Source organism: Camellia sinensis, chromosome 3 (assembly GCF_055761805.1).
Source record: "Camellia sinensis isolate YWXY chromosome 3, ASM5576180v1, whole genome shotgun sequence".
Taxonomy (NCBI): Eukaryota; Viridiplantae; Streptophyta; class Magnoliopsida; order Ericales; family Theaceae; genus Camellia; species Camellia sinensis.
In genome coordinates this window covers 8,343,686-8,415,774 of record NC_138963.1, presented here as the reverse complement: position 1 = coordinate 8,415,774, position 72,089 = coordinate 8,343,686, and the positions used below count along the sequence as shown (strand labels likewise).

The following is a 72,089-nucleotide window of genomic DNA, read 5'->3' as shown; positions in this document are numbered from 1 at the left end:
CCCTATCTACCCATTCTGGGTATGGTTTCTTGTATACAGGAGTCTGGACCCCCCGAGCCATCGGTTCACACATCTCTCTAACAATGTCAGCAATTTGGTCCCTAGGGACCATATTTTGTGCTTGTTGAACCACTATTGGAGGGACAAACACAGGATTTGGTGGACAACCTTGTGCCTGTGGTCCTCTTGGTCCATAAGGTGGTACATTTGGGACTGGTTGTCCCTGTGGTACAGGTTGCTGTTGGGGGTGTGGGTAACCTCTTTAAGTCTGTCTTGCGAAAGGACCTGCGAAAGGTGCTGGAATAGGTGTTGTGTCCCTTCCATTTGTAGGAAAACCTTCCAACCCCCTAAGTATAAATTCGAATAAGGGATTAGTGAACCCCCTCGTGCCAGGTATGGCTTCGAACATGGGATTTGGAATCATTCTTATACCATGTTCTTGTACTGGGCTAGATCCACCAATTTGCATAGCTTCACTATTAAGTACTGAGGCATTTTGACCTGCCATAGGCCTCGAAATAGGTTCGTACCAAGACTGAGGTGATGGTCTTTCATAGTTCTGATTACTAGTTTGACCATTAGAATGCCCATTAACTTGCATAGGCTCTTTATCTCTAGCCAATCTTTGTTGAGGGACAGTTAAAACTTCCTCCATGTGTCTTGCGTTTGTTGGTTGGTGGTTATTCATTCGATCCAAAAAGGATGTTACCCACCTTTCCATCGTGTTCATTAACTGCTGTCCCATGGCATCTACTAGGCCACCTCATGGATTTATTGGCTGAATAGATGGAACAGTGGATGGTTTAATTCCTTGGTCTCGTCCAATATTATGAACATGTGGTACTTGTTCTGAAGTGCTGGTCTGTTCGACCATATGTTCTGATAAAATGGGAGTTTCCACAGGATGTGTTATCACATTATCCTCTGGATTAGGTACATCTACCTCTCATTCCACGCCTTCTTCCAAGTGTTCAATTTCTCCTTGTCTCCTACGTCTAGCCATTTCAATTAATCCCACTAGGCGTGCCAAAAATATATGTTGACTTTTTGACTTTCGAAGGTTATTTTTGTAATTGCAATCGTGCCAGCAAAGATCAATCAGTTCTTACAGAAAATTAATTACCAACCAATTATCAGACGATTGTGTTTTAGTTCTTTCAGCCTCAATGAAGAGGACTTTTACTGGTGGCTTGATTTAGGAGAATTAAACAAGATAACAATTAAATGAAGAACAATTGAATCATTTCATTAAAATAAAAAACTTACAATGATCCAAACTCAGCCTCGTAGAGGTTTACAGCAACAATCTACTACTTTAAACTACTCTTATGAGCGAAGTGCAGTGCAGGAATTTAAAGTACATGAATGTAGAGAACAGGAAATGTAAGACTGGAAATGTAAAACTGAAAAGGAAAATAAGTAGAATAAGACTGATTTTTTGGATCTGAGTTTGGGGGTTTTTTGTGCGACAATGCTACGTAGCTCAAATTTTGTGGCTCAAAAGTGGCTCAAATGGCCAAAACGACGTCGTTTTGAGTACAGAACAATATAAAAATGGCCAAAACGACGTCGTTTTGGCCATTTGAGCCACTTTTGAGCCACAAAATTTGAGCTACGAGACATTTTCCTTTTTTGTGAGCCTTCTCTGCTATTTATACTTCTCAAGGATGATCATCGAACTGCATTTCTAACCGTTGAACTGCTCCTCCATGATCGCTGATCATGCAGCCTTATAATTAGCTCCACTATGCTATCACTTGCAGTTAGGCTTCCCTCTTAAATTTAAATTTAAATGTGAGTAACCGTTGAAGCCATATCACTTTGCATCTCTTTGTTGATCCACTACTACTCAGATCTCGTAATAACCAATACTAACTGCCACGTGCACGATCAGGATCGAAGACTTGAATAGTCTTCTTGTATTACTCTTATTCTGCCACGCGTCGAATTGTAATTAGCTTGTACAAAATATGTAGCCAAAAGATGTGCAAAAAAATAAAGAGATGATGTGATTAAAAAAAAATAAAAAAAAAAATTATTTTGTGCATGTCAAACTTAACCTAAATTGACACATAAAATAATAAGCGGTCATGTCTGTTTTTTATTAGATTGAAGAAATTGTGTGCTCGACATACACGTGGTAGGCAATTAATTGCAAAATTTCATGATAAAAAAATAAAATAAAAATAAATTAAGGAAAGATACATTGTGTATTAATTTTAATTTAAAATATACAAATAAGAAAGAAAAAAGTTACAGTGAGAATTGCAAAAAAAAATGGTCTCAATACAAAATAATTACAATGATATGGAAATATAAACAATTTCCGTATTAAATTATGCAACAAGTCTTATATTTTCATTTCATCTATTTGTAATTATTTTAAATTTATACCATTTTTTTACAATTATCTTTAACTTATATATCTCCGAATTTATTATCATTAAGATATTATTCTGTTTAGATTTCTTCTTTTATAATTTTTTTTTTTTGTTTGTCAAGAAACTAATTATAAGTAAGTAATTATAGTATTTTTATAATAAAAAAACTTAAATACTATATAGCTTGGTCGTCTTGACGCAGATTATACGGATCAAAAGGTCATTTTAAATATGTTTTTCACACGCAAATAGATTAATGAATTTTGAGTGAGGGGTAAATGGGCTCTATATTACCAAATTAGAATGGAATTGTTTGGTGTAATTTAACTAATCTGTTTTTAATTATTATTTTTTTAATTCTGAAAGTTTGTGTTATATTTGATGTAGTTTATCTGAATTATTTATAATTTTTTATTTTGAGAGTCAGTGTCAGATTACTTAGTGTAACTTATAGCATAATATACAGAAATAACTTAACTAAATTAAAAAGAGTTGATTTTTAAAAGTTTTGCTTTTAGATTATCAACTTTTATTTACAATTAATTAAATAAAAATAATTTAAATAAAATATTATTTAAAAATTAAAAAATAATAATTTATATTTATATTTTTAATTATCAATCTATAATTTATAATAAATTGCACCATTGGCAATGTTTTTGGGGCCTTGTAGGTGCTTGCCTGGTCTCAACCACATATTATTATTATGCTTACTTTTGGCAACTTAGGAGCAATTTAGGAGGTTCTAATTAAGTGTATTTTTGATTTTTTATAAAAAAAAGAATGTGGAAAAAATTAGAAAAAGTGTGTAGAAAAATAAAGAAGATATATTGATAGATGTTAATTGATGTGACTCAAATAAGTATATGTATGCAAAAAAGTATACTTTTTTAATGTATGTCAAACACCTACTTGGTAAAAAGCTAGGTTGGCTTTTTTAGCAACGAGTCATCTGGCAAGTCCAAAAAAGCCACATATAAAATTATAATTATATTCTTTATGTTTTTTTATATTTACATGGGTGAAAATATAAATTTTCTACATTGAGTGTGGGTAGTTTAGTTATTTTATTGTGATGTGATATCAAAAATAAATATTAATAAAAAAGTAAAAAGCTACTTTTTAATAATTTTTTAAATCACTTTTTTAAAAAAGCTAAAAACTGTTGAAAGTTAAAAATCAACTTTTAACCATCTTGCTAAAACACCGCTATGTTTGAGAGTCAATTTTGTTTTGTTTTTCTATTTATTTTTGTAAGATGAGCTAATTTGAGCCCACTAAATTAATTAGGCCCAATAGTCCACGGTTGGTGGGCCCGAATTTATCCCAAATCCAAGATTGGTGGGCCCGGATCTATCGCCATCAAACGGGCTGAATCACTCTAAGCCTCGAAAGGGTTCGGATCCACGAACTTAGAGATTTACTCGGGCTCGGACTCGAAAGGGTATTGAGCTATCCTAATGATCCGAGGCACTCGGACTCGAAAGGATTCGGATCCACGAATCTAAAGATCCGAAGCACTTGGCTTCGAATGGATTCAAACACAATCTAGAAGTCGCTCCGTTAATGAGTCCCAGAACATTTGCGGGCTCGGAGCTTTTCGGGATCTATGCACCAGAACCATGGGCGTAATGGAGTTTGAACAAAGGACCCGATCTCGAGGACGGTGAGTGGAGATAAATTCACTCTTCGGTTAAACTAGCCTATACCTGGGTCGAGGTGGCACGATCTGGGGGGTCCTGAGACTCGGCAATATTTGCGGCAGGGCGTTCTCTTGAACTACCCCTGACCCTTATGCGGCAAGACGTCCTCTGAGACTACTCCTGACCCTTTAGGATGATTGGGGATCATTGGTTAGGTGTGGCTAAGAAGAAGGGTTCGCCGAGAGGTTGATCTCCTCTTCGGGGGTTTTCCTCATCCTCGGAGAGGTCTAATCCTCGAAGAGGTCACCTCCTCGGACAAGGTGATTAGAGAGAATATTCCCCATGTGCCTTGCACATGGGCTCCATCCTACATCATGAGGTGTCTATAAATAGCACCCATCCATAGCTTTACAAGGGATGGATTTTGGAGAGTTAACTCTTAGGAAAGAACTAATTTCCTATCTCCATTATCAACCTTGAGAGTGAAAGTGGGATATCCATGGGAGAGCCTTGCCATTATTCTCTCTCTAGCCACTTTGCCTTTTTCTTCATCCAATCTCTTATCTCCATCATCTCCTTTACTCTTGTGTTCTTAAGTTGAAACTATTGAAGAATCTAAGCCTCTCATCATCTTCTAGAGAATTCGAAATTGTTCTTCAAGGATCTTCGAAGATCTTCAAATTTTCCAACGACGTTCTTGAACCCTCTCATACATTTGGCAACTCTGCTGGGGAGGCGGATTGGTTAATGGTCTCAACGAGATCTGGAACCCACACAACTCTGACAAAAATGGCAAATAATGAAACTCATCAACAAGGCTCTTCCAATGGTGGTGATGAAATGACTCAAGTTCAAGACTCACCTCTCATCCTTGAAGCCATTCAAGGACTCTAATACACTCAACAAGAGATTCTCACAAACCTTCAAAATCTCGCACACACCATCTTGGTTATGGGTTCGCATTTCGCACCACTAGCAACAAATGGAGGTCAAATTGGCGCCGGTAAGCATCAACAACTTCATGGTGATGTTGGGAATGGCCAAAACCATCAAGATTCACCCCGAATTCTCCCTGAAGTTGTACAAAATGGTGTGCAAAATCAAGTGCTAGGAGGAACAAGTCATGGCTAACCTGCGGCCCATAGAGCACAAAATCACGCACTTGGAGGATCGAGCCAAGGTCCAGCAGTGGTTGGAGGAATTTCCAGCGCGACGAATGGTGTTCCAGCAGTTGTGGAAGTTCAAGGAAAGCCTACAGAATTTTCTCTACAAAATGGTGCTCCATCCATGCCTAATTTTGTTTCACCGATTGTAAATTCTACTCATGTACCGAGTGGGTCTCCTTTGGCTCCGATGCTGAGTTTGCAAGCCCAACCCGATATAGTCGTGGCGTACAATGGACTTTACGAGACCCAATGCAACGTCCCATCGCCGAATGGCATGTCCATAGGTGCCGATAGCCAATATCGTCATGTGTCTTCACTGATGATGAATTCTCAACACCCAAATGGCCAAGTTGCTCCAAGCTCAGTCTTCGGGTCTACGAGTTAGGTTCCGAGAATACCACCATCAAGTTCTCTCCCTCAACAATTTCTCACTCTCGCAGATGTGCAAGCCATGTTCGATCTCGAACGGGGCAAGAGGACTTTACCCTCTTTGCCTGATCTGGATGTCCAGCCACCATACCCTATCGAGATGTTGAGTTATCCATACCTCGAGGGGTACACGGTGCCGAAGTTCATCAAATTCAGTGGCAAGCAATGAAATGCTCAAGAACATGTTGTTCAGTTCATCGAGACTTTAGGGATTCATGGTTCAAATCACGTCCTCCGACTGAGAGAATTCTCCAAGTCCCTCACCGACCGAGCATATAGTTGGTACGTTGACTTGGCCTCAAACTATGTTCGAAGTTGGGAGGAGATAGCCAATAAATTCCACGCCAAATTCTTTCAAGTGGCCGAGAAAGTGACCACACTTACCCTGTGTAAGGAAAAGCAGCAGGAAGGTGAAGACATTCTCGAATATGTGAAGAGGTTCTAAGACAAAGTCGTGGACTGTCATGAGGCCGTGGAGGAAAGCTACTTGGTCCAAATTTGTGTTGAAGGGACATTGAACGGGTACAAGATGCTTCTTGTTAATCACAAGCTACCCACTTTCTCGGCACTAATTGAAGCATCTCGAAACATCAACATACCTCAATCTCAGGAGATCGGGTTCGAGACTAGTTATAAAGCCGGCTTCAAGTCATCCCGAGGACCTTCTGTCACTGCAGCTTCCGCGTCTTCTACACGAAAGTCGCATGGGGAGGAATTCAGAAGTCAGAAGAGGAAAAACTATAAAGATGACACTTCTTTTCCGTGTAATGTCGAGGAGGTGAAGGCCTTAGTTAAAGAATGGGTGGCAGACGGTGAACTGAAGTTGCCTCATGTCGAAGAGCTTTTGCCGAAGAAGGACAGCGAGGGTCCTAATTATTGTGTTTTCCACCGATCACTAAGACATCCTACAGAAAAGTGCCGGATGCTTAAGAAGATCTTTAGAAAGAAAGTCGAAGCACATGAGATAGAGTTCAAAGAACAGGAGCCCCAGGATATCTTAGAAGACATGGCTATGATGGTGTATGATGGCCACAAACCGAGAAGCTGGTGAAAGCTTTCCAAATGATCTTGCAACTCTAGGGGCAAATTTCAACATTCCGTAAAAGAAGTCTATCTATGACATTTACATTTTATATTTACTGCATTATCCAAGAAGTTTTATCTTTCTTATGTTATGAAGAAATTTATTTTCTCTATATTGTGTATCTCCATTAGAAGTTATTTTCTCTGTATTGTATATCTTCATTGTGTTATATTGCTTGAAACAGTTTTCAATTTTTGTTGCTCTTCAAAGATGAAAGAGGAATAGTAAACTCAGTTACCAACTTGAAGGGACCTTTCTTGATGCAGTAGAAGTGTACCCCCACTCTGACATTCGAAGAGCTGCATTTGCTTCCATCAATGCAAGCTTTGAAGGTCTTTCTTGCTGAAGTAGAGTGTGTGCTCCCACTCGAACTTCCGAAGAATAGACCTTGCTTCCATCAATGTGAGCTTTGAAGATCTTTCTTGCTAAAGTAGAGTGTGTGCTCCCACTAAGACTTTCGAAGAATAGATTTTGCTTCTGTCAGTGCGAGCTTTGAGGGATAGCATTTGCTTCCACTAATTGCCGAAGAAAAGAGTGTGCTTCCACCCGGACTTCCGAGGGACAACCCTTGCTTCCATTTGGACTTCCAAGGAACAAACCTCGTTTCCATCAGTGCGAGCTTCGAAATCTTTCTTGTTGAAGTAGAGTGTGTGCTCCCACTCAGACTTTCGAAGAATAGGCCTCGCTTCCATTAGTGCGAGCCTCAATGATCTATCTTGCTGAAGTAGAGTTTGTTCTTCTCCTCAGACCTTCAAAAAGTGTCAAGGATCTTTCTTGCTGAAGTAGAGTGTGTTCTCATACTCAGACTTTCGGAGAATAGCCCTTGAGACTCAGTGGCTTATCAGAAGGGATCTTCTTGCCAAAGTAGGGTGTGTGCTACTATTCAAACTCCTGAGGGACAACCTTGATTCCGTTTGGACTTCCGAGGGACAGCTCTTGCTCTCATTAGTGCGGGTCTGAAGAACAGCCCTTGCATTCACCAATACGAGCTCCGAGGATTTTTCTTTTCAAAGTAGAGTGGAATCCTACTTGAACTCCCGAGGGATAGCCTTTGCTTCCATTAGCTGCCGAAGTAGAAGTGCATATCCACTCGAACTTCCGAGGGACAGCCTTGTTTTTGTTCGGACTTCTAAGGGAGAGCCTTATTTTCGCTCGAACTCTTGAGGGACATCCTCGGACTTCTGAGGGACAGCCTTGCTTCAGCTCGGACTTCCGAGAGACAATCTTTACTTTTGTTAGAGCAATCTTGGTAGACTTGGTTGCCTTCCAGAGGGATCTTTCTTGCCGAAGTAGGGTGTGTGCTATTTTCGGACTCCCGGGGGACAGTCTTGCTTCCGTTCGAACTTCCGAGGAATATCCCTTGCTCTCATTAGTATGGGTTTTGAGGGCACCGAGGTCGTGGAGTTTGTACAAAAATTTATTTGCCTGAAATAATAAAGCCAACAAACGAGACAAACAATATTAATTTCAGATCATGATTTAGGCATTATCAGAATAGAGAAACATCAACAAATAATAATAATCTATTTAAGCTACAACAATTCTATTCATCCAAGCAAGTTCATGAAAAATACAACAACAACAACAATCAATGTTTCGTCTCTCCCTCTCAAGCCGATGTAAGCTACAAAGTTCAAATCATGATTACATTCTCACTCAATACCAATCCTTCATTTTCAACATCAAGCCTCCATGTATGTCAAGATTATCGACACAGGTCCAAGATTCGACAAGGAGCACAGTTATTGAAGGATAAAAAAATTACAGGATTCAAGATCCAAGTCAAATTTCCACCGAAGTTCATAAATTCAAAGTTCATCAGAGTATGAGGTTCATCAGAAAAACAGAAATGCAAGAAGAAAAAGGAAGAGGGTTTTGAGCAAAGATTCAACTAGATCTTGAAGTCCAAAGACCAATGAATCTGAAACAGTGAAGGGAATAGAATTAGTTGAATGAAAATCAAAACCCATATATATATATATATATAAAGAGCTCACTTAGGGATCTGGGACAATTCAAGAAGATGGGGTATTAAACACTTACTCACAGATCTAGAGCAGCAAAAGAGAGAAAGTCAGCGGCACAACATGTAGCCTGTACAAGCAATGAAGAGACTAAATACCAAAAGTAGCCTATGTAGGTGGCGGAACAACTGGGTAGACCGACACCACGCTGAATCGGCGATGTGGTTGGCATTGGCAGGTCACGACTGGAACCAACGGTGGTAAATTTCAGTGGGTGAGAAAGGATATCAACAGACCGACGCCGTGTTGAATGGGCGGCGTGGTCATCACTGGTCAGTTGCGGTTGGACATGAGACGGACGAGCTGCGTGAGTTGAAGTGGTGACGCACAGAACAACGCCATGATAGGTTCTCGGGTAAGCTGTCGGCGGCACTCAGAGGCTTGAGACGAGTGGTGACACACGAGCAGTGGTGGCATTCGGCGACTGTGGCAACAAAATCGAGATCCGGCGTGCCCTAATCTCTGAGATGTTGCGTCGTTAGGCAAAAGTGAAGCACCAAGGTGAGGTGGAGCTCGTATCGGCGTGAGTAGATGGTAGCCGAAGCTGTCGCAATGCCAGTGGTAGCCGAAGCTTTGGCCGCCGACGGTGTGCAAGGAGGTGTGGGCCTTCGGCTGTTTTGTTGAAGAAGGAGAGCACGGCAATTGTCCTCCGGTATTGCAGAAGCAGAACTTTGTTGAAGAAGATGCCATTCTGGGTCTGGTCTTGGTTTAGAGAGAGAATGCGCTGCAGATAGAATTTCGGCAATATATATTTATAAAGGGGCCTAACTTTTTGGGATTTGTTTACTTGTTTTTTTTATAAAAAAAAGGAGTTGGAATCAAAGTGGTGAAGAAAAGTTGCATGGGCCCCAGCAAGACCAAAAAAAAAATTGGTAAAAAAAAGTTTGTTTTGGAGCAAAAAGTTTGGTTATGGTGGTCTCTCACGTATCCCACAAAATACATATATTTATATATATAGAAAGGGCATGCATTTTAGAGCAAGGATCCTCTAGAGTGATTTTTTTCTAAAGTTTCCTAGAGTGCTACATTGTGTGGTTGAGATTTACTAGCAAGTCACATCAATTTTTCTGATGTGACTTGCCAGTAAATCTCAACCACACAATGTAGCACTCTAGGAAACTTTAGAGAAATTTCACTCTAGAGGATCCTTGGTGTGCATTTTATGGGTTTCCAATTTCAAAAAAGGAGGTACGGTGGTTTTCACTTTTCTAGAGAGAGAAATGGAGAATGGGTATGCTTTAAGATCTGGTTGTTTTTAATGGAAAGCTTATTTTTGGGTTTTGAAATTTCCGAAAAAAGAATGCCCAAAAAGCATATGTTTATATATTGTAAAAAAAAAAAAAAAAAAAATCGAAGTTGCAAAAATATGTTTGCCAAGCATGGCGTAAACAAAAAAAAAAGATTCTTTATTATCTTTATTAATTGTCAATATTATCCATAAGTTGTGGTGAGTCATCAATATTATTCAAAAGGACCAAATATTCCTGAACACGTAATGTGAAGCATGGCTGACGAGGTGAAACTATGCATGTTCGAGAAAATTAAAATTTCTCATACACACAAGGGGCAAATGTAAGAGGAGCTAATTTGAGCCCACTAAATTAATTAGGCCCAATAGTCCAAGGTTGGTGGGCCCGAATTTATCGCAAGTCCAAGATTGGTGGGCCCGGATTTATCACCATCAAACAGGCTGAATCGCTCTAAGCCTCGAAAGGGTTCGGATCCACAAACTTAGAGACTTACTCGGACCCGGACTCGAAAGGGTATTGAGCTATCCTACAGATCCGAGGCACTCGGACTCGAAAGGATTCGGATCCACGAATCTAGAGATCTGAAGCACTTGGCTTCGAATGGATTCAAACGCAATCTAGAAGTCGCTCCGTTAATGAGTCCTAGAACACTTGCGGGCTCGGAGCTTTCCGGGATCTACGCACCACAACCATGGGTATAATGGAGTTCGAACAAAGGACCCGATCTCGAGGACGGTGAGTGGAGATAAATTCGCTTTTCGGTTAAACTAGCCTATACCCGGGTCGAGGTGGCACGATTTAGGGGGTCCCTGAGACTCGGCAATATTTGCGGCAGGGCGTTCTCTTGAACTACCCCTGACCCTTATGCTGCAGGACGTCCTTTGAGACTACCCCTGACCCTTTGGGATGATTGGGGATCATTGGTTAGGTGTGGCTAAGAAGAACGGTTCGCCGAGAAGTTGATCTCCTCTTCGAGGTTTTCCTCATCCTCGGAGAGGTCTCATCCTCGGAAAGGTCACCTCATCGGACAAGGTGTTTAGAGAGAATATTTCTCATGTGCCTTGCACATGGGCTCCATCCTACATCATGAGGTGTCTATAAATAGCACCCACCCATAACTTTATAAGGGATGTATTTTGGAGAGTTAACTCTTGGGAAAGAACTAATTTCCTATCTCCATTATCAACTTTGAGAGTGAAAGTGAGGGATCCATGGGAGAGCCTTGCCATTATTCTCTCTCTAGCCACTTTGCCTTTTTCTTCACCCAATCTTTGATCTCCATCATCTCCTTTACTCTTGTGTTCTTAAGTTGAGACTATTGAAGAATTTAAGTCTCTCATCATCTTCTAGAGAATTCGAAATTGTTCTTCAAGAATTTTCGAAGATTTTCGAATTTTTCAACGATGTTCTTGAACTCTCTCATACAATTTTTAATTGTCAATTTGGAGGCAGATCTCTTAATGACTCCCAAAATTATTTTGAGATTTTGTTTTTCTTTCTTTTTTTCGTTTTTGATCTTTCTTACTGGAGAAGGAGAAAGTATTCAATGCTTATTTCATTTATAAATTGACATCTAATCAGTTGTGTTTTAGAATTTTGATACAGAAATAATTGGTTTTACTTTTGAATAATTTCCATTAGAGAGGGAATCTTCTTTTGTCCTTTTTGTCCTTTAGAGGACTCTTTAAAACATTGAATAATTAAAAAGTACTTGGGAGCACTAATTAGGTGGCAGTGAGTCCCATCATTAATGATGTGATATTTTGGTCTTGAAATTATATTTTTTTTTTTTTTTTACTTTTTTAATACATTAGTGCGATAATATTTTTAGTAGGATGAATCATTGTTGTTGAATAATTTCTCCAAGCCGAGGGAATCTTTTTGTCCTGATTTACTTTCGGAAAAGTTTGGGAATCCAACTTATCCAATTAGAATTTTTTTTAGTGGGTAACTGTGCGATAGCAATTAATTTATGTAACATAAAATTTATGCGAGATTCATATAAGGTGCAATGGAAATTAACTTTTAGGTAACTTTTAAATTAAAGAAAATGTTTGGGGCTCTCGCAAGGATTCTTATGATTCCCACTTATGTATTGATCATTAATTTGTTTAAATTTTTTTTTTCTATCTCTCAGAGTAATATAAATCGTCCAAATTATTTTAAAAATTGTGAAAACTGTGTTCTGTAAAAATTTCTATCATTACTGCTAAATTAATAACGGTGAATTTATAATATTATTATTTCCTTTATATTTTCAAGACCCTCTCTCCCCTTATGAATTATAGTCATAAGCAATAATATATTAGAGACCCATAATATAAATTTCACAATTCACCTGCAAGAACATAATAAAGGCGTTTAACCTATATAATTGAATCCATAATAAATAAAAAATTAACATAAAATTTGTTATGTCATTATACATAAAATTGTAAAATATAAATTATAAATCTTAATCTTTTTCACTAGAAAAGCTCAAAAGAAAATAAAAATAAAAATAAAAAATTCAAAAGGCCTTACAGTTTTTTTTTTTTTTTTGGGTGGGTAAGTCATGGCCTTACAGTTTAACTGATAATTAAACCAACATTCATTTAAAAATGCATGAAGTCAAATGAGCATTATATAGAATAAAACTTCTTACCAACCACCACATTGATTCTCAACTTTCACCAAGTAATTATCTATTATGATAAGCTTGGATCATGTGAACAAAAAGTTCAATTTTGAAACTTTAACAAGCATTTTTTATTTGGGTCTCGTCAAATGAACATTTCAAGCACATGCTGGCCTATCTCAATTTTAGTTTGAGGTCAAATTTGTTTCTTGGCCACCACGTACGCTGTTTTTGGTTGAGAAATTTAGAGAGAGATTTAAAAAGGAAAAGAGAAAAGGTGTGCGAAACTAAATAAAATGTAAGTATATTTTATTTACATTTCATTTACCTTTTTTATTTTTTTTCCAAATCCTTCCTCAAATCCCCAACAAACGCAGCATTAATATTCCATAAACGACAAGGAAGAGAGAGGAAAAGATTGTGAATTGACAAAAAAGCCCTCTTATTCAAGAGCATGATTGAATTTTAGTCGGCATTTTGTCTTAGAAAAATGTTTGGGACCTCCTTTGGGGATGACCCCCACACTCCCAAAGTGATCCTAACCCCCCATGTATGTGTAGGGTTCACATCATAAGTGGTTCAGATTTGTGAGGATCTTGTGAAGGTGAGGGTCTCAATCATTACCCTTTGTCCTAATAAAATGTAGGTAAAAGGTATCAAATTTGACATATTGTGATTGTTAGAGTTATAGGACTTATCATATTAGCTCAATTGATCAAAACTTGATCTAACAAGTTAAAAGTTGATGACTTAAACATAAAAGCTACGTTATGATGCTTTACCAGTCATTTTCTCTTAAATAATACATAAATTTTACAGATTCATTATCATCTCCAGTAATGGATACCACCAAAATTCTTGTCCAGAAAATGAAATTGAGAAAAAAAATTAAAATTGGTATGTGCCAATAAACTGTTGTACAATGTTATCTTTGGACATAATACATAATATGGCTAGATAAAAGAAAGAACTTTAATAGGTAAGGTGTGGAAGGTGAAATTATCTCTATATGAAAAGTGAGATGATATGCCCAATCCTTTATGCTCTGCGAAGAGAAACCACATGTCAGTGATCACTCCTAATCAGAATTGGCCAAGAGGACTTTCCGACAATCAAGTCAACACTATGATCGGCTATTGTGTATAGCATAAAAAAAATATTGCTTGTATGAAATTTGACTGAGTTTTGGTCAAGTTAGACAGAACCCACTTACTTGTCTCTTATGCCTTGTTTGCTTACTCTTTTTATAGCTATTATGGCTCTTACCTCATCCGTTGGATCTTGCTTTAATCGAAGGGTTCTGACCAAACCTGGTTTTGGTCAGGCAACTTGCCAAGTATGCTTCGCCTTTGATTGTTGGATCATTAATATATAGATGGTTTAGATGATATAAGATGTTAGTGGCCAACTTGCTGAGCATCTCGTTCGTAGAATTAAACTTGATCAGACGATTCTGCTTCTCATTAGGCCCCGCCTACATCCTAGTCTTATATGTTCTATGCTTCCCATCGTTGGATGAAGGTTTATCTGACTTCTCTCTTTTACTTAGCAAATTTGGCCTTCTAGAAGGCTATTTTTTATGATTGCTTTGTCCCCTCACACGCCTAGGTCTAATGACAAGTTGTTGCTAGCTATCATTTGTGGACTTCAAGGGATGCATTTAGGCTTATCACTTTTTGGCTTGGGCTGTCGTGACTAGGCTTGGGCCTAGGCTCATATTTTTCCCTCCACATAAGGTATTGACATTGTCACCATGTTAACAAAAATTTGGTTTGGATGAAATCAACAGGGTTAATTCGACAGAAAAACTAATTTTCACAAACAATAAATAAATCAAGTAATGTAGTTAGTGTCTTATACCTTGACAGATTTAAAAACTTCTTTGGAAATTATAATATGAAATAACAAAGGATTAAACACACTGAAATTTTGATTAGCAACATTTAAACATATTACTTAATTACCAGAATCAAATTACAAACATTAAACATTACAATCGACAGGTCTAGAACAGGTTACAAGAACTAACACTAATTGCTAAGAACGACTCCTATGTACAAATACTGAACTACTCCTATGATAAGTTCCTGTTACTCTTAGATTTCACAAGTATTGTGAATTGGATTGAAGGTGTCTCCATATTGGTCCTCTTCTGGCCTATTTATAGGCTTAGGCAAACCCAAAGCCACGTTGATGTCAGTTTACTACTTTGTGCCCCACATTTTGCTACTTTTCCTTCATGCACCCATAACTCATCATGCCTTGAATTACTCCATGACACATCTTGTACCTCCATCAAGCCACGTTTTCACCATACTTTGTGCCATGAACAATTACTTGATAACATTTTGCACTACACAAAAATAACAATAATAATAATACTAATAATAAAAATAGATAATGATAAAGATAACAAAACATGACCATAATCACACTGCTGGAAATGAGGGTTTTAGCGGCTATAGGTCCCCAAAACACCATCTAAACCTTTTGTGACGCTTAGCACCAAACGCCGAAGATGTGGCCGTCGGTATAACTTTGTGATGCTTTAGAATCGTCGCTATATTACTATAGGCGGCGTTTTTTAAAAATGCCTCTAAAAGTTCTACTATGACATCACCATACTATTTAGCGACGTTTTTAAAACGCCGTCGTATCTCTTTTTAAAAAATCTAACCGTTGATATGATATTTAGCGACGTTTTTATAAACGCCGTGATAGCCTCTTTTTTTTAAAAAAAAAATTGTGCTAATTTTATGTGATTGAACTAAAAAAACTGAAAAATAACACTAATATGAAATAATAACTCTCATTCAAATATCAAATACAACATTAGTTCACTTTCCCATTCAATTTAATATCCAATCACCATTAACCACAAAATAACATACTCACAAATCATGTTTTAACAAAGATATTAACAGAGAAAGAAGTGTTGAGCTATAATGATTGATCCAACTATACAAGAGATGGCAAATTACTACCAAGAAAATTATCCCCAACTCAAGAAGTAAGAGACTATTGAAGAGAGAGTTCACTGTTAGTCTTCATTGGTCTACATACCCACATCAGAACATAAATTACAATCAGATTCACCAAAATAAACATAAATTGAAGAATTTGTAAACTTAATTTTCTTAATTACTTGATTGCATTTATTTATTTTTAATTGTTTAATTTTTTTGGTAGAGGTGGTTAGAGTTTTGCTCCGGACACAAATCTATGATTTAAGTTACACTTTACTCCTTCAATAATATTTAAACAAAAACTAAGGCTAAAATTTTTGTTTTCGTCCAGAATTGAAAAGAAGCTTTAAAAACAATTTAGGTTTTAACAGAAGGCTCTGTTTAAGGGATTTATTACATTTCTTTATTTATTATTTTTCCAAAAAAGACTAAAGCCCATCAATATAAACTTTAAGCCAATTGTTGGCGAATGTAATTGAGCTCTATATTCCCTTTCTTAATTGGAATCCCAATTTTGTGCATTAACAAACAAAAGTTCATATGCCAGAATCCTCTCCTTAAAGAGGACCTACAAAAATTTTGTTGTGTTATAGAAATTAGGCTATCAAATCCCAAGGATTTTAACAACAGCAAATTATTTTCACAAGCCCATCAACATAAACTATAAGCCTACTGTTGGCAAGTCACCAACCAAAAAATGAAGGGGAAAACACTGACCAGCCTACATACCCTTCTCTCAAAATGCAATATTTATCACAATATCCAGTAACACAACTAAAATGGCGATGACTCAAAGGAGAAGAAAAGGCAAAAGTGAACCTACAAGAGAGTCCAAGCATGCTGCAGTAACAGGGCAACCTTCCATGTTCAATAGAGAGAGCTTGTGCAAACCTGCAATGCACACAGAATAAGAGAGACTATTATTACAAAGAATTGCAACACTTGTTTGCTTTTCTTGTTGATAAATGAAAAGTGCTTTAATACACTATTGCAGAGAAAAACTATTCAGAAAGTCCAAAATGGAAATCACATCTGCTCTGCAACATATTCGAACATAAAAAACTCATTCACTCAGATTGACCAAGGCAAAAGCTCTGTATCTCATGAGCCCCATCTAAAGGCTTCTTTGGAAACAGGGTAACCTATCACAAAATAACATTGTTGAAAACAAATTGAAATGGAATTTAATATTTAATAATTTATTTGTTTCAATGGGTAAGAATCGTCAATTACACGAATTTTAAAATCCCGATCAGCACTAATAATGAATCGTCCATCTGGCGAGAATTCCTGCAAGAACATAAAATTGTTTAGAAAAAGCCCAGCTTACAAGTAAAGGTCATTCATGCATCCACACAAATGTAGCCCTAATTTCAAAGACATTTATGTATAACTCATAAGAATTTAACAATGTGTACAGGAGTAGAGAAAGAATACACACATACACACATATATATATATATATATATAAACCTCAAAAACATTGGCAGGAAAAATTGTAGAAAAAAGATAATGATAAAATCTATTATGTCCAATTTATTCCTGTTATTCATGGGAAAATGGAGGGAATAACCAATGATTCACCAAAAATAAAAACTAAAAAATAAAACTTAGCAAAAATGTGTAGGACAATAAACTGAAACATCTGATCCACAACTCTTGAGGACAAATCTACATAACCAAGTCTTGCACGTATAATGAGAAACTAATTAAGTTTTGTTTTTGCCAATAAAAAAAAAAAGAGTTTTGTTTTTTAAGCATTATAATTATGATATGGTTTTAGCATTATAACTGACATGGAAAAAGATGAGTCGTTATACTAGAGGTCATCACAAAAGGCCATAAATACAATAGAGCAAGGACAAAGAGAAAAGATATCAAAGATAACAAATGACATACCAGGCTAGTAATGACGCTACAGTAGTGAGCAAGAATTGGCACTGCCTTGTTACCGGCTAAAGCTTGATTTTCATGAAATCCATCCAAATCCACAAACCAAACAACCTCAAATTTGTCAGCAAAACAAACAAATAGACCATTGCTTATGGAAACTGCACTCACTCTCTTCTCTGATGACCTGTTACACTCGATTTGAAAAGGAAGAATATTAAGAAATGTCCGGCACAAATGAGGGCACTTAATTCTGAAACTTATACAATGCAGCAGGTAGGTAACAAATGCAGGCAGGTGGGTTTTAGCATGTAACAATATCACTTAGATACATTCAATCCCACCGGTAAAGATAGTTTTTGCCAAACATTCATATATGTGCAAAAACTCTTAGGAAGCTGTACCCTCCTCAGTAATGTTCTCATGAGAGAGAGGGAATGCCAAACATTATTGTTAGAAAGTGCATCATTACATTTATGTGCATTTGATAATATTCTGAAATAATAAATGTGGACTATGATATATAAAACAATGACTACTGGATGACACTGTTATGTACAGCTTTCAATTACTGGCTTTGAGTTTCATTCAGAAAGTAGTATTCAGCATTTTACTGGTTGTTGAAGTTAAGCAAAACAAAGGGGTCATTATTCTGTTCATTGATGAGTTGCACAGTCTAATTCATGAGTTGCAAACTCTGGGATCAGAATATAATAGGGAATTTCTGCTTAATCTCCCATTTATCAATCAAAGTTCTTACCAAAAAAAAAAAAAAAATCAAAAGCAACAAAATACAGAAATGAAAATTAAATTCACATAAAAGAGAGAGATTTAGTAGAAGTTATGAAGATAAACCTCATCTTGACAATTATCAATAATCTTTTGGATCCTCAAGACCTCCCCAAAAATCTGACTCTCTTCTTCAATATCATCAGTCAATGCCTCAACTTCTCCATAGATGTAATTGCTCACTTGGTTGATATTACATAATAATACTGAACTGGAAAGCAACAAAAATGCATAGAAAGGCCTTCAATGGCTACTCTACAAAACACATTTCTGGTTCAACAGAGATGGATACTTGAATGTAAGCAAATGGTTGTTCTTAATATCTGAATTCTTATAGAAATTCAACAGACAGAATTGATCTTTCATCATTCAACTCTACCCTACCAATTCAGTTTGAAAGTTTATTGCATTTAACCTAAAAGGAGAATTTCTCAATACGAATGAAAACATTACAACACTACTATTATTACTATCCCTATTGGTCCAATCAGATACCAAAGAGAAACACAATATACTATCAACTAGATCATCTATTATGAATGAATAGAATAAAAAAATCACCAAAGAGATAGAGGCATTACTTAGCATTTAGCAACCAATATGAAAAATATATCTGAGTCAGAGGTTAGTAGTATTAACCAAATTGCTGAATTATGTGAAAGTTAATAAGCAAGCAACAGGATTGACCTCTCGTTCTAATAGTTGCAACCTCTGAAATCATTGTACTTTTAATTGTGATTTTGGAGTGATATTGTCTATCAAGTTAACACAATAATTTGCATTGCCAAAACCATGAAATCATTAAGGTATTAATGATGAAAGGAAAGTAAATGCAGGCCAAATTAGCCCAAAAACATGCTTCACAAGATGAATACAAGGTTTAGGAGAGCAGCCACCATCATACCTACCTTCATTGTGGAAACATCATCTTTGATATACTTTTGAAGCTCCAAGCACTACTCATTAATCCGAGTGGCGTTTCCAAGCTTCAAAACCTCTAGAACAAAATTTCAATATCAGAACTCCTGAAACAAAATTTCAATATCAGAACCTCTGGAATTTACCTCATCTCCCATTTCCCGTAGATATCTGATAAAATTCTAGAATCGATTTTTATACCCAGACACATAACTGCAAATTCAACAGAAAGCAGAAGAGAGGTTAATGAAACCAAGTCAGGCTACAAAAGACCTATCAGAGTTATAGTTGATGTTAGAACCCCACACATCAAACAACAACTAAGTTAGAAGGCTGACCAAGTCACGTACATGACTACAATTTACTGTTAAATGACCTTAAGCTACAAATGTAATTGAAGAAACAAACAAATTATAACTAAACCCCATACTAGAGCACATTGCCAGACTTTCATTATAAGAAACAAATCCAATTTAAGCAATCCTAATCTATAGAACCCACAAATATTTTTGCACAAAATGTTACAAACTTTACAGCTTTATTCCAAATCTAATCCACACCATAGATTCAACTTTGGATTAACAAAATAGTATATACACAAAGATGCTTGTATAAACTAATCCAGAAGTAGAATTAGATACTCACGCAAAGGGAGAGGGCTCAACAAAGAGAGCAATTCAGCGAGGAATAGAAATAACTTCTAAGCAAATATTATCAACTTCTTCCTGGAAAATGTTTTTAAAAGCCCAATCACTTCAATATCAGAATCTCCTTGTTAAGAATAATATTGTAATATTGAACATCTATACTGTTAGATTTCCAATCAATCATATCTTCATAGAAAAAAAAAATGCTAAGCACGTAGAGGTGATAAACAAGGAGTTTGAGTAAATAAAAACTTTACATATCAGACGGTTAGAAAAAATGTAACTCAGGTTTCAGGTAAGCTAAACATTTATATATATATATATACACACACACACACACACACACACAACACAAATAAGCAATAGATCTCAATAACCAAATCGGGAGAGACGGGAAGGAAGAGCTTGAGAGAGAGAGAGAAATCAATACCTCGCGGTGAAGCTTTGAAATCGAGAGAGAGTACTTCAAAATCGAAATCGCTCTAAGACCGATCTGAGAAATCAAGCACAGCCTCTCCTGAGATCACTTCCTCTGCGATTGAAACCAACCTCTCTTCTCTCTTCGCAATCTCCCAGAGCTTCAGATCGATATAGCAGAGAACAGAAGATGAATCGAGAGAGAGAGAGAGAAACAGTGGAGCTTCAAAGCTTCAAATCGAAATCGCTCTGACGAAATCTCTCTGAATCGAAATCGCTCTCAAGGGTTTAGAAGCAATTGAGGATGAGCAAGAGAGAGGCGTGAGGATTGTGACGGCGTGAGGATTCAGAACAGGGGTTTACAAAGCTTTAACAAGTATCCTCAGATTTATAATAGGCGCATGAGGCACAACGTATTTGGAGGCGTTTAAAACGCCTCCTATTTCAAAATGGTACCACTTTATTAAAGGACTATGCGACGTTTTATAAAACGTCGTTAAATATTAATAAACATGGCATTTAAAAAAGCGTCGTTAAAAAAAAGCCGCTTAAACCCATTTTTCTTGTAGTGTCACTTAAAAAATATAATTTATGGTCTGAATCTACAGACCAAAATCAATTGGCCACAATTAAAGATTTGACAACAATTGATAGGCCACAAACAACTAAAAATAAACTTGGCCATAATCAACAGGCCATAATCGATAGAAAATTAATTTTTGGTGCCAACACACTAGAACATTCATGGCAACGAATAGGTACAAAGCCGAGGACCTTGCAAAAAGATAAAATGGCAATGCAAGATTAAATATATGAAACGTAAATTCTATGCTTCCATTCGACTATACGTGTGAATAAGAAATTGGTAATTTGAATATCAAGTATTATGTGAGTGTTTAGGAAGTTGCTATTTTAGTAGGCTATTTTAGTTTTTCGCTATTTTAGAAGACTAAATTTTTTATCTTTGGGAAGATAAATGGATTTTTTGTAATTAGATGTGATGTTTGTGAGAGAATAAGTGAAATGATTATGGGTTTGATGTGACATTTTGTCTTATTGGCTATTTTAGGCTATTTGTCTTTTAATGCTATTTTAGCTACAAAAAAAACTAAAAAGCCTTCTTCCCAAACAACTGGCACTAACTGAATCATGGTTTGAAATCTATAATGTTACAAGTAATCTCAACTCAAAAACATCTCATTCCAATTATTTGTTATCATGTACTCAATAGTCCTTTCTTGCTAATTTACTATCTAGGGCAATTTTTCTATTTAACCAGATTTTATCTTTTAATTTCCCTCAAAGGATTTTATCCACCCATAAAAGGAGGACATTTGTCCCAATTTCTAACCACAAGTAACTCAAAATCAGTGAAGACAACAAAACAATTAAGTACATAAATCAACTCATTGATTGGTATTGAAGTTTCATTAGGATTTGGTCATTTGAGTTAGGTTTCCTAGAGAGAGCTGCAAGTAAAAAATGCAAAGATATCAAGCTTTAAGCATGGAAATAATGCTTATTAGTTAAAAGTAGAAACATGGTTGATTTTATGGTGGACTTCATATAGGCTCTCAAGGCCAAAAATTGATACGCAGAGGATAAAAAAAATAATATGACACAACGGAAACTGTTAATCAACTTCATCCCAATGCCATCTTCAGTCTAAATACAATAAAAAGTTTGAGTCCATGAAAAGGCCAACCTCATTGAAGCAACTTAATTTAAAATGAAAAAATAAAAATCAACTTCCTTTCACACTAACAATTTTTACTGCTAATCACTCTTTGTGACCTAGAAGAGTTCACGTAACACTGATCTTCAATGGAATGATGGATAAGTATCACTACGAATAATCACCTAGATCTATAGTGCTGAGGTCTGTGGACCTGTTAATTGCTCACAAGATTTCTTTTGCATGTGTGCATGTGTCTGTGTGTGTATGTATAATTACCCACATTACCGGGTTCCCTGCCTACTGGATCGGTTTACGCAATCCCTGGTCCAGTCTTAAACCCATAGTCCTCAATGGAGTAAAGCAATACATAAAAAATGCAAAATCTGGCCGAGTTTATTGGTTGAACATGTTGGATTAACATAAACTGGTAGGAATCTTCATTGGTTATTGCACCGTAAAAATATTTAATTTGAATGGTTGCTGAGTTTGAAGACCAAAAATCTTAATCTAAAGCTCCAAGTCGACTCTTGATTCATTTCTACTGACACACAAAAAGCTCTAAGACAAATGCGAGTTTTTAAGAAAGAGATAGAATTAATAATTACTTGGATGGTTAGAGAGGATGCTCTGATTTAATGATTAGTACACCATATGGTAATCTATTCATTCTCAAGACCCAATAGTATAAATACCTAAGTCCCTTCAATCAAACAAGGAAAGGATTACCACATCCGGGGTAAAAGTTTAAGGATATCAAAAAAAAGTAAAGACCTTGCTAGTATCATTCTTCAAATCTAAATATAGAAATAACTTCAGCAACCAAAGTCCAGTAATCCAATGGAATGAACAACTCCATAAGTTCTATTTCTTTTAATTCCTAAACAAGAACTTTCTCACAAATATGATATGCTAAACATAATTCTATTAGCATACCCCTGCAATGATGTTTTATCATTCCATGTGTAGATAGGAATCAAGAACAACGATGATATTGAAAGGTGAGAGGGGCGCATAAAGATTTCATGTACCAAATTTAAGGGATTTCTAGAATGCAGTGCAATGAGAAGAAATCGGCAAAAGTATGCTAAGAGCAAAAGAATACCAAACTCAAACTCACTTTCAAATTGTATCACACAGAAATACCAAGTTGGTCTAATCAGGAGTCATCTTTTGACTCATCTGAGTGAGAATCACTAGCATTGTAACCTACAAAGGACAAACAATCAACAAATGAATCACAATTAATAACAACATTATAAGTTATAACCATGCAAGCAGTTGTAGGCAGAACGCGCGCGCGCGAGAGAGAGAGAGAGAGAGAGAGCACCTGGGAGTTTATTGCTAACTTTCCAAACTGAAGATCTTACTTTTGAAGCAATTGTCATCCAAATTCTTCCCTAAAAACCCAACATATGAAATCAGTATATCTCCAGGTAATCCAGTAACAATACCCAACATTGATAGTAACAATAACTTAATCAATCGACTAGAGCATGAGTAACCAAAGGGATTCTAACTTCTATGGCTAGCTCTTTGGCCACCAAATCTCTCCTAAGGGGAGGTTTTGGTTTCGATTGGAATTGGGAGGCAAGTTAAGTGCGCCAAAGTACTTGTCTAATAACCAACTTTCGCCAATGAAAAAAAAAAAAAAAAAGTTTATCCAATGACTTGGCTATATGTATTATCTTCAAGTAATAAGAAGACCCAACATTGAGAAAACATAACCAAAACAAAAGAAAGAAAATGACAGAGAAATTAAAAACACACACACACAAACAAACAAACAAACAAAAGATTAAAAAATTAGAAGGTTTCTTGACCATGTTTGATTCTACAACGAAGAAACTTAGGCTATGTTTGGATTAAGTGATTTGGAGGAAAAAGAAAAGAAATAGAGAGATATGTATTTCTCTTATTTGTTTGGATAACCTAAATGGAGAAAAATTGAGAGAAATTGAGAGAAACTTATTTATCTAAGTCTCATTTTCAATCTTTCAAAAGTGGAGAGATTGGGAGAGAAAATAAATCATTATTTTTATAATATCAATTTTGTCCCTATAAAAATAAAAAAAATAAAATAATTAAAAATATAAAAAAATTATTTTAGTAATATAACATAAAATAATTTCTTTTCTTTTCTCTTGATGAAATCTAACTAAACAAAAATAAGACAAATCACAATCATTTCATTTCATTTCTTTTCTCTCCTAGGTCCCAAACAAAGTGTTAAATAAGGAAAAGTCTACAATGTGCACCTTATAAAAAGGCATATGATATGCACTTATTGTATGGCCCATATCGTGCCACATCATAAACAATGACCTGCTAAACCGGTCATGTAACAGGTTACAGAAAGAATCATAACATTCATTGTAATATCATAACAATATTATAATGAATCATAACAATGTCATAATATTCACCAAAGTGTCATAACAAAGACACTATAAATCATAACAATATGATAACAACTCATAACAAATATAGTTATTTGTAATTAATTATCATAACATTTGAATCGTAACATTTTTTGTTATGATTCACCATGGCAAATCATAACTTTTGGTGGTACAAATCATAACTTTTAGTGACGATTCATAACATAACACATTGAGTATAACTTTTTTTTCCACAATCATAACGACATTAACAAACTATCATAACTTTTATCAATGAATCATAACATGGCATGTTGATTATAATTTTGTCCCAAAAATCGTAACAACATCAACAAAACATCATAACTTTTAAATTTTCAAACACAATTGATTGTGTAATCAATTGGTATAGCATATTGGAGTGAATGGAAAATCATAATTGATTGCAAAATCGATTGGATTGAAAGACCACAATTGATTATACAATCGATTAGTGGCTAGAGTTTTGAACTTTCACAATTGATTGTACAATCCATTAGAATATAAGGGAGATTGAAATATGACAATTGATTGGACAATTGATTGGACAATTGATTGTACAATTGATTGTAGGCATCCTTGATATAATAAACCTAATTGATTCAATAATCAATTAGTTTTCATAAACCACACTAAACCAATTAATTCCCAACTTATTCATAGTTCCCAATGAATTAGTAAAAGCCTAATCATTAATATCAATTTAGTCAATATTCGAATAGTAATTGATCGGTTTATCGGTTGCTATTTATATGTAATTTTGTTGTTGTGTTTTCATTACCTCAAACATTATCAGTAACAAAAACGCATGACACTCCAACTACGTTTCTCGTTTTTAATTCTCTCTCTCTCACTCTCACTCTTTCTTTCGTTGTCATTATTAGTGAATTAAACAGCAATGTTATTGTTACCAACTTCAATTAATCATGCCCTTTGATCCACTGAAACACAACCATCATCATCGACTTAGCCCATTATAATAGCATTGTTGCCAGTACTAGTGTCATGTTGTCATTATGTCCAAATGATGACGTCAGGTATAAATGACTTTGACACACACTACAAGAATTTTCACTTTTGGCGACTAAATTTTTAGTCGCCAAAAGTCAATTTTTGTATACAAAAAATAAATAACTTTAACTGTCAAAGTACACACAAACCAACTATTGTCCAAATTAAAATAATAATTTCATACAAAATATAGAATCATACAAAAAGTAAAGCCTTCCATATACAAAAAATATATTTAGTACCATGCGAAATGACTATTTGGCATGGTACAAATTACAACGTAATCTGTACCACGACAAAAGGTGATGTATGTACCAAGACAAAAGTACATCTATGTACCACGACAAAAAATCATATATATGTACGATGACAAAAGATGATCCATGTACCATGCCTGTAATTATCTGTTGGCTGCCAAAAGTTTTTTGTATCAGTAATAGTGAACTGCACAAACGCCGGGGATAACAAAGTATTACATTAGTTCTATACAAAAGTGAAATTTCTTCTCCATACACCAAAATATTACTCTGAAAGTCCACGCAACAAAGTCATCTACAAAAAACAAAAAAAACAAAAAAATGTTAGAATTGGACCCAAAAATGCTCAACTTCATGAATGAATTTGGGAACAAGTTACAAATAACATATCAAAGAAGCAACCTTCCATGATGAATCAATTATCAGTCTTTCTAAAGTCTTTTGTTATAAGGAACATTGTTAAATGCAGAACAATCATTACTAAATCTGTCATTACTAACATAAAGCTAATGTAACAATCTTTTATTTGTATGCAACATGTATCCAAATTCTATGGCTAAACCAACATCAAAGCCTGATGTGAATAGAAACTATTCTTTTTACCAACTTCCTCATTAATTGTTTGCAAAAAACACTTGAATCATTAGATTGGATATAAAACTATCCCTACTTATGAATGTCTGTCAGTGCCATTTCATTGAAGATATTAGAACATGTGAGAAAAATAATAACCAAAATAAAGTTCAATCACAAAAGGAAATATGTAGAAATGTATGTTCAATCACAAAAGCAACCTTCCATGATGAATCAATTATCAATTTTGGGCATATTCGGCTCTAACTCCCAACCAACGGATCCGAATTACATTCCGTTAGTTGTCACAAGTCCTATTTGTCATGGGGAAGCTGCCCATGAGAGTCACACGGTGGTTCGGGGGCTGTTTTGAATTTTTGCCCCCAAAATGCCATTTTTCGAGTAAGTTTTGGGCGTATTCGGCTCTAACTCCCAACCTACGGGTCCGGATTATATTCTGTCAGTTGTCACAAGTCCTATTTGTCATGGGAAAGCTGCCCGTGAGAGTCACATGGTAGTTCGGGGGCTGTTTTGATTTTTCGCCTCCGAAACGCCCTTTTTCGAGTAAGTTTTGGTCGTATTCGGCTCTAACTCCCAACCTACGGATCCAAATTACATTCCGTCAATTATCACAAGTCCTATTTATCATGGGAAAGCTGCCCGTGAGAGCCACATGGCGGTTCGGGGGCTATTTTCAATTTTCGGCCCTGAAACGCCCTTTTTAGACTAAGTTTTGGGCGTATTCGGCTGTAAATCCCTTTTTAGACTAAGTTTTGGGCGTGTTCGAGATTAAACAGAAGTTTTGCTACAAAAATGACTTTTGATAGAAACAGTCGGTCATTATAATTTCTCTTCTTTTGATAGTTAAACCCTTTGTCGTTTTTTGCTCGTGGATGTAGGCTTTTAGCCAAGCCACTCGTATGTTTGTATTCTTGTGTGATTCCTCTGTTTTACTTTGTTTTCGTTTGTTCGGTCATAACAAAGTTCAAAAACTTGTGATAGCGGTTTTGAAAAAACACTGTTGGAAATGGAGGATTCAGAGGCGTTTAAAAAACGCCGCGATAGGTCCTAAAAACGCCGCCAAATCTTTTCGTGACGTTTTTCACCAAACGCCGAAGATGCGGCCGTCGCTATAACTCTATGGCGCTTTAGAAACGTCGCTATAACTCTATGGCGCTTTAGAAACGTCGGTTATATGACTATAGGCGGCGTTCGCTAAAAGTTCTATTAACGATAGCATGACATCACCATGTTATTTAGTGACGTTTTTAAAACGCCGTCGTATCTCTTTTTCCAAAAAATCCAACCGTTGGGATACTATTTAGCGACGTTTTTAGAAACGCCATGATAGCCCTCTTTTTCTTTTTCTTTTTTTAATTGTGCTAATTTTATGTTATTAAACTAAAAAAATACCTGTAATAAAACTAAAAAATAACACTAATATGAAATAATAACTCTCATTCAAGCTGAATAGCGGCGAGCAGGTAGCTGGGCTTGTTGCCGGGGCTGCTACCGCAGAAAACACATACTCTCTTGAATCTTGATTTAGATAAATTAAAAATTATGGCCTTATAAATTGTTGTTAAAAAATTAAATTATATATTAAATAAAATTATAAAATTATAAAATTGAGAAAATATAAAATATAAAATATAAAATTAAAAAAAATTGAGTCACAACCTTTGTTGAACCATTCATGTGCAATGGAGGTTGAATATACTGAGCAACAATTCAAAGTAATGAATAACAGATCAGTTTATACTAAAAAGAGACCTTTAACATTTTCGGCAACCTGCAATTTTTGCAAAACGTCACCTGCTTACATGTAGAGTGAATACTTCAAAGCACATCATCGCCATTTACTTTCAGAAGTGAGGGTCTTTACACTGCAATATAGCATTCAAGTTATGCATGTCAGAAATTAAAAAAAAAAGAAAAAATATAATAATAAAAACACCTCTACCATAGGGCATATAATATAAGGATAATGAGAAGCTATATGTGTACATTCGTCACATGTGCCTCCAATTGGCATTATGCAGCATGTCTGCAGCATGTCTGTGAGATTTGAATCGGTGAATCTGTGAAATCGGTGAATCGGTGAATCTCGCTACCTCGCCGGTGCAGATGGTGGTGGTGGTGGAGCTTTGAACTCGGTGAATCTGTGAGATTTGAAGGTGAGATTCAAAATAAGGGTTTTTAGAGAGGGTTGAGAGAGGCGATGTGAGGATTCAATGTTGGTTTATGTCTGAAGGCCTAAGGGCTTACAAAAGCTTTATTCTGAAATTTAAAATAGGCGCATGTGGCCTAGCGCATTTGGGGGCGTTTTTAAACGCCTTTAATTACAAAACTGTGTCGTTTTAATAAAAACAATATGCGACGTTTTTAAAACGTTGTTAAATATTAACAAAAATGACGATTTAAAAAACGTCGCTAAAAAAACGCCGCAAAAACCCTTATTTCTTGTAGTGAAACACTATAGGAAATTCGAGTTTTAGCGACGTTTTTAAAACGCCGCTAAAAGCTTGAAAACCGCCGTAAAAAGTTATAGCGACGTTTAAAATTTTCGTCGTTGATACAGCCGCCGCAATAGGTTTGCAGCGTTTAATAAATGTCGCTAAAACTATTAGACGACATTTTTTAAAACGCCACAAAATGTTGACGTCCGCTTCTATTATCGTCACAAACTAACGTGTGACGTGAGCATGACGTCATTTAGTGGCGTTTTTCAAAAACGCCACTTTTTTTCTTTTTTTTTTGTTTAAATTATTTATTTATTTATTTATTATTATTATGTCCAAAGCATACCATTTTAGAAAATATGCATTATAATGAATCTGAAAAAACAAATCTTCCACTAGACTAAGCCAAATACATTATAATGAAATCCAAAAAAACAAAATTCAAATTCACACTCCAGATACTTCAAATACCACATGAAATTAGACAACAATCTACACAAATCATCCAATTTCAAAGCCATATTACTCATCTATGATATGTACACACTTATAACTTGGTAATTATATATGCATACCAATAGTTAATAGAACTGTATCTTAACAACCAATACATCAAACAGTACATAGAGAAGCAGAAGACAGATCATTAAATGTCAGAAAGTCTTGGTAATTGTATTGAAATATCAACTCTAAAATCACAAGTTTTCATTTCAATTTTGACTAAATCTGATCACGTCTTCTTGGGTCAGTAGAATTCACAGCCGTTGTGAGCTGTGGGAGATTCTTGCAATTTTCTTCTTGAATTGGACTTTATTGGTTCCACAAGATTCTGAGCACCTTGGAGGATGAGATCAATGGCTTCCAACAAGCTGCAAAACAACAATGAAACATAGATAATGCTTAATTTTGATTTGTATAATATATACATTCAAATGCTTATTTCTTGTACCATTTCTTTAATTAGAGATTTTATTGAAAGTATAAATAACAAAATCAATATTTCCATCACATGTGTAGCAAAATCAAAACAGAGAAGAGCTCAAAATGCAAAAAGAATTGAAAACAAGCTAGCTTACTCCTAACAGTCAACAAGGCAATACATACCTACCTCATCTATGAGAATATGGGATGTCAGATCATTGCTGTCCCACATATTACACCAAAGTAATAGACACAATGAAAAGAAGAAAAAGAGGAAATGTTTCTTCTATCTAGATGGGTAGGGGTGGGGGTGGGGGTGGGGGTGGTGTTGTGTGTGTCCACTGTATAATTTAGTCTAGAATAATGTAAAATTGTATCATTTTTTTTTATTTGAAATAATTTAATTTTCTTATGTTATTAGTTTTGATTTAATATCTTATTTCATCAATTTTTTGATTCTCCCATATGATGCCAGAACAAGCCTCGTAATCTTTTACGACCTATATAGAACCTTTTAAACTCTTTTCTCTCCGTAATATGGATCCTTAGTTAATACCATCTTTCCTTGGTCACTAACTACTATTCTGGCAAGTTCTTAGTTCATTTCTTTCTCTAATAATAATCATCATAAGTAAACCAAAAGACCAAAGCACACACAAATGAGTTTTTAGACATGCTTTGGACCAAAAGACCAAAGCAGACAAACAGATCCATATATAGATTAACAATCCCTGAAAACAAACTATCCCCGAAACCAACTCATTCTCTTTATGTGATATTGTTTTGTGATATTGTTTTTTTTTGTTTGTTTTCGGGAAGGCAAGTGGCTACTGGTTCAAAGGTTAAAACTCAGCTTATTAACCTGATAGATTGTGGGTTCAAACCCGAGGACACCCACTTCGTGCAAAGAGTGCAAAAGGTCAAGTCTATGCCCAATCTACTTCCTCACAGACCCCAATCCAATGGAGACTAAAGTACTATTTTTTACCACCACCACAACTAGTCCTAACACTATTATTTGAATGGTATTTGTTCTAAAACTAAAAAGCATAAATTTTTTGTTTGTTTTCGGGAAGGCAAGTTGCTTTCTTCAATTGGTATGGTTGAATGTTGTGTTTGCATAAATCCTATATATTATAGATCTAGACAAGTATCATAAATATCTGTATGGGTGCATTTATATTTGGAGAGAGAGAGAGAGAGAGAGAGAGAGAGAGAATTCCAGAAGTACTTAATCTATGCAAATCAAATTCCTCACCAATCACCAAGATTTAATACTTTTGAGTCGAATGAAAAGCACAAAATAGCCTTTTTCCTCCACGAAAACTTCACAACTACTTAATTCCATGCAGACATTTCAGTATATTCATATACAAGTGTTTAATGTTGATAAAAGAAACCAAAATCCAATGTAAGAAACAATAGCACAAGTACAAGAAATGACTCAAATATGTCCCCATAAACAAGGTGATTGGAAAAACAAAATAAGTCATAATTCAAGTCGACTATGCATGAGATGTTATAGGAATTTCCGCACCTGGTCTTGGAAAACCTGGAGGATACTCATTGATACCCAAGAATCCATCTCCAAATTCATATGCTAGATCACAAGGCTGCTCTGTTGACATCACTTCATTATGTTGTCTCACCGCAAAATACAGTGGATAACGGGAACTTGCAAATTCAGCAATAACTGATCTACCTGACATGTTTCAAGTGTTTGTTACAAAAACCAATGATTACCCATAAATTAAGTCATAAGCAAATAAAGTGTAAAATGCAGAAGAAAAATCATTTAGCATAAGAACAATCAAAAGGAGTAAAAAAAAACATGACAATGAGTACATGCGCACGACAGCATTTTTTTTTTCTCGATTAAAATATGTATGTACTGGGGCAAAAGTTGAAAAATCATAAAACAACAACTTGGAACAAATTGTTTAACCAGTACCATCAGCTAGCATTTATGCTCTACATGATCTATTCAGCTACTACAACATTACAAAAATGGAACTCCACTAAGGGAAAATGAAAGCTAGAAGAAAGTATGCCCATTTTATGTATGAGTAAATGAAAGTCCGATTGAAAGTGCTAGAAGACCTATTTAGCTGCCATGGACATCACTATTTGATCCACATCATGGATCAATCCAATAATATCAACACTAAAAAAGCAGCTAAATTCTAGCAGTTTAGTATAGACTGTTGTAAAGATTTTTTGAGTCTTGGGCAGTAGAGCAAAATATATATTTGAAGTAAAAAAAAATACCAATGAGTCGTCCATATGTCATCCCATCCTTGACATGAAATATAGCTTGACATATACGAGAATAAAAAGAAACAATGACCCTAAGTTCGTTGCTCAATGATTAGAAAGAAGAGAAGAAGAAAAAAAAAGAAAAAGAAAACTCAAATGAATGAAAAGATAGTAACTATGGCTCAAAAAAGGTCCTTATGAGAGAGAGAGAGAGACAGAGAGAGAGAGAGTTCACCTTCTTGAAGAAATTTATCCAAGCAATAGGAATTGGCCCTAGTTTACAAATATTCAAATGTCACAAAATTTCAAGAAGTTCTAAGATGTTAATCATAACAAAGATATTAAAGAAAGAACTACAAAATACTTCTAGTAATCTCAAATTTAAATCAGTCAATCCATCAATCAATGTATAGGTGAATGGGAACTACTAAGATACAGGATATGAATCAGATGATGCATACAACGTGAAGAAAGTGATCAACAACATGAAGCATGCATATCAAACACTAATTTGAGATAAGAATAAGTAATTCTTATTTGAGGGCAATAACATAGTATAGGTCAACCCATGCCTTAATTTTATTCTTTGTTCCATCCACTTATCCATGTCAGTAAAGGTGTTTTGGAGGTCTTAAATTAGAGTTTTTCATCATAATTATTCACAAAGCAGAACTTCATGTTCTTTAGAGAGCCATAATAACCTTCAATAAATTTTTCTAGGAAACTAATACAAGAATAGAGGGATCAAGAGCAAGGCAATAAAATCACAAATGTGTTCTCCAACTATTTCATAACAAAAATTGGGCAGTCAATGAAGGAAACATTTACATACAATGATCATCCATAGCAATATTGATCTCCTAATGTGTTCTATATACTGCTCTGCTCAACATTCACTGCTATATTTAATCACTCTGTTTTTGTTCTGTTTTCCTTTTTTTGTTTTCTGTTTTCACTCTGCTTTGATCAAGTGTCCCAAATCAGTCCCAAATCATTGCAACAGCAATCACCCCAATGCCCAACATGACAGTTTCAAGCATCATAGATTTTGTATCATCTGCTGGCAGTGTAAATGACAGTTTCAAGCATTTGACTGGTTCTGAAGCATCTGACTTAGAATCAACTGCAACTTCTACCATCAAGACGGCCTAGAATTGAGGTATAGTTTCTTGTTTGATATTTTCTTTAGTAACAATTGAGTTCTTTTCCTAGCCAATGACATCCATAGAAAAACTGTGCTGAACCCATCAGCAAATCAGTTTGGCATATTCTTTATATGTTTCACCCTGATAAGTAGCATACTCTTCATCATGACCACATGATTAAGCATACGTAAAACTTTTCACCAGGGGTTACAGTTTTAGGATCAGCAGTCATTTAGAAATTTTACCATCCAGTAATGGTCCTCTTGCTTTAATACACCTATGGGCAAAATTATAGGGCCGAAGGTGAATGCTTAGACTGTAACTTGACTTCACAACACCATAAAAACTAAAAAGCAATGGGATACATAGTCAGGTTAAAGAATAACAATGATCCAAATCTGTATTTCTTGGTGATTTGGGACAGCAACACCAAAAGCTCAAAAATGCAATACCATTAAAACTTGAATAATAAAAGTTTTCACACTACTATAGGATACTCAGAGACAGCTAGCTAGGTTAGATTCTAGTTAAAGAGGAAGAAGAAGAAATAGAAAAAGAGAAGACAGCTTGTAGAGATGCATAAGATATTAACTTAATTATAGTACCTAGAGTTGAACACGATGTAAAAAACAAAGTGGGAAAGACAGCTAGAGAACACAACTTTTTTTTTTTTTTGATAAATTAGAGAACACAACTATTTGCTCATCTATGCCGTCTAGATCTCCATATAATGGCAACAAAATATCTTCTAATGCATAAACAAATTATAAAAGGCTGAATAAATTTAAGTTAAAGGACATTAGCGAGATGCTAGATGAGATTGTTTTAGACATGAGCAAGTTTAAGTTTGTCGTTTGAAGTGAAGATAGGACAGTTGAGATAAAAAGAAGGGAGGAAACCTCCTCCTTTGTGCGTAGTGCGGAGGTTATTGGGAGAGAACGTGAAAAAGAAGTTATAGTACAATTATTAGTGTCCTCTAGTGGTGATGAAAATGTTGATATCATTCCCATAGTGGGAATGGGGGGTCTAGGAAAGACCATCCTTGCACAGTCGATATACAATGATAACAAAATTGAATGCCATTTTAGCAAAAGACTATGGGTGTGTGTTTCAGATGATTTTGACATCAAAAGGATCCTAGTTAAAATACTGAAAGCGTTAGGGGACAACACGTGTGATAATGTGGAAATTGACTAGTTGCAAAGTCAAGTTCGAGGAGTGTTAAGTCATCAAAAAATTTTCCTCGTCCTAGATGATGTATGGAATGAGGACCCTGTAGAATGGGCAAAACTTCGTGATATGTTGATAGTCGGGGCAAGAGGAAGCAGAATTGTTGTAACCACACGAAGTAGAAAAGTTGCTTCAATTGTTCACACCATTGACCCATATGAACTTAAAGGTCTTTCAGACAATGAGTGTTTATCTATATTGGTAAAATGGGCATTTGAAAAAGGAGAAGAGAGCAAGCATCAAAACCTAATCAATATTGGTAGAGATATAGTGAAGAAATGTGGGGGAGTTCCCCTTGCAGCAAGGACCTTAGGAGCAGCATTGCATTCAAAAACTAAAGAGCGTGATTGGTTGTCTGTGAGGGATAGCGAAATTTGGGCTTATGCACAAAATAAGAATGATATCTTACCAGTTCTAAGGTTGAGTTATGATCAAATGCCATCGTATTTAAAACAGTGTTTTGCCTATTGTTCATTATTTGAGAAGGATCAAATAATCAGCAAACAAGAGTTGATATATTATTGGATGGCACAAGGATTTATAGAGTCTTTGGACAATAATGAAGAACTAGAAGATACTGGTCAAAATTACATAGATGAGCTGGTCAGGAGGTCCTTTCTTCAATATGAGGGGGGTGAAGCATATAAAATGCATGATCTTGTTCATGATCTAGCAGAATATGTGGCCGGTAGTGAATGCTTGACTGTGAAAAGGGCAAATAGCAAGGTAAATCCTGACAATGTTCGGCATGTATCATTCGATTCGAGCTCATATGGTGAACTTCCAAGGCCTTTAATTGAAGCAAAGAAGCTGCGAACCATTCTTTTTCCGAGCAAAAGGCAGTCCACCTTTGGATCATCAGTTGAAACAATAATCTCGAGTTTTAGATGCTTACGAGTGGTAAACTTTAACAACCCTGACATTGAAGACAACCATGGCCAACATTTTAATTTCTTATCCAAGAACGTAGTAAATTTGAAGCACTTAAGGTACCTTAACATGAAGTACTGTTATGGTATGCAAACACTCCCTAAAGGCTTTGGCAATAGCTTGTTATACTTGCAATATTTAAATCTTTATGGTTCAGCACTATGTGAATTGCCTGAAGATTTTGGGAAACTAATTAACCTACGTTTTTTGGGTTTATCATCAATGCTGTCATGTTTGCCTGAGAAACAGATTGGTGGGTTGACTTCTCTCCAGGAATTACAGCTATATGATAGTTTTGAACTGACTGGTTTAGGTGAAGGGATAGGAAAACTCACTTGCCTCCGAAAGTTGGAAATTAAACTATGTCCAATGCTAACTTCATTGCCACTTGGCATGAGATACCTCCCTGCCCTTGAGCATCTGAAGATTAGCTATTGTTTTGCTCTCAAATTCTCAGACGATAATGATTTGCAGGGGCTGAGAAGACTTAAATCACTAACATTGGTTGATCTGCCGTGGTTGGTGAGTTTGCCCAAGGGACTTCAAGATGCTGCTGACACGCTCAATCAGCTCAAACTTCGAAGTTGTGAGAACTTGACAACGGTATCAGAGTTCGTCCTCCCATGTCTTACATCACTTCAAGGACTTGAAATTTATAATTGCCCTAATTTGCTATCTCTACCAAAGGAGATGCAACATCTCACTGAACTACACTGTCTGAGCATCAAGGGGTGCAAACAATTGAGTAGAAGATGTGAGAAGGGAATAGGAGAGGATTGGCCCAAGATTGCTCATGTCCCCAAAATTGAAATTGATTACATATGAAGATTCAATCTGTTTAAAAGACTCAATATTCTCAAATCAATTCTATCTCCAGGTATGGCCCTAATTTTCCTCCAACTTTACTTTATATAATTTTTCAGTGCAATCAAAATTTTACACAAGGGTTTTGGAATTTGTCATAACAACATTAAATCAAATATACTCAATGGGATTAGTCGAGACTTAGACTACCCAAGACAAAAAAACCAACATTAGACCAAATATATTTTCCTATTTTTATAAACAAACCCAGTGAGTTCACAAACGTGAACTCACAGTTTCAAAGAAAGGGATTGCGGTCTAGGGTTTCATACAATGGACATGGAGAAAGGGGGAGAGAAAAAAGTTGCAGAGAGAGAGAGAGAGAGACATACCTTCAGGCGAAGTCGAGGGTGGGTCGTCTTCGCAGGGATGGCCTTCGAGGGATGGTCTTCGAGGGCGAAGAGGAGGGTCTGCGTGCTATCTAAAAAACAGAGGGGTTTGGGAAAAAAATTGAAAAAATTTGAAAAAAAAAAAAGTAACCGGTTGAAGGGGTTGCCAATAATCCTAATCAAATTATTCAGTGGCTGAGATTCATTTGTAAAAATCTAATGGCTTAAAATAAATGTGTATATGATGTGCACATCTTATTGAGGTGCACATCTTAACAGCTCCCGTTAAATAATATAAGTTTTGGATCAAAGATGCAATTTTTTTCAACAATGATAGAGGGTCCTAATTTTTGTGGCTCAAATGGCTCGAATTTGCCAAAACGACGTCGTTTTGAGTACAAAACGACGTCAAAATTGCCAAAACGACGTCGTTTTGGCAAATTTGAGCCATTTGACCACGGAAAATAGGGCCCTCAAACATTTTCCAATTTTTTTAGGGGGGAAGTTGAATGTATGTATAAATCTAACTGTTATGTTATATCAGAAGAAGTAAAAGAGAAACAGAGGGGAAAAAAAAGACCTTCTGGGGATCTTTGGGCAGGCCGTAGCCGTTGTAATACATGTGAGAAAGCAAGAGCTGAATGGAGAAGTCGCCGCCTTTGTCCTCCTGGAACCACCGCTTCACGCAGTCCGACACCACCGCTGACAGCGGCGTTGTGCGGTGGTTCTCCCTATCACCGTTGTTGCTGCTGCTGCTATTGCCGCCATTCTTCTTCTTCTCCATCTTCTTCTTCCTCTTGTTGCCAATTCTGTTGAGTTTAGTGCTTTTGGGACCCAACTACGATAGTAGATTTAGCTGTCGGTGCTCTGGTTTGTATATATATATATATATATCTGTTCTTGGTGGGTTTGGAAGATAATTCGATGAATATTTGATTTTATGAACCAAATTTTAAGGATTTTATAGGGTTTTAAATGGAGGGAGATGAGTTTTCCGATTAAGTTCTAGGATTTATGAAGACATTCACAACGTCGTTATCAGGCTGCGTTGACTTTGGACTTTGGTGCGTCTAGTGTGTACGGGGTCGTCCATGATCATTACAGTATATAAAATAAAATAATCCTTACTTAAGTTAGCTTTATTCCAATATGTAGATGGCAAAATAGAAGAAAAATATTAATACGTATAATTTTTTTAAAAAAAATTTGGTGTGGTATAGTATTTAAAATGGACCAATTGAAATTAAATGATACAAATAATTAACTATCATATTAATTTATAAATTATATTTGTTAGAATTTTTTATTTTATTTTATTGTATAACCTTGTTAGTACAAGAAAACCACTATTCGAATCACAATTAAGAGTGCCACGCATAAAAATATAAAGGTAAATTATACGCATACCTCTTGAGATTTATGTTTATTATTATTTTTTCTCTTACATTTTAGAAATTACATTTCCTCATGAAGTTTAAAATTTCATTACAAATTCTCCCTTCAGTAATTTAATTTTTTTAAATATCAATTTTATCCTCATTGGGTAAATTATATTGACACCCCTCACATTTTTTAAATTACAATCCCCTCTCTAAGGTTTAAAGTAGCATTACCAATTGCCTCCTCAGTTAGTATTAATTAGAAAAAAAATTCATTGAAAAAAAAAATTAATTGGAAAAATTTTTTGTTAATAAAATTTTTAAATTTTTGTTTAGAAACAAACGTAAACTCATTTTTTGAATTTACGTTTTCTTAAATTTACAAATTGAGACAACTATTTATAAACCAAAAAAAATATCAAACAAATTTTTATGACAGTTTTTAAAATTTTTGTAAATATAAATTGAAACTGAAAACGAAATGGTTACCAAACAGGTTTCAGATGGTAAAAATATCATAAAATTAACAAATAATTAAGGCCAAGTTTGGCATGTCTTGAAAAAAATAAAAATTCGAAAAGTTACTCTAAAAATTAAAAAATTATCACTATTTACCAAAAAAAAATATTAAAAAAATAAGTTAACACATAATTAATTACATTTCAGCGGTCCAACAGCTGAGGTGACTTTTGGGAAAAATTGCACGGTTTTAGGTGCACAAATAACACGATGATGTTCAGTTTGTAGGGGCCATCACGAGTCCCGTTTTAATAATATGAACGGTTCAATATATAGAACTCATTGAGTAATATATGTCTGTAAAAAATTACATTGATCGGATATCGGTAAATAAATGATCAAATCAGTTAAAATTTATAAAATGGATGGTGTTATAGTTAACGATTAAAACAAAAACTAATTCGATCAGATAGCTATCGATATCCGATCAACGTGATTTTTTACAAGCATATAGTATTCGACAAGTTCTACACATTGATGATTTTGATTAGCAAAAAAGGATGCGTGGTAGTCCCCCACGGGCCGAACAGCACCTCCAATTCAATACCCGAAAAACAGGAAATCATATCCCAAGTACCCTTTCCGCACGCTATCCACCTATTTCCTCACCGTACCGCCTATTTCCCCCAATATTCTCTTATACACTAATTTATACAATTTTTTAATACACATTTTTTTATATAAAAAGTCAAAAAATTATCACAAACAATCATATTTTTTCCTCAACTTTTTAGTCCAAAAAGTCAAAAAGTGCACTTATTTAGGATACCTCAAATAAAAGTTACTAACGTGAGAAATCACTTATCAAAATATGCTTAGGCTATGTATGATTTGATTTTTAGAATATTTTTTAAAAAATTAAAAAATAATTTGGTTAAAAAATAAAAAATAAAAAATAATTATCATTTTTATATAATTTTTATTTTTCAAGGGGTTAGAAATATTTTTTTACAAATTAAATTGAAACAGTCATATGTGTGTATATATATATTACATGCCCAAAAGTTAAAATGATAATTATTTTTTATTTTTTATTTCTTAACCAAATTAATTTTTAATTTTTTAAAAAAAAATTCTAAAAATCAAACCATACACAGCCTAAAAATCTTTTGATAAGTCATTTCTTACATTAATAACTTATTTAATTATTTATTAATTTTACCACATTTTTACCATCTGAGGCCTGTTTGGTAACCATTTCGTTTTTAATTTTTAATTTATATTTACAAAAATTTTAAAAACTGTCATAAAAACTTGTTTGATAATTTTTTTAGCTTATAAATTGTTGTTTCAGTTTGTAAATTTGAGAAAAAAACGTAAATTCAAAAAATGAGTTTACATTGGTTTTTAAACATAAATTTGAAAATTTTACTAACAAAACTTTTTTTCAATTAATTTTTTTTTCAAATAATCTTTTTTTAAATATTTTTTTTTTCAAATAATTTTTTTCCCAATTAATTTTTTTTCCAACTAATACTAAGAGCATCTCCAATGGAGCTCTTAAAACACTTGACAAAGCTATAATTTAGCAATAGTGATAAAAAGTGGGTCTTCAATGGTTTGCTATTTTACTTGCCAAAGATGGCATATGCCATATCTGTCCTCAAATTTGGCAAGTAAAATAGCAACTGCCAAACATGTCACATTAGCAAATTTGAACATATTTATAACTCCAAATTCAGTTGAAAAAACAAAGACCAAGTAATTTTTCAAATTTAATTTTTCTATTTAATTTTTCAAATTGAATTATATTTAATTTTTTTTCTAATTTTTCTAATTTTTTTTATTTTTTATATTTGTCTAGTCGGGAATAATATAAATATATAATTTTTTTACAAATAGTTAAAAAAAAGATCATAAAAGACAAAAAATAAACAAAAATAAAATCACAAAAAAATCTATATCCAAACAACACCTACAAACTATGAGGGAAAGTTGGTTGAAAATTGCCAAAATAGCAAGTGACCATTGGAGCACCATTGCTATAATTTGGCAAAATAACACTATTATTGTCAAATTATAGCAATAACAATGGTATTATAGCAACAACCATTGGAGATGCTTTAACCGATGGAGCAATTGGTAATGCTACTTTAAACCTTAGAGAGGGGATTAAACCTTAGAGAGGGGATTGTAATTTCTAAAATGTGAGGGGTGTCAATATAATTTACCCAGTGATGGCAAGATTGGTATTTAAAAAAATTGAATTACTGAGGGGGAATCTGTAATGAAACTTTAAACCTCAGGGAGGGAGATGTAATTTCGATAAGGTGAGGGGGAACTGTAATAAATATAAATCTCAGAGGGTGTCAGTGTAATTTATCCTTTTATTTTTTATGTCTTAACCAAATTAATTTTTAATTTTTAAAAAAAAAATCTAAAAATCAAACCATACATAGCTTAAGAATCTTTTGGTAAGTCATTTCTTATGTTAATAACTTATTTAATTATTTGTTAATTTTATGACATTTTTACCATTTGAAACCTGTTTAGTAACTATTTCGTTTTCAATTTTCAATTTATATTTACAAAAAATTTTAAAATTGTCATAAAAACTTTTTTGATAATTTTTTTAGTTTATAAATGGTTGTCTCAGTTTGTAAATTTGAGGAAAAAACGTAAATTCAAAAAATGAATTTACATTGGTTTTAAACAGAAATTTAAAAATTTTACTAATAAAAAAAAATTTCAATTAACTTTTTTTTTAATGAATTTTTTTTTCAACTAATACTAATCGAGAAGGCAATTGGTAATGCTACTTTAAATCTTAGGGAGGGGATTATAATTTCAAAAATGTGAGGGGTGTCAATGTAATTTACCCAGTGAGGGAAAAATTAGTGTATAAAAAAATTAAATTGCTGAAGAGAGAATCTGTAATGAAACTTTAAACATCAGGGAGGGAGATATAATTTTCAAAAAACGAGGGAGAAAATTATAATAAATATAAATCTCAGGAGTGTCAGTGTAATTTATCCTAAATGTAAGTAGTTTGATGTTTAATTAAATATATATATATATATATATTATATAGTACATTCTTGTTTAAGGGCAACACAAAAGCTTCAAATCCAAACATAATCTTTTGGTCTCTTATTGTTAAGAAAAATGTTGGGAGCACTAATTAGTGCTCCCACTAATTAGGTGGCAGTGAGTCCCACCATTAATGATGTGATGTTTTGGTCTTAGAGTTGTATTTTTTTTTTTTTACTTTTTTAATGCATTAGTGCTATTAGTGGTGATGTTTTTAGTGGGATGAATCATTGTTGTATTGTTAATCTTATAAACTAGTGTTACTTGTAAAGATGACATGCAATACTGAATTTTTGATCTGTGAAATAGTACCTACTACAATGATATGACAACAACGCAACTGTTCATCCATGAGTAACAATAATTTATAAAATTTATACATGTTTGCATTTTTTTTCACAGCTAGAATTACATCATTTGGTGTAGTATTAGTAAAAATCCAGCTTTTGCCTATGACAACCAAGCAATTGAATGCTCTTTATCCTCCATTCTCACCATAAAATAAAAAATAAAAGGATAAATTACAAATACACCTCCTAAAATTTGTTTAAAATACAAATTGCTCCTTATAATTTAAAAAATTATAAATACCTCCCTATTAGAATTTTTTTATTTAATAGAATTAATTGAAAAAGTAAAATTTCTAACTGTTCACCTGTGTAATAATAAAATTATCTAAATTATTAATTGAAATAAAATTTTCACATTATTAAAAACTGTTAATTAACTTCATGATTTATTAATAAAAGAACCTATTTGTTATGAAATTAAAAACTTTTAAGGGACATAATGTAATTTCTAGAACCATAAAGAATAATTTGTAATTTAAGTAAATCCCAAGAGTGTGTTTGTAATATACCCAAAATAAAAAGGCACAAATATTAACTGATTCAAGCTTTATTAGGCGAAGCCACTGCACATTTGACACGGGCCTCCAAAATCAGCTGCACCAGCCCCTTAACTATAATAACTGAAAAATACGAGAAATATATACAAAGACGTGCCAATAGGCTCAATCATAGAATGCAGAACACATCCAATCAGGGTAAATATGTTCAAGAGATGTACAATTTGCAAAACCAAGGGAACATTGACTAGAAAAAAGCATTCAAGTATATAGAATCCAAGCTACAACAATGCTGATATACTAGTTACAAAAAATGCATACAACATGCATTACAAATGAAATAGCGTGACACCCCCAATCCAATATATACCCGCCTAAATCTACATAGAAATTGAACAATAAAGCGCTTGCACGCTACACCTCAACTTTCACTCGTATATCACGTAGGTAACCCCCACAAATTTCTGTGGGCAGGACACAACCACTAATAACTACATCTGCGAGAGACAGAGAAGAAATATCATACATGGAGAATCGGAGATACAGTAGAGCAGGAAAAGAATACAGCATATTGGAGACCAAAGAGCCAAAATGCCTGAGCATTTGGCTTCAAGAAACACAATACACATCATCGTAATTATCTCAATGCAAAAGCATCCCTAGAAAATAATTTTTTATGAATCACTCCAGCTATCCTCATCATCATCTTCATCATCACTTCCAGCAAATGCCTAGTTCAAAATATCGTCAGTTTCAGTATCTCAGTAGAACACATCCTAATCATAGTTGTCAAATCAAGATAAGAATTGTGTATCATTTTTTTATTTTTTTGAATCACATTGTATCGTATCATGTAATTGTAATGTCTGCGCATGATATATATATATATATATATAGAGAGAGAGAGAGAGAGAGAGAGACCTGGCGAATAGCATTAGCTTTCTCCAAAATGGCAGCAACTTTTAAATTGGTATTAGGACCCTGAATGCTGGGTCTTGCCAAGGTTGCAGGTTTCAAGTTGAAAGACTGAAGGAACCAAGATCAAATACCGTTGGCAGCACAAACAAATTATGTACATGTAAACATGTTAATTTAAACAATGCGGTAGAAAGGAACATGCTATTGTAAGTGGAACAGTGGAAAAAAAATATTCACTTTACCTTGGTTCGTATTTGTTCCAGTAGTGAATCTCTTTCATCAGCCTTCTGTCCAATCTGAGGCCGAACCCGTTCCGTTACCTTCTTCATCTGCACGACTCACCATTAGAAAGCATTTACTGTAGTAAATCTTATGCACATTAACGAGCTGACAAAAGTGATACCTGAAAGAAACCATCATTACCTTGCTTTTGTCATGGGCAGCGACAGCATCAATGAGAGGCTTTGGAGGTCTTGGAAGCTTCATCGGCCTATTTCCATTTGGCTTTCCATCTTCAAAAGGTGGAAGTGGAACACATGCACCCATTGACCAATCAGTTTGTCCTTCCGAAGTTGAAAAAACATGCTGGGGCTGGTCATCCTGCACAACCGGTTTCCCATCAGAAATTACAGAGGTACTCTGAAGCTTCTCATCCTCCAAACTTGTTTCTGGTGCTGATTGATGCAGAGGCTGAACCAGTTTTTCCGGCAAAGACCCGGAAGCATACGTAAAAACTATATCTCCAACATTGGTCACTGGTGAGAATGGATTCACACTAGGCTGTGCTGTTTCTCCCTCAGAAGTGAGGAAACCATGTTCTGAACTTTCACTATATATTGTTGGCAGCTTTAAGAATGGGTTTGTGGTTTGTGTTCTAATTGAAGATGAGAAATCGTCTTCACTATTTCTGTGATTAACCATGGTTGGCACTTGCAATGACGATGTATCGTAATGCACCATATAACCCACTAAGTTGTTACAACCATGTTGAGAATTCTCATCTTTTAAAGTTGAGATTGGCAAAAATGGGTTTGAAGGTTGAATAATTTCTCCCTCTATTGCTGGATGACACAATTGAGTTTTTGCATCAGCTGTAGATGGCAATATTGGTGGAAAGGAACCCGGATTATGTCCTACAAAATCTCTCTCTGAAGCTAGGGAAGCATTTTGGACCTTCCCTAACCTCCACTGCATTGGAGGAAGAGGTGGCAATGGAGGCATCTCATCCAAATTGATTTGAGATACCTCAGGAAGCAGGCCAGAATCCTTGGCTTGCTCAGAGACATCAAGTTGTGGAAAGAACTCCGACACAGGAGGTTGTGCTGCACAAAATTCGGACGAAGCATCAGTGTATCTTTCCTGGTCCAGGTAATTTGGAGATTGTATTTGATCCACCAGAGAAAATGGCTTGGAGCTTGCTTTGTCTGCATGCCAATATTCTACATCAAATTGATCATCTTGTAAGTCAATCTTTTGTTCCAAAGGAGTTGTTAGCTCTGCACTATGATGGGTAGGTGAAGATGCAGCATCTTCTGCTTTCTCAACAACATGAATCTGAAGGGCAGATTTTGATTCTGAATCTTGCTCACCCCATGATTCCACATCAAATTGATCATCTTGTAACTCAACCTTTTGTTCCAATGGAGTTCTTAGCTCTGCATTATGATGGATAGGTAAAGATACAGTGTCTTCTGCAATCTCAATAGCATTAATCTTCTGGGCAGATTTTGACGCTGAGTCTTGATCATGTTGATCTGAAGACAATGGGACTGTCGTAGCATCAGCAATATGCATTTTTAGTTCTGCATTATGATGGGTAGGTGAAGATACAGTATCTTCTGCAATCTCAATAGCATTAATCTTCTGGGCAGATTTTGACTCTGAATCTTGGTCATGTAGATCTGAAGACAATGGGACTGTGGTAGCATCAGCAATATGCATTTTTAGCTCTGCATTATGATGGGTAGGTGAAGATACAGTATCTTCTGCAATCTCAATAGCATTAACCTTCTGGGCAGATTTTGACTCTGAATCTTGGTCATGTTGATCTGAAGACAATGGGACTGTGGTAGCATCAGCAATATGCAAACTGTTTCTGGATGTTGCAACCTTAGAAGAGTCAATAACACTATTGAGGAATTCTGAATTAGAATCATCACAAGAAACTGTATTGCACAAAACAGAGTCCAAATTTGATGAAGCAACTGCCTGTTGATCCACCTCCTTTTCTGTGCAAGATTCTTGAAGATGCTCTGGGGAACATGCCTTGTTGATTTCCATACTATTCTGATGTAAATCCTCAAGAATAGTAATAGATTCTTCTTGCAATTTTGTGGGACTGGAAGTGTAAGACTTGCTGTCGTCTTCATTATCATCACAATGTGAGCCAACAACAGCAGTAGCCACAATCACAACTTCGGAATGAACAGTTTCAGTTACTACATCATCTAAATGCACATTGGGAACTGGTGGAGGATCTGGAGAGCTTTGAAAATCAGGTGAAAATTTAAGGCTGCTATCATCCTTTCCAATGATATCCATGTCAGTGGAGAATCCACCCGATTCTTCACAATCTGCTGCATTGGAAGCTGCATCAAAATTTTTCTCTCTAGAATATGAAAAACCCACTTCTGCTGAATCAAGTTCATGTGGGGAAATATTTTCTGATATTCCTAGGAACTGCTGCTTTGTAAAGCTAGTAGCCTCTAGATTATCCACCGTCGGAGTTGAGCTAATTGCTTTCTCCTCGGGCATTGGAGGAGCATCATCTACTTTAGAAACTATGCCATCAGGCTTCATATCAGGATGACAAGTTTCCAGTTCTGGGAAGGCTGAATCAAGATGCTGCTCTTCTGCATGTGAAGCAACTGAATGTGGTGAGTCAATCTGAATGTCAACCGAAATTTCGGGACATTCATCTTCTGCGTATTCTGCTTGAAGTAAATCATCTACCAAACTTTCATTACTATTCTTTCCATGAGCAGCTGGCTCCAAGATGTTTGAAAGTTGCTGTGAAGCATGAGATAATGTGTGTGGATCCTCATCATCAAACTCATCCGCATGATGGTGTTCAGAAGACAGCTCAGGGGGGAAATCATCTCGCGTTTGGGAAGGACTATCAGAGAGATTAGATGTGCAGGGTAAATTTTCTCCCAGATATGCTGTATTCTCTTCCAGATTACTATATTTTGTATTAAGTTCATTATTGGAAGATATTTCATCCAATTCCGGTTCCACTGATGAACATTCCATCAAACTTTTTACTGGATCTACAGGTACAAGCATAGGAGTTGAATCAGCATGACAGGAAATAGAGGATGGTTCTGCAAATTCAGGCCTGTAACTTGGGATATTGGCTTCCTCATTGCAAACACCATCACAGACCATGTGCTTTGGAGCTTGGGTCAATGGACTCTCCTCATTGACAGTATGCCTGTCAGATGCCATGTTAACAATCTCAAATTCACAAATTTCAGTAGATTGGAGAGCTTTGGCTGAAACATCCCCATCAGATAGCATATTCTCAGTCGAATTGCTTAGAGAATCAGAAAATGAAAAACTAAATAGTCCTTTTTTGGATGAGCTGTTTCCATCATCTGTTGCAGTGGAGTTTCCTATTGATTGAGAATCTGAAAAATGAGCTTGAATGTCCCGCTGTTCTTCATTTGCATCAGAATCTATCCCCTGATTTTCAACATTCAAGAAATGCAGATCATTCTTGGCTTTACACTCAGTGTCGGTTTCCATCTCTGAATCCATGGTAGTAAGGGCATCCATATAATTGTCTACCTCACTTGCAATATCATCAGATTGGTAACCATCTACACTGCCTTCTATTTTCCTTCCCCCGTCAACTGCTATTTCCTTTTCATCTACATCTTCATGAAGTGTGGACAGAACATTATCTGCTTCAGAAATAAGGTTCAGTCCAGGCACTTCGGAAATTCCATACTTGACCTCCTCACTCAGCTCATCGATGGTTGGTTTTCGTCCTGTCTCCTCAACATCAGGAGATGAACATGGGTGCGCTAATTCTTTATCAGGACTAACTGTACTGATTTCAAGAACTTCAATCCCGGATTCACCAGTAATATTGGATGGCAATTTTAAGGGCGACAAGTTAACAGAGATTTCACGAACATTACTATCAGGTGTAGGACTCTTCAAGAATTGTTCCATGTAACTTTTCCCGGTTTTTGAGCCAAATGGAAATCCATTCAGCCTCCTCTTCAGTTTCACACGACGTGCAGGGTCATTGATATGATTCTCAACACTCTCTTCCAAAAATAACTGATGCAGTCTGCATTATCATGCAATGAATCACCAATTGATAGTTTACACCTAAAAACAGGCACAGTAAAACAACCAAAGAAAAACTCATGCACCAATATGGAATTAAAGGTCTCACTTGGCATTTGATGTTGTTAGAACCTCCGGGGTTCCTCCATTCCTCCAGTGTGATCCTTTCTTCTGCCAAAAATAAAGAATAAGTGTAAATCTTAAACGTTGTCAAAAATTTTAACATGACATAAACCCAACGTGTGTCTATGAAGTGCCCCCAACGTGTCCTGCAAAAAAATAATAATTAAAAAAAATTGGCATGCTACTTGGCATGCCACACCATGGGCACGCGTGTCCGTGCGACAACAGGACCATTCAGCATATCTCAATAGCTAAACTATAAATAAACAGAATTAAAACTAGAATGACAGTTAAATTAATTTTTTAAGAAACAAACACCAAAATTTAAAAATCAAAAGGGGTGAAGCAAAAATTTGCATCAACACTAAAAGTACATGGCAATGCAGCTGTCTGAGGTCTATCATTGAACAAAAGTCCCAAAGACAGTTTCGGAGGCCAATAGCTAACACTTTACAGTGTTAACCATACAGGTCTAGTACAATCATTTCAAGGACTCCCCATCCACAAACATTAATGTGAAGGCATGTATTGTCATGTGCAAGTGTTTTTTTCCCCACATATGTAGATGGGGCCTAGATTGCAGAATTGAATCAGAAAATTCTGCAGCAAAATTAGAACATAATTCTCATTGATTTACCTTAGCTTTGCGGATTTTCTTTTCCCTCTGAACTTTTGCATTTGTCATTCCAGAGGATGATGAGTCCACTTTAAAGAACGAAGGATCAGTGTAGCGCTTCAAACATGCACCAGCACCCGCAACATCAAACCTATTAGAAGCCATGTAAATTGAGTAAGATTTTTGTTCCATAAGTGGGATATGCCTTTACTAAATGTGAAACATCCTTGGTAATCTGTGTCAATAAGTCATACTTGTCTAGAAGGAATAACTGAGGTGGACCCCGGCATTCTTCATAGGAGTCCATAACAAATCGAGGTAGATCTCCCTGTGTGATCAGACTCTGGTCCATACGTAGATTAGGATGCCAGTCAACACCTGCAATAACATTACACATTCACATTACTATGATCATGTCATATAAGGCCTTTCTGGTTGGACTCCAGACATGAGAGCTCTCATTCAGTGTATTCATTTAATATTCTCAAAGAATAACAGTTCAAGGATTGCTATATGCAGAGTGTAATGCTAGGCAGTTTAATTGACATAAAAATAAAATCCTAAGTTGATGGGTTGAATATTCTTGGATGCAACAAAATGACCATGAGCCAGAAAAATAATCAATTTGAGCTTGCCTCCAAGGACACAAGGTTTCAAATTGAGCAGTTATGTTAGGAGAGAATTCTAACCAGTATTGTAAAAGAAAGATGAATGATTGGTCTGGGAGAGAAATGCCTTCTCGATTGAGGGAAATTCTGCCTCAAGCTGTTGGACACGAACCATTAAACCATGGCCTCTTGCAGAAGTAGCCATCACTTCTTCATGCAAGTCATGAAATATCTCGGCAGCAAACCTTCCGAAATCACAAGAAACAAGCAATCATAAAGATTCCTCATGTAAAAAATTATAAATGATAAGTACAAGAAACTGTAATTCCAGTGGATAGTGAGTTGTGACAACAAAATTAGGGTCACAGTAAAGAATCAATGATCCCCCAAGAAGAGGCAAGCTTTTTTTTATATTACCTCGATGATAAGACTTTTTATACAAAAAGTTGAGACATCATAGATCATGTTCTTGCTTCGACATACAGCTAGCTAATCACATATTTGAAAATGCCGTAACAATGACAAAATATTTTTCCAACATATTGCAGGAACAACAGTAATCCCCAAGCTCATGCAATGTTAACACTTAACAGCATATCTTGCATCTTGCATACCTCAAAAAAAAATTATGCAATAAATACTGCAACATCTATGATACCATAATACAAAATCACGATTCCCATGTGGAGTTCAAAAGTATAGCACTTCTCCGGCTATGCCAGTCAAGTGGCTCATCCAAGCTCATTTGCCTATTACGCGAAAAATGCTCTCAAGTCTAGCTTTACAACTTGTTTACTTTAAGGTGCCAAACAAGAACAACCTCATGATTGCTTCAGTAAACTCATCTCTAACCAGCTTAGTAGGTTTGAAGTTCCTACATTAAAGGACTTGAAGAAGGGGGTTGAACTCATAAGACACTAGGACTGCTAACATACCATGCTAGTTGAGTAAAAATACAAGGAAAATGGCTGCAATAAGATTCAAGATGACAATGACATGGTTCTGGTGCAGTCATATCTAATTAAATGCATATCTGACAACTATAAACTCATCTACTTGTATGCAAAAAATAAATTATATGACAATGAAATGCAAGAATCCAGACCACCAAAAACAGATTCTTGATTTCCAAGGTTGAACTCAGAAAAATTCCGTGCTCTTATTCTTTAATTTCTTCAAATTCCAATCTGAATTTTTTTGTGGGTATTTTTCCAGATCAATTCTACTACTTAACATGCTCCTTTGGTTTCATGCAATCACCCAATTAAGCTATTACCCAAATTAACAACCAATTTAAACTTTCATTCTCTCGTGTTAAATCTTCAATCCAACCACAAACCCAAACAAAACCGATTCCAACAGATCTCAGACCCAAAATTCCCAATTCACAAACATTTGTTCACCGGAATTGTACAATAGTCAGCAAAGAAACCCAAATTGAGGCACTATTTGCACATAAATTAATCCAAATTCAAAACTCAAACGCAACTCAAAGTAGAAGAGAGAAGAAGAAAGAGGAAAACTCACTCAGCTAGGTCGCCGAGCTGACGCAAGACGCCAACGAGACCGGCCATGGCCACACCTTCAAGGAGAGCTTCAGGATCATCCTTATCGGCGGCTCGGTACAGCTCTGGATCAGCCAAGCTGTATTCATTCCTTATCTGATACCGAGGCAATGGCATTCTCTTCGTCCTCCGATCAATTACAAAAGCCCTAATTCTTCAGCTAACTATCGTCTCTCTCTGTCTCTTCTTCTTCTTCAACCTCTACCTTACATTTTCCAGCAGAAAAATCTATACATATACGAATTTACAGATTCATATTATATTGAGAGAGAGAGAGAGAGAGAGAGAGAGAGAATGTAGAAATAGAGAATTGTTGTTTATTGGGTCTGGTAGCGGTTGCAATGAATATACATAACACCACTGTGAGTCCTGTGACAGAGAGAGAAAGAGAGAGAGAGAGAGAGGGATAGTCGAGGTGAGGTGAGGTGAGGGAGGAAAAATTATTTAGGAGTTGTTTTAGATAATTTAAATAAGTGTATTTTTTTGATTTTTTATAAAATATGAGTTGGGTTTGGGTTGAATTTAAAGTGATGGGTGAGAGAGATGACGTGACTTAAATAAGATAATATGACTTAAATAGAATAGTGACTTTTTGACTTTTTTTAAAGATTCCAAACCAACCCTTACTTGGTCCATCGTCGTCATGTTATTTTTACACATTTTAGCTTGCTTGGTTTTATTTTTACAAAAAAAAACTTTTTAAAAAATTTTATTATTTTTTGTGTTTTTTTATTTTTACTCAAATTTTTTAATGTTTTAAGTAATTTTTTTTACTTTTTAGACACACCTAACATAAATACACTTAAAAAGTAAAAAAAATTGTAAAAAAAATATTTTAAAAATTTACTAAATACCAAAAATACAAAAAAAAATAAGAATTCAGTACATTTTATATATTTTTATGTATTTATTAATTTTTTAAAATATTTTTTTCACAATTTTTTTTACTTTTTAAATACATCTAAGTAAGATCTATCTAAAAAAGTAAAAAAATGTTTAAAATTTTAAAAATATTCACTAAAAACAAAAAAAAATATGCAAAACTAAAAAACTCAATTTTCAAAAAAATTAATCCAAAAAACTCAAACCAAACATACTGATTTTTTTTTTCATATCTTTTTTTAATACATACCAAATAAAATCAACTTTCACTCAATACACATTCTATCATATCAAAAATGCCCTCATCATTTTCATTATCCAAACTCTAACCCTAACAAGCTATCACCACTGTTGCCGCTGTCGCCACTGGAACCTCTTCTCCTCCCTTTTACTTCCAGTCGTTACCTCAAAACCTCCTTCCACCCGCCAGCGCCACTTCTGTGACCTCCATCGCCGAAATCGATCTTTGATTTCCTCTCTCTCTTAATCGCGAAGTAAGGTTGCTACTAGTGCCACCATCGCGACCTCAACCCTCTCCCCTTGAGATCGATCCCTCTCTCTCTCTCTCATAGTCAGGAAGAGGGTAGAAAGTGGAGGCAGTGGTAATTCACTTTGCGGCGGGAAAAAGACGAAAGCGAAGGAAGATAGTTGTGGTGGGCAATGAAGGCAGAGGGAGATCGCAATGGTGCGCCGATCTTTTTCTCAAGCAAAAGAGGGTCGTAGTGGTGGGGAAATGGCGGCGAAAAAAGTGGAAGAGAGGAGAGGCGGTGGCCATGGATGTGATAATAGAAACTGATGATTTGAGAAAGTTAGAGTTGGGATTTTAGGAAAGGAATATTTTGGTAATTTAATTTTAAAACAAAAATGTAATAAAAAAAATCATTAAGTGTGTGGAAAGAGATGAAGTATTGTGTGAAAATAGAATTTCTCACACTTTTTGATTTTTTAGCTATTTTAGTCACAAAAAGACAAAATAGACTTTTTAGTCCAATAAGACAAAAATCACATCTAAAATATAAACATTTTATTTTTTCTTTTACAAAAGTCAAAAAATCAAAAAATCTATCACAAACAAAGTTTTTAAACTCTAGGCAAAAATAGTTAAAACATCAAAAAGTTGAAAAGCAAACTCACATCCCATTGCTAACCAATTATAAATTATTGTATTTATTATATTTATTAATTACTCAATATAAAATTATGAATTTCATATTTTCTATTAATCACAACAACACATTATGCACACGAGACACTGCCTCAGAATCACGAAATAATTTCTCCAGAGAGTGCATTTCTGTGTTTTTTTTTTTTATTTTTTTATATTTTTTATTAATTAGTGATATGCCACTTTGTCCAAGTTTTAATTTTTGTTTTTTACAAGGAAAGTCGCATCTCTGTTTTTTTTTTCTTCTTTTTTTTGATTAATTAGTATTTAATGATATGCCACTTTGTCCAAGTTTTAATTTTTATTTTTTACGAGTCGCTATTGGCATTTTGTGGCAATGAGATAAATAGATCAGTTATATTTGACATATAGATAAATAAATAGATAATATATGTATAAATAATTAAATATATGAATGATACGTGTACAAACTGAACATATAATTAAACAGATAAATAACACATATATAAATATGTAATTTTTAAACAAATTTGCATATTGATAAACTCTTGACATATAGGTGCGTTTTTTGATAAATAATATTCTTTTAACTTCAAAAAATTTAAACTTGAGCCTATTACTCAAACATTTTAAATGACAAACATTTTAAGTGAGTGGTTATTTTTTTAATTTTTTATTTTAAGGTTATTAAATGACAAACATTTTAACTCATAATTTTGATGCGAAAAATGTAAAAATGACTTAAAAAACAGAGCCGCGCATCGTGCCACCACTTATCAGGCCCCCACCTTTCTACTGGATCATGTAGCTCATGACGTATGTTTTCCACAAAAAGGATCTTGTATACATTATTATCAAAATTAAATTAATTTAATAATTATATTCAGGAGGTTTTATTTTTATATTTTCAAAAAATAGACATCAAATAAGATTTCTTTAAATTATAACTATTGCATGAGTATAATTTTTTTGATGAATTAAATTATTTAAGTGGGCTTGTGATGGCTTCCATCGTCTAGATTGGATCAAACAATATAAACTGTAGAAAATCCTGCACATAATTTTGTATTCAAGATATTGTTTACTATCTCATGTAATATTAATGTATAAGTTTGGTAAATCTCATTATTCATGTTTATTATTAATGTAAGAGTGATTCATCAAGTAATAAACAAAGGTGGGGTTCAGCATATATTTTTTTAGGGTCCAGCTTGTCTCAAGTTGAGATCAAAACTGGACCCATCCAATCCGGTCCATGGGATCCTTTTTGGGCCCGTTTTGATAATCTGAACCGTTCAATGTGTAAAAATCGTCGAGTACTATATGCTTGTAAAAAATCACGTTGATCGGATATCAATAGCTATGTGATCAAATCAGTTTTGTATAAAAAAAAATAGATGGTAAAAAAATTAACGGTTGATAAAAAACTATTTTGTTCACATAGCTATCGATATCCGATCAACGTGATTTTTTACAGGCATATAGTACTCGATGAGTTCTACACATTAAACAGTTCGGATTATCAAAACGGGACCCGTGGTGGGCCCTCACGGGCCTAACAGTACGGTCCAGTCCGAGAAAAGTCGGTGTGGTAGAAAAAAAATGTTTAAAAATTAATTTCTTTTGTTTGTGGTAAAATTGAGTGCGAATATTACTATTTTCATCCTAAGCTAAATTAGCATTATCAAATGGATAAAAAAAAAAAAAAAAAAAATTAGTTGACAAATAGAGTCTGATTTAAAAAAATAAAACTATTGTAGTTAGGGGTGATCATGGATCCGTCCAACTCGCTCAACCTGATCGAACCGACCTAACCGTTGGGCCAATGTGTGTCTTTCAACCGACGAATGCAGATGAAATATTTCAAAATTTATAGATACGATTCGGATGGTGGATCAACCATTCCGCATATGCATAAAACCGATCCGCCCGTCGATAAAATTCGAAAAAAAAATAAAATTGCTTACAAGTAACAACATAGAGTAGAAATAATAAAATATATATTTTTGTGAAAATGAAAAATAATACCTTAAAAATATGCATGCTTGGTACCACGACATATTATAGACAAACAATACATATTTTTTTAGATTACTAGTTATTGGAGATTGTAAAAGTTATGAATTATAATTCAAAAAAATACCTAAAATTTGTAAAGTTCAAACCGCCAAACCAATCGCATCTATCCGCCAACTCGCACGGCTAGCTTAATCCGCATTCACCAAACCGATAGACGGATGCGGATTGATTTTTTTCAATCCGCCTAATTTTGAAAGGATGGCAGATGAGATGCCATCCGACCAAACTCGATCCACGATCACCCCTAATCGTAATATATATTGAAATATAACATTATATATAGGAAAATGTTATTTTTACTCAACTTTTTATAACTATACTCCAAAATCCAACACATTGGAATAGTGTCTTGTGTAATTTTGGATACTTAAAACAAATTTAAAGTGTATTTACCTATAAAAAAAAAGAAAGAAAAAAGATTACAATAAAATGAACAATTATTATCAGCTTGTCATATGAGATAAACTGTTCAAATCACCGAAATAGTTACAAATTAATCTTTTAATGAGCCAATTTCATACTTGTAAAATTAAAATTTTCAATTTTAATAAACTCAAACTTGACCTATCATAAGCCAAAGACAAAATCAATGAATGGTTTAAATAATTTGATGGAGTTGACTTTTGAGTTTAATTAGATGAACTTCTCGTGATTGCGTGGTTTCATATCTTCATGGCTTCTACAAAAACTCTACGTTCCAAAATTTTATAATACGTAAAAATGATACAAAAGGGTTGAAGCTTTCAGGTGGAGCCCATTAATGCAATTAGTATGGGTCTCCACCATCATCAAGTTCTTTAATAAACAAAAAATGGACACCTTGTTAAATAAAACTAGTATTTTAATGATTAAAGTGAAAAATTAGTCATTAAGCTTTGAGAGTTCTTATGCTTACTCTCTTATTCATATGAAAAGAAAAAAAAAATGGCAAAACAATCTCTATTTCAATAGATGAAGGAGAATCCAATATCATCTTCACATTTTTCTTTTGGGTTTTTCTTAATTTTTTTGAATGTGAATATCGTGACAATTTAATAAGAGAGACTCTCATTAAAGTAGAATTTACATAATAAAATATATAAAGAGTTTTACTCTTATTTTTAGAGAGACTATTTATATGATTTTAATTTATATCATATATAGAAAGAAGAAGAGGAACGACAAAGAGCCAAACTCCCATTTACCACGGTCACTTCATTAAAAAAATTATGACAATTTTTGCTTTTATTTTTTATTTTTTTATTTAGGGATGTAGGATACCAACTTCTTCCAACAATGGGTGAATGGTGTCATAGCGGGGGAAGAGAATGGTAATGCACTAATGCTTGAAAGTTACCCCAATTGTGCCATTGATTGTTTTTATAAGTCTTGGCCTCGAGGTTAAATTACAGCTCTTTATTTAGCACCAAAAAAAAAAGAAAAGAAAAAAAGAAGTGAAATCTTCAAATATTAATTAGTTTTCAACTTCACAGACAATTTTTTTCATTTATTTATTTATTTTTGACAGGACCAATATTATGAGGAAATATTATTTTGTTTCTCAAATTATTACGTTTTTTTAATTTGACCCTTAAACTTTTAGAAATTTGATCAATTTACCCCCGTCGTCTATTTCCGTTTATAATCAAATGAAATTTGCTGACGTGACATCAAACTTTATTTAAAATTTCATTTTACCCCCTAAATTATACCTTCAAAATCAGTTTGCCATCCAAATATAAAAAAAATTAAATTTAAATATTTAATAAATAATTTTTTAATCTCAACAATGAAAAAATTAAAATTAAAATAAAAATAATATACTTTGCAAAATAATATATGAAAAATCGAGAAATCCGCTAAATGTTGATTTGTGATTATGTATCAATTTTAAGCAGTATATAACAATCCCAATCAAACAATCAAGACAAATCGACACAACGATTTAACGTGGAAAAACCACAATTGGACAACTCCAATTGTGATAAAAAATCACAGGCAACAGCCACAAAACAATCCACTAAGAAGATACAAAGGAATTACACAGGTATACTCTTAATTACCTAGCGAATCCACGCCCGAATTGAACCAACTTTTATGTGTCTCTTCCAACCCCGTCTTCACCTCGGAATTGTCTTGACGATGAGCCACTTCGGAATCCACCAAAGCTTCAGGCTCGAATTCTTCAGAATCCACCGAAGAGCAACTCTCTCTTTTGTGTAGAATAAACAAACAAACATTTGATGTATGCTTCTTAAACCATGAGTTGAATACTCAATGAAAACATCAAAGAAAACTAGCAAAATATCTCCAGATATAAACCTTAGAATCCAAAAAGAAGATCTGGAGAAGTTTAACCTAGATTTGGACTGAAACACATATTTATAGAAATCTGTCCCGCGATCTCCGCTCGAGCGCCCAACATCCCGCTCAAGCGGCTTCAGCAAAATATGCGTGTGACAAAACAGAGGTCCGCTCGAGTGCTTGAGAACCCGCTTGAGCGCGAAATCACACATTCCAATATTTTTATAGACCTGACAAACTTCTAAAACCCAATATTCTCTGCTCAAGCGGACAGGCAATTTTGAATGCATTTTTGCATTTTGCTTCGGGGACGCTGCCCCTCGACCCCGTCGTGGCGCTGTCTCGGACCTGCCAAGGGGCACTGCCCCCTGGACCCTCGCGAGCTGACCGGGCCGCTTGATTTCCGTCATAATTAGCGAAGTGACAATCTTGAAAGAATTAACATCACAAACTTCTCTGCAAGGCACAATTTAGGTTGGATTTGCATCTAAACACTCATAGCCTCACTGAAATAAAAAGTGCGAAAACAAATACAACTTAAAGGAGTTTTGTCAAACGGAGTTGCCAAGAATAAAACCTAACAATATATATATATATATATATATAAATCCTCATTTCGAATTATGTCTTTAGGTCTCAAACTATGAAGTATGAGTATTTCGACAAACATGTCATACCCGTATTAGGTACTTAATGGCGTATGATATTTTGTATGGTATTTCTGCAAAGTACACTACAAGAATTTTCACTTTTGGCGACTAAATTTTTAGTCGCCAAAAGTTAATTTTTAGTCACCGAATGTTTCTAGCGACTAAATTCTTTAGTAGCAAAAGTAGTCGCCAAAAAATTGTCGGTAAAGGTAATTAGCGACTAAAATTATTTTAGTTGCCAAATGTATACAATTCCCGACTAAAATTTTAGTCGCCAAAAGGTTGGACATTAAATTTAATTAGACCCTTTTCGGCGACCAAACTTTTAGTCGCCTAAAATCCCACTTTTTTAGCTACTAAAATTTTAGTCGGCAAAGAGTTCTTTTTTGGCTGCTAAAAATTTAGTCGCCAAAAGTCCCACATCTTTGGCTACTAAACTTTTGGTCGCCAAAGTTGAAAAAATAATTTTTTTCTTTTCATTTGGCTACTAAACAATTTTAGTAGCTAAAACCGGCTATTAAAATATTTTTTTGTGGCTGAAAATATACTTTTGGCAACCAAACATTTGGTTACCAATGATAAAAAATAATTTTTTTCTTTTCATTCAGTTACTAAACAATTTTAGTAGCTAAAACTAACTATAAGGCTACTAAAATATTCTTTTGTCGCTGAGAATATACTTTTGGCGACCAAAATTTTGGTTGCCAAAGATAAAAAATAATTTTTTTCTTTTCATTCGGCTACTAAACAATTTTAGTGGTCAAAACTAGCCATACAGCTACTAAAATTTTTTTTACTCACCAATTGTAATATTTTTAGTGACTAAATTTTTTTTAGTCGCCAATAATCACTATTCCCTGACTAAAATAAGTTAGTAGCTAATTATTTGACTTTTGCCAACTAATATTATTTTTAGTCGCCGATTCCACAACTTTTGGCGACCAAATTTTTTTTTGTCGCCAAAAGTGGTTGCCAAAAGTGCAATTTGTTATAGTGTCATTTGATGGTTGAGCAAAAAAAAAAAAATAATTATGATTTAAATATAATATTTGTATTATTAATTATTTCAAATTCTTTTATCTTTATTGACTATTTTAACTAAAAAAATCTCCTAGCCAGTGCCTAAACAACCCCAGCAAGATGGCTTGAGAGTGACCATCCCAGGAGTTTTGAAAACTCAATTATTATAATAGTATTTAGGTAAAAATATTTTCAAAGGGTACATGTTAATCCCTCTCCCAAGAATTTGTATTTTATCTTTGAAAATATGAATACCCCTCCTTTATATTTCTTTGTTGATAATATATGATATTCTGAGGTTATGTTTAAATTACAAATTTTGGTACAAATTTTAAAAAGAAAAAGAAAAATGTGTGTAAAATTTAGATGAAATATAATTATATTTTATTCACATTTTCCTTATCTTTCTTCTTTTTTTTTTTAACCTAAATTTATGATTGAGACACAATTTAAGAGTTAGGGTAAAATAAAAAATTATTGCATATATTCCCTCATGAAGTTAGAATCATGCATATCCATCCTCATGTCTAAAGCCATATTTGTTTAAAGGGATATGGTTTTGAGATCGAATTAATAATCTAACAAAATAAATAATCGTACGTTTCACTAAAAAAAATAAATTCTAAACTGATATATTTCATCTGACCAACCCCTCATATGGAGATCATTGAATGCCAAGAAGGAAGTGAAATACAATTGTGAATTAAAGAGAGAAGTGAATTAATTAGTTAGATTACAAAATTGAATTTTTTTTATTAATCTCTTCTTTTAACCTTGACTTAATCCAAAATATTAAATAGAATAGACATTCCAAAGATATTCATAATATGAATTTTTTTTTTTTTTAAATGTACAGAATAATGGTTCCAATGGCTTTTAAACCATAGATGTAGATGTAGATATAGATGTAGATGTAGAGTTTTAATGATGTAATCTTAGCTTAAAAGCTTTGATTCATTGGTGGGAAATGAAAGGATAGGATTGCTTTTCACTCTTTGTGAATGAAATGAAAAGTAGCCATCAAATACCCCTTCCATTTGCGGACCACCATATGCCATAGACCCTCAACAACTGAACCAACTCAACCCAACAAACCAACTCTCATTTGTTAATTTAAGTTTGAGTGATTTGTTCAATGATATACAGTTAGGAAAAACAAAGTGCTCTTTTGAAAAGATGATTTTGGTTTTTAATTTATTTTGAGTCATATTATTTTTTTAATTTTTTATATATTTTTTTAAAAAAAATTAAAAAATTTAACTTTTAACAAACTTTCCAAAAACAACACCTAAGAGTTCGCTTGAGAAGTAGGTTAGTTTTTTGACATTTTAACTATTTTAGTTTGAGATTAAAAAATGTCGTTTGGGAAATTTTTTTGACTTTTTATGAGAGAAAAAATATAATAATTATGAGTTAGATGTGATGTTTTATCTTATTAAATTAAAAATTTTATTTTATATTTTTTTGACTAAAATAGCTTCAAATTCAACACAACTCTTCTTCCTAAACGAAGGTTAAAATAATTACACACTTTTTTCAATCCAAAAATGTTTAAAAACTCTTAAAAAAACTCTAATAAATAAGATTCACTTATTGATGTGATGTTTTGACCTTTTCTTCTTTTTTTTTTTTTTTCATTATCACATAAATTGAGTTTAATTTAAAACTTTACTTTTAAAACTATCTATCACCGCTCTTTTCAATCCGAGGGTTGTGTCCCACCAATCATTTGCCACACATGAACCATTATTGTTATTTCTATCTGACAATCGCCATACTGGCCTGTACGTTGGTTGTCCCAAGCCCAAGTCTCTTGTTCCTTAAAAAATTATCAATAATGCTTCAATGATTATATATATATAATAAAAATATTATGATATGCATCTTAAAGAAAGTACGATATATATATCTCACTACCACATGTGTAACATAATTATAATAATATTTTAGATCAAACATTACAAATTTCTTTTCACTCCAGTGATTCTTAACATTTCTTATCATAAATGCTTCGCAATATTGATACAAAATCATTCATAACATAAGTTTGTAACTTTCACTTTTAAGAGAATATGTAGATTCGTCATTCATAATTTTTATTACAAAATGACATAATATGTCACAAATATACATAATTTTTACCTTCAAAAGTCACAACTTCAAATGGCGAGTCTTTTTTAAGAATGGACACCATAAATTTGTCTTATATTTTTATATCACATCTGATATAGAATGTGAGTTGTCATGAATACATTATTTTAACAACTTCTATTGCTTATTTCTATTTCTAAGAGTATCAATATCAAACTAGTTAAAATTTTATTATATTTTAACTTAAAAATTATTTTTTCTATTTGAGTTTTACATCTTTTTAAATACATTCTCCAACAAACTCTCTATTTATTTCTCTATACTATTTAAATATTATTTTATTCATTTGTTTTAGAATTATTTTTTATAAACTCAACACAATTGATTCCAAAATATAAAATGTAATTGTTAGGTTTTTATAATTGGTAATTTCGTTGTACAAAACTCCATTCAATTGTATTTTTATTTACTCTATTATTTTTGTGAATTATGAGAGTTTTGTTGCAAATCTAACCCGAGTTGTGTTTGAGTAGAGGAGTTTTGCTGACATTCCTTATCTTATTTTGAGCATTCCTTATTTGCCATTATGCTGTCTAAGTACGGGAATCGAGCTGCTCAATTAGCTCGTAGGGGTCTAGGGGGCAGCACCCCGAAGCCAAAGAAGAAGTCAAAGTTGATTAATTGCTTGAATAGCCTTTTGTGCGCTCGAGTGGTGAAGTGTTTCATCTAGTATTTTTGCCTGCATTCTAAATTTCTAGGAAGCATGTTTTATCGCTTGAGTGTTAGATGTTGCGCTAGAGCGATCTTCGCGGCTTTGTTTTGTACAAAGTGCGTTGTTTGCTATTTTTAAGGTTTAAGTGGTCTAAATTCTTAGAGGAAGAGAAAACAAAATGTTCTATATTAGAGGTGTTTATGTATTATTTTCCTTGATGATTTGAGGATGATCAATTGATCAACAAGTTTCATATTGACTATTATCAAGGGTTATTTTGTTGTTTCATTCACAAAGAGTGAGAGACGTTCATCAGTGGATTTTAGAGAACTTGGGCATGAAACTTTGATGGATTTCGGAGTAATCTATTGACATCGGCATTGTGAATGCAACGTTTGGCAAAGCAATTCAAAGGTGAAGACGGTGGTGGAAGAAGCATATCAGGTTTGGTTCAATTCGGGGGTAGATTCACTAGGTAATTGAGGGTTCTCGTGTGTAATTCTTTTTTTTGTCTTCTTAGTGGATTATTTTGTGATTTTGACCCGTAATTTTTTTTTATCACAATTGGAGGAGTTCAATTGTGATTTTTTTCACGTTAAATCATTGAGCCGATTTATTGTTGATTGTTGATTATTCTGGGAGATTTTTAGATTTTTCAGTAATAATTTTTTAATGTTTGGCTACAGTAAACTACTAATTACATTTGTTAAGTCAAAATCATCAAAACTAAAATGACAACTCGATAACTAATTTGATAGAGGTAACATTTAGTAATTTATTCACTATTTTAGCTAAAAAATGAAAATAATTAGTTTGATATTAATGCTCTAATATAGTGATAATAACTCAAATAGTAAATTAAATGTGATATAAACATATCATAATTGTAATATTATTGAAAAATTATTACATGGGTCATGGAAGTTTATTTATTTATGTATATTTTTATTTTTATGAAGACATGGAGCTGCAAACTCCAGTTGCTTTCTCACTCATCCAAAAAAAAGTACCGAACTGACCAGGGCTCGTGAGCAGCTCAAGAACGGTGAGGAAAATATCAAAACCCACTGTTAAGGCCCAAAAGAAAATTGCTAAAGTCATGTTTGGTAGGAAGGAAAGATGGAAAGAAGAAAATGAGGAAGGGGGAGAGATTCCTTCTTTAGTTGTGGAGAAAAATCTGGCTCCTGCATTTAGAATCACCCAAGAAAAGAAGGGGAAGAATATATCTAACAATTTTGGGTCATATTATTATCTGGGAAATCCTATGTACCCTTATTACAAAAATATTTAATTTTATCACAAATTTTTATAATATCAATCATAAAATACGTAATTTCATCATAAATTGACGTAATAAAATCTTGAATTTTTTTGGTTAATATTGCAAAAGTTTGTGGCTTAGGTGATGTTCGATAAAACTGAAGCTGAAAATTAAAAATTAAATATTGAAAACTGAATGTTGAATTTTTTAAGTTAAAAAATTATTTGATAAAAATTTAAGTACTAAATTAAAAATAGGTTATTTGAAATGCGTAAGATAAAATTTAAAAATTATTAATTTTTAAATTGTATATTTTAATTTTTATATTGTGATGATATTGGTGGTGATAGTTGTGGCAGTGATAGTAGTAGTAAAATGATAGTGATGTTCATGGCAATAATGACAATAGTGATGAAAATGATGGTAGTAGTGGTGGTGGTGGTGGTGGTGGTGGTGGTGGTAGTAGTGGCATGATGGTGGTGGTAGTGATAGCGGTAGTAATGGTAGTGGTAGAGGTAGTAGTGGTGGTGACATGATGGTGATGGTCGCGATGGCGGTGGCATAGTAGTAGTGGTGGCAATGGTAGTAGTGGTAGCGGTAGTGGTAATAAGTTTATAATAATGTATATCGATATTTGTGTTTATATTTATAAATTCAGTTAGAATTAAGTAAATTGTATATGACTTACATTTTTTTTTAAAAATTTTAGCATACATTTTAAGAGGCATTTAAATTTTTAAGCGATATCAATTATGATTATCAAATGGGTTTAATTGATTATCACTTAATTAATTCAGCTTTAAGTGCTGAATCATGTTATCAAATACTCTCTTAGTTGTGACATTTTTTGTTACGCCAATTTATAATAAGATTACGCATTTCATGTTTGATATTATAAAATTTTATAATAAAATTATACATTTTATGATATGGTGCATATAATATTTCCCCTATTATCTCCATAGAACCTCTTGTTGGTCTGTTGTTCTGGGCTTATATACGAGCCTGGCCACTTTATAAATAAAATCCAACCAAATCACAACAAAAGAGGCTTTGTTGTTGGTCCATGGGCTCTTAGTTCATGGCAAAGAAGTTCTTGTCTGATCAAGTCCAGAGTCCATTGTGGAAGTTGTGGGTTTTCCACCTTTGACATTTTAAAGAAGCTTCATTGGCCCAATGGACAGTTTATACGGAGAAAAAAGTGTCATAAATAAATAAATAAATAAAATGTTCGGTTCTATTTATGTTATGTTTTTTATTTGGAAAACTTATTGATAAGTCTCGTATACAAAATTCAAAATTCATTTAATTTCAAAATAAAACACTTACATCAATTAGTCCTATATATTTTTAATTATTATTAAAAAAATTTATTTTTAAAATTAAAAAAAATTAAAGACACTGTTACATTTCACCACCGCTGGACTTCCGTCATCAGACGGTCACTGAAGATTCGCCAGAATGTTCAACATCACCGAGAAGTCGCCGGAATATCATCAGAAATTCATCAAAGTATTGTGAGAGTGTTCTGAATATCGCCGGAAGTCGTCAAAATATCTAGAATGTTTGTTGGATATCAAGAAAATCGTTGAATACTCATCAAAATGTCTAGAATATTGTCAAAAAAAGAAGAGGAATAAACTAAGAAATTAAAATCAAAAAACATAATAAAATGTGTTAAATATTGACAACTTGAAAGAAGAAAAAAACATAACAACAGCAAACAAAAACAACGGAAAAAATATATATTATTTTTCAATTTTTGTAGTTTTTAAGCAAATAATCTCCAATATTGATCAAACTGAAAAGTAAGCTTTGAAACTGATGCTTGATTCTATTAAGCATTTATTCTCATTAATTAAACTGAAAAACATGTTATGAAATTGTAAAATTACAGTTTTAAAGCATGATTCATTTCAGTATCAAAAAAATTGAAACTGTAAAATTTTATAGTTTTTACCACTTGTAACTAAAATTCGAAAACAATTTGTTCAGAATTTGAAAATTTTCTATATTAAAATAGGAAAATAGAAGTGTGTAGTAGAGAAAATGTAGAAAAATTGAGAGATTAAAAGAGAGAAACAAATATATAGAGAAGATTGTACTCTAGCGACTATTTTTTGTTTAGATCTAATCGGATCTCATGTAGATCTACTCAGATCTGATGTAGATTTAAGCAGATCTACATAAGATTTGAGTAGATCTACTCATCTTCTTCACCGAAAACTTATCTCCTTCGTAGTCAGTGAGGATGAAGTTAAGAATCGGTGGTCTGTGATTGCTGGAGAATCCCAATCAATGGTGGTCGTCAGTCGTCGGTGACTATATGTTAGAAAGAGAAAAAGAAAGAGAAGAAAGCGTAGTCGTCAGTCGCTAGAAAGGAAGAGAGAGAAACAGAGAAGACCGAATGCACAGAGATAAATATGTAAGGGACTTTTGAGAACATCCAAAAGGTTATGGGACTAAACAAACTTCTCCTATTTTATATAGGACTTCCAAGTAATTTGCCTTTTTTATTTTTAGTTTTGTAAACACAGAACATTTATTTCGTGATTATGAAAACTATTTTTGATTAACAATATACATTTTATTAAATATCAAAAAGTTATTTTCAAAATTTTGAAACTGAGGCATTCTAAGGACTTCTGTGAGGTTCTTAGTTTTCAAAAACAGTTCTCTGAGTTTTCAATTCGTATTTTTATATTTTTAATGATTTTTTAAAATATTTTAATCAATTTTTTTTTTTAATTTCTAGATTCACTTAATCTTAATATACTTAAAAAGTAAAAAAATTGAACAAAATTTTTTAAAAATTCATTGAACATAACAAAATACGAAAATGTGTTGAATTTTGATTTTTTTTTTGTTTTCTGTATTTGGTGAATTTTTAAAAAAATATTTTTCACAAATATTATACTTTTTAAACGCATTTAGATTAGATGTTTTTAAAAATTAAAAAAATTGAGTAAAATATTAAAAAAATTCACTAAAAACAAGAAATATGGAAAACAAATAACTCAATTTTCTAAAAAAATGAACTCAATTTTATGGAACCAAACATGGTGTATTACTTGTATTCATTCACTCTGAAAATTACTAGTTTATTTGTGTTATCTTACTTGCTGTGAATACAATAATAACTAATGATTTACTATTGTTCTTTTCTTCTTCTACTTGTTCTTCTTTTTTGTTTTTTATTTTTTTGGTAATGATTCAGTGTAGTATGGATGAATAACTTGAGGGCATGTTTGATTGGGTGGATTAGAGTGTGGGATTAGGATTATTAATCCGTGGGCCCAATTATCCTATATTTGTTTTAACATTTTTGTTTAGGATTATTAATCCAATGGATAATTAATCCAACAAATTTGTAGGATTATTAGTAATAGGGTAGGGGTGGGATTATTAATCCAATGGATATTAATCCAATTGGATAGTGAATACCACACTAATTTACTAGGACTATTAATACTTTACTATTAATATTGTGAATCAAACATGACCTGATTGTTTTCCCACAAAAATGAAAATTTAATTGTTTTCAAACTTTGCATTTATTGTTTGTTTCCAAAAACTCAAACAAAAAACACAGTCAAATTACAATTTTTTGTACATTGCAAGACATGGTTTTATGCATTTCACTGCCCTTTTTTACAAGTATGCCTAGACTAATAATAATCGGTGATTAACATTTTTCTTATAAACTAAAGATAAAGAAAGAACAAAAACAAGAGAACAAAACAAAGCAAGGAATATCAAATTAGACCAGTTGCCAAATTTTGGTCTGGTGAATCCGTACCAGGTAATTATTGAATAAAATAGGGCTAGCAATTTGTACTTAAGTTATTAAATTAAGTCTTTGCCATTTAAAATAGCAACGTGGCCCATACTATAAGCATTGTCTAACCTTATGTTTTGAAAAGCCACTTTACACATAATAAAACAAAGACAAGTTGCAAAGGGAAATGCTTAGACCTTTGAATGCTTTTATTTAACTCAGCAACTTGGAGAGCTTTGGTCTCACTTGCTTTTGAATAATTTTTGGTACTCAAAAATTTTAAATACATAGAATTGGATACCATTTTCTTATGAGGATTATATCTGATTTCATGATCAGATTTTATGCCTCTATTTTGAGAACATCACTAATTATGAGTCCACCTGTATGTAATAATTTGAAGAAAAATAAATAATTTGAAAAGATGATATGGCCACAATGGAATGCCCTTGCTTTGGCTGCCAAAACTGTTCATTAGACAACCATTATGCACTTTCTATATATATTAGAAAAGTTATGATCCTCATCTTTGAGTCATTTTTGCACGTGAATAGGATATATTCATATGGTATTTTTTACTATTATGATTAGTAGAAGATAGTAGAATATGAACCATATTTTTGAGTGTTTGAGGAACACTAAAAAATATATATATTTATAATTGGTGAAAAGATAGTACCACTTGACACGCTATTGATATATAAAATTTTTTCTCATCTTCAAACTGTGTCACAAATTTTTTTCTATCCCAACCTTCCCAATAGAAAATATATAGTGATAGAAAAATGATTTAGACCTCTAAAAAAAGACCTCTAATGAAACTCTAATTTGTCTTTTTCTTCTCCGTTTTTTGTCTTTTACTTCACTATTTGTTTGTTTGTTTTTATTTTATTTTATTTTATTACTGGCTAACTCATTAGAGCTGTACTGCAGAAGTTCTAATTAGAGCTCTGCAGCAGCTCCGATAGTGATAATGGTTTGATGATCTCGTAATGCTAAACACCAATGTAGCACAGCTCAATTCTTTGACTTCTTGGCTTGCAATGCGTACAAGCTAATGTGCTTTTACTTGTTCCATAATATATTGTTGCATTCCCAATAAATAGGATTGGCATATTCATGACAGTACCTTTTTTTTTTTTTATAATTATTTTTTTACACTTAATTAATACTCATCTATTTTCATTGTAATCATATTTTGATCCCTTTACTTTAAATTATAACAATCAACTTCCTACACTTTAAGTTAAATTACAATGTCATTATTTCATTCACTTATCGTTAATAAAGTTAACATAACTTGTTATGTGAATTAAGCGTGCTATTTTTTTTTTTTTTTGGTCTCATCAGCACCTCTACACTTTCATCATAATCTCATATTTACTTTCAATTTTTAACAATAGATGGACAGGAAAATGACATTTCAACTTGTTTTAAAATTTAAGGAATTCACTGTTATAATTGAAAATAAAGATACCAAAGTGAGATTACAATAAAATTACAGCACTAACTGTAATTAAATTTATTTTTTTTTTTTTGGCACGGGGGAGAGGGGATAGTTTGGCCACCACCCACAGCCACTTCTAACCACCTCTCCACAACCCCTTCCCTCGTCATCACTTACTTTGATGTTGCTCCTAACTACCTCCATCTCTGTCACTGTCACCTTGAAGCACCTACCTCGTTATCCCTCTCTACCTCCACAACCACCTCCACCTGCAACAAACAAAAAAGACAAAAGCAATTTATATCTTAAGAGCTCCGAGTTTCATAGTTGAAGCATGCCATTGAACCAATCAGGACAAATAAATTTTGCCCATCAATTGAAAAATCCAGTCTGAGAAGCACGAACAATGGGTGTATAATTATACTAACAGTTTCTATAATTTTGAATTTGTGTCAGTTTAGTTCATGACTTTTCAATTGTGATACATTTGATTCTGAATTTTGATTCTTATTTCAAATAAGGACAATTGAAGACATTGTTATTCCATTTGAAAGATAAAGTCGTCATACAACTTATTTTGTATTGGTTAAATTATATTTTGTTTGAAATATAATCAGTGTGTTTGGTTTGAGTTTTTTAGATTAAATTTTTTAAAAATTGAGTCTTTTGGTTTTTGTGTTTTTTTTGTTTTTAGTGAATATTTTTAAAATTTTAAACATTTTCTTTACTTTTTTAGATGCACCTTACTTAGATATATCTAAAAAAAATATTTTAAAAAATTAATAAATACATAAAAATACAAAATATGTACGGAATTCTCGTATTTTTTTTGTATTTTTTGTATTTAGTGAATTTTTAAAAGGTTTCTTTCACAATTTTTTTTACTTTTTAGGTATATTTATGTTAGGTATGTCTAAAAAGTAAAAAAAAATCTTAAAATATTAAAAAAAATCAGTAAAAACAAAAAAATACGAAAAACAAAAAAGTAGAATTTTCTAAAAAGAGTTTTTGGAAAACTCTAACCAAGCATGCTGAATGGTTTTTTTAATGAATAATGTTAAAAAAAAATTTGTTATAAAGTTATGTTTAGTTTGGTTTTCAAGATCTATTTTTAGAATTTTTTTTTAAGAAACAAAAAATTAAATTAGTGAAAAAAATTAAAAACATATCATTTTTATATAATTTTATCTTTTAGGAGGGTAGAAATAATTTTTAAAAATATTTTTTTTTATATTTGTTAAATGGGAGATTTATTAGAAAATCTTTTTTCAAGTGTTTGTATCCTAATTAGTCCATAAGATATTCTTATATTTTAATAAGTCTTATTATTTGATCATTTGAACTACCAAATCTTAATTCTTATATTTAAAGTATTTTATGGATATTTCTACCCTTGCAAATATTTTTTGAACGGTTAGCAATTTGGTGTTGTGAATATTTATATTTTACAATGTGAATATTCACATTGATATGTTAACATTCGTATTGATGGTGTAAACATTCACATTGTAAACATGAATATTATTAGGAGTATTTTGGTAACTATGCCACTCATAGGACTTATTGGAATATAAAAAAATAATGTGGACTAAATAGAATATAAGTAGGTGAAAAAGGATTTATGAAAAAGTGCCCCTTGTTAAATTAGTTTTTATTTTTTCGAAAGTCAGACATGTCGATAACTTTGATATCATTATTAAACCAATCTATTAAATCAAAAAATTCAAAACTAAAAATATTTCGTATATTAAACATATAGATTATACATTAAAAGTTTAATAACCATTCATTACATGATAACTATCTAAAAATATCTGTTAACAACAAATGCAACTATCTATCACATGATAACCATCTAAAAATATCAACAAAAACAATTACGTATTACATGATCATCATCCAAACATACACTAAAAATTAATGTGATAAAAAAATAATAAATAAATAAAAATATAAAAGATTTGTCATTTTTATATAATTTTATCTTCGGTGAATAGAAATTACTTTTTAAAATTTAAAAATAATTTTTTGATATTTATTTTTGTCAAATTAGTTTATATTTTATCAAATTAACAACTTTATCCTTGAAATAGAATAACAATATTTTTAATTATCTTTATTTAGAACGAGATTGATAATTGAAAACAAGAACTAAAGTAACATAAATCTCAAATTATAAAAACTGTAATTTGTCCTACTTCATATACCCATAAGGATTGGTGTGTGTGATATATATTTGGTGCACCAAATCCAATGTTGGCCAAGTTGTAATCTTGAAGATCAGATATTCAATTATCATGAAATATGCTTGTTAGGCAAATGCTAAAACTAATCAATGCTCTTAAGGGAATTGGTTAAGAACCATTTTATAGTCTTCAAATTTGGTCCCACTGACTGACATTTTTTGTTAAAAAATTTATACACTAAAAATACTATCTTATCTTTTCCAAATCATTACCTAAAGATTTTCTTGATGAACCACCTTATAAAATTATCAAATAATAAGGTTGTTCAGTGAAGGAAATGCTTGGCCTTTAAGGTGTTTATTATTCAACGTTGTAAGTTGGGAGTTTATGTTAGAGATTATCAAAAATAAAATTTAAATTTAAAATTGAGGCCTAAAATATGCAATCTGTCCAAAATTTTATTTATTTATTTTTTTGGGATCAAGTCCAAAAATGCTTTAGGCAACAACAAAGTGATAGAGCTATAGTTTTTAACCGTGGGCTGTTTCAAAATTAAACATGAGTCTTTCGAAGTAAGGTGGAATATCCAATTACTCTTACTAATAAACTCTTTGGAAGGATTAGTGTACAATAGCTAGCTAATCCTACTTAATTGATTTGTTTATGCAATTCGATGCTTCATTATATTGACCAAAATCCTGAGTTTAGGCTGTGATTATTAGTTAATATATTATGCAAAAACAAATGTTAATCCCAAGTAGAGCCAGCCTGGCTTGGTCATGGTTTGTTTAAGCAACTAATATGACAAAAGGACATTATTCTGGTGCAAATATGTACTTGATAATGTTGCATCAACTAACCTCATTTCATACAATCAATTACTTGTAATTTTTTTTTGTTGACCGGAAACAAGGTCGGGTCTATTTAGGACTCGGTCTTACAAGTCAACTCGGAAAAGATGTCGAGAAATTCACCTCTCACTCTCCAATTTTAGTCAAGGACTATGAGGAGGCTGGTATAAGTTTCAAATTCAAGACTTTTGTCGTTACCTCACCAACTCATCAAATCTTTAGAGTTAACACACACACACCAAAAAAAAAAAAAAAACCTAATTGTAATTTAAAGGTTTTTTTAAGTGGTTGAGGAATGTACAAGTTATCGAATTTTGCTAAAATATCGATTAACTTAAAAAATAAATAGAACATGATCATCGCTAATCAAAGTAGTTAAAATATACAACAATATTATATCTCCTAATTTATTACTCTTAAATGACCCCTAATAATATGGCATTGAGGTTAGACTTCCCATAATAGAATGTTTGACAAATTAAAATTTGAGAGATAATAAATTATGTGTCTCAAGTATTTTTTTCAAAATATATATGTAATTTTTTGTCTCACGTGTATCAAATAATTAATATTCCAAAATCTTGCTGATAATGTCAATAAAAGTAAAGAATTGAATATTTAACAATTGATTTACATCTTAAGAATCAGTACAAATTCTAACCAACTTAAACAACTCACTTAGGACTATTTTAGGAAGTGGGCTATAATCTACTTCCTAAATTATAATTCACTTTCTCTCTCACAAAAAAAATTACTTATAAATTATTTATAAGTAATTTTTCATTAAAAAATTAATTATAATTACCTTTCCAAAATAACCCTTTGTTGAGGTATTGCTCTGTTGTTAAAAAATTACCTGAATAACCGTAAGAGTTCAAATTCGTCCTTAATACTCCTCCGTAACTTTCCAAAATAACCCTTTGTTGAGGTATTGCTCTGTTGTTAAAAAATTACCTGAATAACCGTAAGAGTTCAAATTCGTCCTTAATACTCCACTGTAACTGTCCAATGAGTCAGTCCCATTTTCTGACACCCAAAAGAATCAATGAATTTGAAATGACTCTGATTGCTGTTTTTAATTTAAAATAAAAAAAATATATGTAAACTTACTTTGACATATTTTAATGAGCTGCCATATTAGTAGGCTTGAGGCATTAGGTTTAAATCTTCGGCTCAAGCAGCACTATTCTATAATAAATTTATATATTTGTTGGTAAAATTTTAAGTTATTATATATTTGTTGGTAAAACTTTAATTTAAACTTAATCGATAATGATTTGATCGATAGATTTAAACCAATTTTTAAGTAAGTACAAATAAAAATTAAGTTTTGTGTGAGTGATTTTCTAACCACACTGCCAACTCAGTATTCAGCTGGAGAAAATTGACAGAATAGATAGCACATGGCTGACCTGCAACACAAAGAGAAGATTCCAACGGTGGTTCGTTCACCCGGGGGCACTCCGACAATCAAGTCACTGTTCAGAATATAAATTGCGTACCTTAAACCCATCGGGAGTGCTCT

At 33.4% G+C, this 72,089-nt stretch overlaps 2 protein-coding genes and 1 long non-coding RNA gene across 10 annotated transcripts; all 3 read right to left on the bottom strand.

Moving 5' to 3' along the window:
* Positions 1–14,491: 14,491 nt before the first annotated feature.
* On the bottom strand, positions 14,492–37,388 carry LOC114284620 (uncharacterized). Of its 7 annotated transcripts, XM_082919001.1 has the most exons (11): positions 36,875–37,386; positions 23,227–23,296; positions 23,017–23,105; positions 19,803–19,882; positions 19,304–19,370; positions 19,148–19,236; positions 18,306–18,450; positions 17,460–17,637; positions 16,794–16,850; positions 16,632–16,702; positions 15,413–16,451 (listed from the first exon to the last, which is right to left on the bottom strand). In XM_082919001.1, the coding sequence occupies exons 7-11, from the start codon at positions 18,308–18,310 to the stop codon at positions 16,244–16,246; spliced, it is 519 nt and encodes a 172-aa protein (XP_082775127.1). In that variant the 5' UTR covers positions 18,311–18,450; positions 19,148–19,236; positions 19,304–19,370; positions 19,803–19,882; positions 23,017–23,105; positions 23,227–23,296; positions 36,875–37,386; the 3' UTR covers positions 15,413–16,243. The 7 variants fall into 7 exon arrangements, with proteins under 7 accessions (XP_082775131.1, XP_082775127.1, XP_082775128.1 ...); XM_082919005.1 differs by adding an exon at positions 14,492–14,947 and having other exon boundaries at positions 16,384–16,451; positions 19,148–19,882; positions 36,875–37,388; XM_082919002.1 differs by having other exon boundaries at positions 19,148–19,370; positions 36,875–37,387.
* LOC145822313 (uncharacterized) lies at positions 29,085–32,011 on the bottom strand. 2 transcript variants are annotated; one of them, XR_014363418.1, is made up of 3 exons: positions 31,809–32,011; positions 31,078–31,242; positions 29,085–29,488 (listed from the first exon to the last, which is right to left on the bottom strand). It is a non-coding gene; the product is annotated as an uncharacterized LOC145822313 (long non-coding RNA). The 2 variants fall into 2 exon arrangements; XR_014363419.1 differs by lacking the exon at positions 29,085–29,488 and adding an exon at positions 29,855–30,667 and having other exon boundaries at positions 31,809–32,006.
* A 4,904-nt stretch (positions 37,389–42,292) lies between the features above and the next one.
* Positions 42,293–50,628, bottom strand: LOC114299877 (protein SCAR2). The gene is made up of 9 exons (XM_028244707.2): positions 50,161–50,628; positions 48,715–48,878; positions 48,280–48,403; positions 48,047–48,176; positions 47,396–47,457; positions 43,411–47,287; positions 43,230–43,316; positions 42,991–43,095; positions 42,293–42,800 (listed from the first exon to the last, which is right to left on the bottom strand). The coding sequence occupies exons 1-9, from the start codon at positions 50,313–50,315 to the stop codon at positions 42,744–42,746; spliced, it is 4,761 nt and encodes a 1,586-aa protein (XP_028100508.2). The 5' UTR covers positions 50,316–50,628; the 3' UTR covers positions 42,293–42,743.
* Positions 50,629–72,089: the final 21,461 nt, after the last annotated feature.

What these genes read in the sequence shown, in the direction of transcription:
- LOC114284620 (XM_082919000.1), bottom strand. An exon ending in GTAGCGTCATTACTAGCCTG is followed by an intron (nt 16,851 to 17,459) that starts GTATGTCATTTG and finishes ATGTTCTTGCAG; the next exon opens with GAATTCTCGCCAGATGGACG. An exon ending in ATCGGGATTTTAAAATTCGT is followed by an intron (nt 16,703 to 16,793) that starts GTAATTGACGAT and finishes ATTTTGTGATAG; the next exon opens with GTTACCCTGTTTCCAAAGAA.
- LOC114299877 (XM_028244707.2), bottom strand. Translation starts at nt 50,315, where the DNA reads ATGCCATTGCCTCGGTATCAGATAAGGAATGAATACAGCTTGGCTGAT. An exon ending in CAGTTATTCCTTCTAGACAA is followed by an intron (nt 48,177 to 48,279) that starts GTATGACTTATT and finishes GGCTTCTAATAG; the next exon opens with GTTTGATGTTGCGGGTGCTG. An exon ending in TGGAACAAATACGAACCAAG is followed by an intron (nt 43,096 to 43,229) that starts GTAAAGTGAATA and finishes TGGTTCCTTCAG; the next exon opens with TCTTTCAACTTGAAACCTGC.